The 72,089-nt window shown below is 42.4% G+C and overlaps 1 protein-coding gene and 1 long non-coding RNA gene across 3 annotated transcripts; one reads left to right on the forward strand and one right to left on the reverse strand.

Moving 5' to 3' along the window:
• Positions 1-13,763: 13,763 nt before the first annotated feature.
• Positions 13,764-18,766, reverse strand: LOC126996309 (uncharacterized). The gene is made up of 3 exons (XR_007751130.1): positions 17,961-18,766; positions 16,817-16,876; positions 13,764-15,763 (listed from the first exon to the last, which is right to left on the reverse strand). It is a non-coding gene; the product is annotated as an uncharacterized LOC126996309 (long non-coding RNA).
• A 6,064-nt stretch (positions 18,767-24,830) lies between these two features.
• On the forward strand, positions 24,831-57,006 carry LOC126995863 (luc7-like protein 3). 2 transcript variants are annotated; one of them, XM_050855751.1, is made up of 11 exons: positions 24,894-24,980; positions 30,436-30,502; positions 32,106-32,186; positions 34,194-34,361; positions 40,116-40,319; positions 40,775-40,939; positions 44,804-44,949; positions 45,390-45,536; positions 46,334-46,400; positions 46,928-47,063; positions 56,397-57,006. In XM_050855751.1, the coding sequence occupies exons 2-9, from the start codon at positions 30,494-30,496 to the stop codon at positions 46,398-46,400; spliced, it is 987 nt and encodes a 328-aa protein (XP_050711708.1). In that variant the 5' UTR covers positions 24,894-24,980; positions 30,436-30,493; the 3' UTR covers positions 46,928-47,063; positions 56,397-57,006. The 2 variants fall into 2 exon arrangements, with proteins under 2 accessions (XP_050711707.1, XP_050711708.1); XM_050855750.1 differs by lacking the exon at positions 30,436-30,502 and having other exon boundaries at positions 24,831-24,980.
• Positions 57,007-72,089: the final 15,083 nt, after the last annotated feature.

The following is a 72,089-nucleotide window of genomic DNA, read 5'->3' on the forward strand; positions in this document are numbered from 1 at the left end:
ATAAAACATATCAAATAAAATAGTTGAAGGTATAAAAAAGTATAAAGGATATTTTAAAAATACTACAGAATGACAATAATAAATTACAACAAACGATAATAATATTAGTATTCTTCATTTTACTATTTTCACAACCTCTATATTTTTTGTAATGTGATAAGACTAGTAGATATAGATACATTATTTTTTTAATTAGAATATGACTAATAGGAGTTTACCATATGATTCTTAAATTTTTCTTTGAAGCAAGATAGACTCTTTGACTGTTTAATATCACATGGTACATTATTCCAAAGCTTAGCCCGTAATGGCCGACCAAATTGCAGCGTCTACCCCCCCACATCCGCATTAATCGTCTTAAAATCAACTCTTGCAGAATGACCTGGAAGCAATTTTAGCTGTTAGTATACATATAAATACATCAGCATGTGAAATATTTTTGCTTAGCTCACCCTGGTTGCTTCAGAATAATCGGCGGTAGTTGAAGATTGTGGTGGCGCGTGCAACCCTCCCAGCTGGGCTGGACTGCTGAGGTGCCAGACTCGGTCCGTTGTTCGCCCAGGGCCTTTTCCCGGTCTATTATGGGCCTGTTTGTTTGTTTTGGGACCCTCTGTGATAGTGGGGCAGTCACAGTGTGATTTTTTTTAGCAGTAGGAGGACTGGCCGCCTGCATGGACCCCCGCATGGCTGGCCCACGTGCATCATCTCCCGACATCGTTGCAGCCTTTTTGGTCCCCCTTGGACGTATAGGGGCACGTGCAGAAGCAGCAGCCGTTGCTACAGCTGCCGTAGCACTCGTTGGCGTGGCAGAGGTGGTGGTCATTTTACCGGGGTCGGTCTATGGGACAGAGGTATGCCTCGGTCACACATTCACGTATCAAGCCACGTATGCCCACGCACGAACGGAAATTGGTAGTCGGCAACTGCTTACATAAGTACTACGTAAATGTCCCGTACTGCGTATTTACGTACGTGGGCATACGGGGCGGAGACGGGGGTCGCTACGCACCACCCGAACATTCATGAGGAGCCACGCATCTTTTGACATGTTCAAAAGATACGTGGCTGCTCACGTCAACCGCCATTTTACGTGGCTCATACGTGGCGCTTACGGCGTGCTTGCGGGGCGCTTACACGTGGTACCACGCTGCTCCCCTGTTCCCGCCACGCACCGCGTGGGTCCTCACACGGTGCAGGAGCATATGTGGCACCAGCGCCGCTCCTCAGGTACCCATGACGATGTTGTAACGCTGTGCATGGTGTATATACGCCGTGCGGCGGGCTTGCGGCTTCAGTTCCTCTCTCGGACTAGCAACAGCATATACCTGGAGGCCACCACCACCGCTTCTCACCCCCGCCAGCGCCCTCGTCAGTAGACCTTGTCGTCACTGCTTTCAACTATGCCTAAGGACACCACCAAGAGATCACGTAAGGGGCCTTCTTTAGCTTCAGGGTCACCCAAACCTCCAACAACCCGTGGGCAACCTGCTTCCAAGCGTCTAGTGTTTGTGGCACCTACAGTTCCTCATCTCCGTAGACAGCAACAATGGCCCTGCAGGCCTCTGGTACAATGCAACTAATGGTGTTGTGGGCTTCTCGGAATGAGTATTGCAGACTTTTGTATGAGTCACCCGTGGCGAGGAAACGTAGGGTGATAGCCACACGCTGGCCTGGCTCAAGGGATTATCTCCAGAGTGTGCATTGCTTCTGAATGTGGGGTGTGACACGTTCAACTATTTCACTGAAGAGGTCCTTGTCAATCCGGGTAAAATTGCTGTACAGTTCTGGACTTTCGGTTGCCAACTCCTCCATCAGGTTGTCATAGTGGCCTAGCTCCACTCTTTGCAGGTACGGCCAAGCCCAAACCCTCCTCGGCCTCCTCTTTTTTTCTGTTTTTTTCACTTGCGAGGTGGACCTTCACAACTTCCACCAGTACCATGGCGTGCACATATTCCAGAATGGCGTCCATTAATTCTGTGTTATGGCTGTTTGCTGGTATTATAAGGGCAAGGATGTCTTCAATGTTCTCCATGTTGATTCAGCAGGAAGGGAGTATTTCTTGCTGCAGGTAGATGTTGACGGGAACTGCAATCACAGGTGTGCAGCACGACCCTTATGTACCTCTCACGTTTACCCACCGACGTACGTGGGGATAACGTGAGGATGACGCGAGGTCGTAACGCACCACGTTACACATACGGTATACGTACGTGGGTGTTACGTGCTCTGCTACGCACTACTTGTGGGGATGTGGCCTCTTGTCGTGGCAATTCTAGTAAGCGTCACGTCATGCTTGCGCAGTGCGTAGGCTTAATACGCATTACCTCGTACTTACGTTATGGCGTCGTTATGTTGACCGTGCAAGCTTTACGTACATCGGTCCCTGACACGTATCCAGTTGATCGCGGCAACAAACCCCGCGTATGGTCACGTATGGGCCAAAAATCACATACGTGAGCATACGTGGGCTTGATACGTGGATGTGTGACCGAGGCTGTAGGGTGCGTGGGGGAGGTGGTGATGGTACGGGGCGACTGTGTAGACATAAGGCTACACCTCAAGCCAAATTAGCAGCGTTACCAATGTTAGCACAATTTTGATACGCGCGTAAAGTAGCTGTCCCATAAGGGGTCTATCGGACTGCGGCGACGCAGTCCCATATGGGCCCTTTCGGCCCATGCAGGGTAAGTCCTAAGTACATGACAGTGTGTTTGAATAGTGTTAACTTGGGTCTGGGTATGTAGAGTGAATGTTGGTGTCGAGTTTGGTAATTGTGAATGGGTAGTGTGTTGTGGTTATTTGAATTTATTGTTTTGTACGTGAATGGTGCAACAATAAGTTTTAATAAATCAGCAAGGCTCAAGATATTTATTTTTTTGAATAAAGGTTGAGTATGTTCATTGAAATCACTGTTGGTTGTTATTCTGATAACTTTCTTGTGAAGTACATTAATTTGAGACAGATGACAAGGGTAGGTTTGAGACCAGATAGGATTACAATAGGTAAGATGAGGATATATGTGGGCATAGTACAGACATTTAAGAATTCTACTTGGAGCAAAATGATTTACCTTGAGAAGGAGGGGAATGATTCTAGATAGCTTTAAGCAGAGATTGGAGATGTGGTGTTTAAAAGTTAGGTTTTTGTCAATGGTTACACCAAGGAATTTCACTTTATCTCCCTGTAAGATATTATCATTTAGTATAGTTAGGTTGGGTAGAGGTTGGTAGTTGGCAGTAGATTTTGAGAATAGCATGTAGTGAGTTTTAGTGGTATTAACTGTTGGCTAAGCACCAGTTTGAAAATTTTAGTAGTTCTGTATTGGCCTTATTATTAATCAGTTCTGTTGGATTTTCTCCCATCATATAGAATGTGGAATTATCTGCGAATAGTAGAGTGTGTCAGAAATGTTAGAGATGTCCTTGATGTAAATGAGGAATAGGATAGGAGCCAGGATGCTTCCTTGAGGCACTCCTAAGTGTACAGGTTTACTTGTAGATAAAGAATTGTTGAAAAAAGTGTGCTGTTTTCTGTTATTTAGGTATGATCTAAACCAGTCGTGAACACATACCCGAACACTGTACATTTTATCTAAGAGAATACTGGGTTGGACTGTGTCAAATGTCTTACTGAAATATATGAAAACTGAAATTATGGATTTGTGTTTATTAAGTGCTGTATAAAGGTCTGACGTGAAGGTGTTTATGGCATCAAAGGTGTTCAGTCCAGATCTAAATCCAAAGTGTCTAGTATTTAAAATATTTGTTTTTCTTAGGTATAGCATGAGCTGATTTTTCATTAAAGATTCAAATATTTGTGAAAAGGTTGATAATAATGAGATGGGTCTGTAGTTACATAAATCAGTTTTGCAACCTGTTTTATGTATTGGAATTATTTTAGCTAGTTTAAATTTTTCTGGGAATGTTCCTGTGTTGATAGACTGGTTAAAAAGGATTGTGAGGGGTATGGAAAATAGGTCTTTATTTTTTTTCAGTATATGTACAGGTATCTCATCAATATGTCCTTTTTTGTTTTTGAGGGCAGTGATTACTTTGACTGTGTCATCGGTTGTCATAAGGGGCATCACCATGGAGTGAGGGTAGTTTCCACGGAGGAATGAGTTAGGGGAGGTGTCTGTGGGAGGCAATTTGAGTGCGAGTTTAGGAGCAATGTTTGTAAAGTACTCATTGAATGCCTCAGATACTTCGTGTGGGGTGTCCAGAATTTTATCATAGAAAACAACTGATTTGGTAGTTAAAATGGCTTTGCTATTCAAGTTAGAGAATTCATTAATGGTTTCCCATATCTTTCTGGTGCTTAGCCGAAAGTCAGAAAATCTTTGTAGGTAGTAATTTTCCTTTGTGATTTTAATTAGATTTGTTAGGTGGTTTCTATATTTTTATAATCATCAATGCCAATGCTCCCTAATTTATAAGATTTATATAATTTAAATTTGTGATGTATAGATTTTATAATCCCTTGCGTGATCCATGGTTGTTGAAGTCTTTTAGTTGTTATTTGTTTAGATGTTTTGGGGAAGGAAGAGTAGTAAATGCATATTGTGTCCAAGAATAAGTTGCAGTTAATGTTTGTATCGTGGTGTATTAACAGAGAGTTCCAATCTACTTCGGAAAGTTTAGTTTTAAATTTTGTACAATTTTCATGTTTTTTTTTATCCTGAAAGATATTTTGTGGGTCTCAGTTAGCTTTTCTATGGCTGGGAGGTTTAGAAATATAGGAAGATGGTCACTCAGTGGAGAGAAAAGAATGCCAGGAGAGGAAGGGGCTGTAAAGTTTGTTCAGATGTGATCTAGGAGGGAAGGAGATGCTGTGGAGTTGACATCAGGAACACGTGTGGGACGAGATATGTGAGGAAAGTAATTACAAGATTGCATCATGCTCAATTATTTGTTGGCAGGTGATCATTGTGTTCCAGCAAGTTAATGTTGAAATCCCCAGCAATGATGGTCTTATTATTGTTGTAAAAGTTTTGAGAGAGTAGGTTATCCATAAGGTCAGTGAACTCATTAATTTGGTGGTGTTTACTATGAGTGTATAACATCTTCCCCCCTGGACCTTTTCCCCCTCAACAATTCCACCACTGACTTATTCCCCTCTGGACAATTTCCCCCCTGGACAGTTTTCCCCCTGGACTATGTCCCCCCCTAGACTATGTCCCCCCTGGACAATTTCCCCAAATGAATAATATCCCTCCTGGATATCCCAGTCTCATTATTCTATACAATGTTTTTTGTTAAATTTGTGATTGCATTCATACATCTGAGGGAAGACAACCGATTATCTGCAGTACTTGTTAAGTTTTATGAAACAATAAAAAGCTAATAAAATCATGAGAGCAATAAGGGGGAAAGTATTCATCACATTCATCAATTGTATTCAAGGCCGAACGCAGTAACCCATAGCATTCAACGATTTTGCTAGCGTCCCATCTCGTCTAGCGATGCATATCTCGAAGAGCCGTTCTTGATGTTGTCTTGTGGACCGTTTGACTTGTTTTTTGGGGTGGTTGACCACATTCTTGTGGAAGCAAGGCAAGGGACACTAAAGCATAGTCTCTCCTTAATGCATCAATTAAGAGTCCACAGAAATGGATGTTTGTGACCAACCAAGTGATAGAATATCACACATGTTGTTTGTACGGTCTCCTCCTGCCAGTGTAGTAACGTCGTGCACATTCCAAGTTTGTGGAGGAAAAAGAGGTGGACGGCACCGAAGTCGAAATGATAGAACATTATTCTGTGATGGCTGTACACGACTAATACTTCCGGATACATAAGTCGAATCAAAATAATGAAATAGTTCCTCTAGCCCTTCAGGAGTTGCATTTTTCAGGAGTTCCATTCCCTCCTCAACGTCAGCTAAGGGTAAAAATGCTAGACCATCGAGCATGCCAACAAAGTGTTTAATTTCTTCTTCATTTCTGTATCTTTGGACAAGACCAAGATCTTGAATTTTCCTCCAAGTACTCTGAGTTAGGTGATAGAAGCAGCCCTGCATTCTGACATGTAGACCGAGGACTACTTGAATAGCATTCATGGCAGATGTCTCGAAGTCCGTGACAACAACAGTTGGATCAGGAGATTCTCACATCTGTCAACTGTTGCTTTGATGGCTGCTTCATAACTTCGCTGTTGTTTGTTTGGTAACAAGCCACAAAGAGCTGAAACTGCCGAATTACCCAATGGCACACGAATAACATACAGCTGCATGAATATTGTTATGCCGGACGTGTTACTTGGGTTCCATGTCTCCGTCAAGAGATTCCGTGGGAGGGAGATATGTAAACACCTTTCACAGCTTCTGTAGTTTAATATTCTTCCTTATAGTACTACAATTCCCTCTGACTCTTCACTGACCACTAGCTTACTATGACATGGACTCACTCCTCTCGCCCTCTTCTCCTATATATATATATATATATATATATATATATATATATATATATATATATATATATATATATATATATATATATATATATATATATATATATATATATATATATATATATATATATATATATATATATATATATATATATATATATATATATATATATATATATATATATATATATATATATATATATATATATATATATATATATATATATATATATATATATATATATATATATATATATATATATATATATATATATATATATATATATATATATATATATATATATATATATATATATATATATATATTTATATATATATATATATATATATATATATCTATATATATATATATACAATAGAAAGTTACAGTATACATTCGATCATACAAGAATGAACATGTAGCAAAAATATGTGCGAGTTGGCAACACTTCCCGCCTGGCGCCTGGCCGCGGGCCCCGCGGGGGGCGGGCGGGGCCTTGCTCCCCGCCTCCCTACTCGCTCCTCCCGGAGCCTTTCAGAGGCCCATAGACCCCGGGGAAGCTTCCAGCACAACACTATAAACCCTCTTAATTGTGATCGTCCCGATCACACACTTAACTATATATAAACATAAGAAAATTAATCAAAAACATAATAATCGTCGTATCGCCGTGGACGCCTGCGTTGTCTCTGTCTTCTGTCCTCTGCCTCCTCCGCGTCTGTCTCCTGGTGCGCCTCGTCGTCGTCCGCTTCATGGGATGTCCCTGGAACATCTGCCGAAGCCGGGAGGTTATCTCCCTCGGCTGAAAGGTCCAGAAGACCTATGTAGTCATCGACCTCCTCTCGGTCCTGGACGTCCCTTGCGTTTTCGTCGGCTGCTGGGTGTCTGTAGTTGTTCCAGGTGTAGTTTCCCGGACCGTGATACCTCCATAGCCGGTTGACGTGAACAACTTTCGGCTTGGTCCTTTCCGTTCTCCGGATTCGGTAAGTCACGTCGGAGAGGCGTTCTAGCACAGTATAAGGGCCTTCCCAGGGGCTTTGTAACTTCGGAGACTGTCCTTTCTTCCTCTGCGGGTTGTAAAGCCAGACCTGGTCTCCTTCCTTGAAGTTAACGTGGCTTGCCCTCATATTGTAACCACGCTTCATGGCCTCCCCGGAGAACTTCAAGGCACCACGGACTTGATGGTGCACCTCTTCCAGCCGTTCCTCTAGCTGACGGGCAAAACTGGAGGCGTCCCTTGGAAGGCCGTCCCCAGGAGGCCTTCCTGTCAGTAGGTCCACCGGCAATCACAGCTCACGTCCAAACATCAGCTTTACCGGTGAATACCCCGTAGTCTCGTGGGCGGCAGACCTGTAGGCCATGAGGAGCGCAGGCAGCTTCTGATCCCATGAAGACTGGTCATTGTTGCACTGCTTGGCCAACTCCTGGCCCAACGTCCAATTAAACCTCTCCACCATTCCATCTGACTGTGGATGCAGAGGGGTGGTCCGGGTCTTCTTGATACCCAGAAGCTTGCAGCACTCAGCAAGGACTGTTGACTCAAAATTCCTTCCCTGGTCGGAATGGAGCTCGTTAGGCACACCGAAGCGACAGAAGAACTCCTCCACCAATATCTTAGCGATGGTAGTGGCTTCCTGGTCAGGGATGGCGTAGGCTTCCGGCCACTTGGTGAAGTAATCCATTGCGACGCAGATGTACCTATTTCCGTTCGTCGTCAGAGGCAAGGGTCCTGCTATATCCACTGCCACCCGTTCCATTGGGGATCCAACCTGGTATAGCTGCAATGGGGCACGGTGACGCTTCTTGGGGCCCTTCTTTGCACACCACACCTCACACGCGTGACACCATTCTTCCACATCCTTCCTCATGCCAACCCAGTAGAACCTTTGGCGTAGGCGACTCAGTGTCTTCTTTACCCCAAGGTGTCCGCTGGTGATGCTGTCGTGCATTTCTTTCAAGACGCCTTCCCGGGACCTCATAGGTAGCACCGTGGACCAGTAGTGGTCAAGACCATCATGAGAAACCCAGCGTCGCTGCAACACCCCGTTGTCCATCCGAAGAGTGTCCCACTGAGTCCAGTAATTTTTGGTGGTAGGGCTTTCTCTCGAGATTACCTCCCACCCAGGTCGCGTTGACTTCAATGACTTCAATGACTTCAGCCACCGCAATGCAGCGTGAGCCGTGCGGATGGTGAAAGTTGCACCGTACAGGTAAGCATGGAAAAAGTCAAGGCTCTTGACTACTGCCAGGAGTTCTTTCCGGGTCACGCAATAGTTTTTCTCGGCTGGGGTGAGCTTCTTGCTGAAGTAGGCCACAACTCGCTCCATGTCGGCACATGCTTGGGACAGCACTCCACCAATCCCCTCATCACTGCATGGCATCACAATCTAGTATAAAAGGCTTAGAGGGGTCTGGGTAGGTGAGTACGGGCGAGCTGATGAGGGCCTCCTTGAGCTTCTCAAAGGTAACATGAGTTTCCGCTGTCCACTCAAACTTGCGCCCCTTCTTCGTCAGGAGGTGCAGTGGTGCAGCAATCGTAGCGAAGCCTTTCACAAATCTGCGGTAGTATGAGCACAACCCGAGGAAGCTCCGCAGCTCCTTCACGTTGGTGGGTGTCTGCCAGTCCCTTACCGCAGCCACCTTCTCAGGATCAGTGCGTACTTCAGCCTCGCTCACGATGTGTCCCAAGTATTAGACCTCCTTTTGGAACAGGCAGCATTTCTTTGGGCTGAGCTTAAGGTGTGCAGCTCTAAACCGGGCGAAAACCTCTGATAGCCTTTCCATCTCCTGCTCGAAGGTCTGGCCAAAGACAATTACGTCGTCGAGGTAGATGAGTGCCGTCTTCCAGGGAAGTCCCTCCAGCATCCTCTCCATCAGCCGCTCGAACGTGGCCGGCGCGTTGCACAGACCAAAGGGCATGACCTTAAACTGCCACAGGCCTTGACCGTAGGAGAAGGCTGTTTTCTCTTTGTCCTGCTCCGCCATTTTGACTTGGTGATACCCAGACTTCATAATTATCTAGTGTTGAAAACCACTTGGAGCCCACCAAAGCCTTGAGCGTGTCGTCGATCCGTGGGAGTGGGTATGAATCCTTGATGGTGAGATCGTTGAGGGCTCGGTAGTCCATGCAGCACCTGAGGGAACCGTCCTTTTTCCTGACGAGCACTACAGCAGACTGCCACGGGCTTCTGGACCGCTCGATTAACACCTGTTGCCAGAGGTCATCCATCACCTCATCCATCTCCTTGCGACGGGCTGGTGCCATCCTTCGAGGAGCTTGCTTTACTGGGCGGTGGCTAGCTGTGTCGATGTGGTGCTCTACCAGGTCCGTACACCCCAAGCCCAGGTCTCCTGTGGAAAACACATCTGCATTCCTCACGAGAAGCTCCCTGAGCTGTTCCACTTGGGGCTCCTCCAGACACTGGGAGTTCCTGGCAAACAGGTCGCGCAGGTAGTCAGGCAGCTCCTCCTGGGGCTTCGTCAGGGTTCTTCTGCAGACACAGGTTCTCGGTTCCTGGTCGATCTCTTGGCACAACTCCACCATGGTCCCTTGTTTTATTTTCTTTGGGCTGAAGGAGACATTGGCCACGACGACAGGCACTTCCGCTGCAGCAGGGTCTGCCAAAGTACTGCCTACAACCACCCCGTTTTCTACCGGGCATCGACTTCCGCTCTCTACCACACACAGACTAGCTGGGGGGCACCCGTAATTTGACAAGGTAATAGCATCTCCGACCTCGGAGGAATATTGGTGGTGCGCTTGACCGTCACTGGCAGGCCCTCCTTATTCACAGTCGTCAGTGGCACCCTCCTCCCTACTACAGTCAGCTGCTTAGCGCGGAAGTCCAGTTCGCACCTGTGGGAGACAAGATAATCTATACCTAGGATGCAGGGGTCGTCCATGTCAGCCACGTAGACAGAAAGGAACTCTTCCTTTCCTCCGAGCTCAAACTTTACGTCCACTGGGCCTCTGAGCTCTGCGTAGTGTCCTGTGACTCCGCACAGTCGATGCGACGTCTTAGGAAGCCGACGATGACTCACCACGTCAGGCCGCACCAGTGTACGTTCCGAGCCTGTGTCGACGACCACAGGCCACAACACTCCGTCAACCTTGCCCTCCACTTGGCAGCTCGTCATGGTGGTTCTCCTGCACATTGATATCTTCGGGGCATGTACAGGACAGACTGGTCGTTGCCCCCGTGAGCCAGTTCGCCTTCTTCCCTCGCCCGAGTAGTGGTCCCTCGCCGGGGGCACATTTTTCCGACACTCATTCTTCCAGTGCCCCTTTTCTCTACAGGTCCAGCACTTGGGTCCTTCCCTGGGCTTCTTCCTAGCACCACCTTCATATTCCTTCTTTCTCTTATAGCATTCGTTCTCATTGTGCCCAACATTCTCGCACTACCAGCACGTTCCTTGGAACCTGTCTGTTTCGCTGACAGGCTGACAGCGCCCTTTCGTGCCCTAAAGCCAGAAGTCGAGTCGTCCCTGAAGCTTGACAAGCTAGACCCAACAAGTGACTCAAACTCCATGGCACGTGCCAGAGCTTCCTGTATTGATGTTGGCTTCGCTTGTTTCACTCGTATCTTCAGCTGAGGGCTGTCCAGGGCATCGATGAATTGATCACGCAGCAAAACCGTCAGCAGGTCAGGGCTGGCACCTGGGTATGCCTTGTGCACCATGCTCTCAAGGTCCTGAGCGAGTTCCTGAAGAGACTCGCCGCGCCTCCTGTTGCGGGTTCTGAACCTAACCCTGAAGAGCTCTTTCTGGTGCTTGGTCTCATATCGTTGCTCCAGCGCCTGTGCCAGCCCGTTGTAGCTGCCCTTTGTCGCATTGTCGAGCTGAGCAAGGACCTCCAGCGCCACCCCTTTCAGGCTAGTGGCCAGCAGAACCGTGCACTCTTGGTCATCCCAACCATTCCGAGCTGTCAACAGCTCAAACTGAGCGCGGTAAGCCTCCCAGGAGACCTTGCCATCAAACTCCTGAGGCTTCTTTCTAACAGGCGACTCCAGCAGACTCATGGGGCTGGCGGAACTTCTCGCGGGGGTAAACTCAGGCGTAACAGGGCTCAAACTACCCAGGACTTGCATAGGAGAAGCATCTTGGGTAAAACTAGCCCCTGCAGGCACTGGCTGTCCGTTTCCAGCCAAGCAGTCTTCAAGGGCCTTCACTCTGTCACTTACTTCTAATATCTCTTTGTGTGTCGTCTCCCGTACCACCTCCATCTCTTGTTGAAGATTTGTGTGTTCTTTCTCCACTTCTATCAGGCGTTGTCCCAAGCTCGAGGTCACATCAGTCATTTCTCTTCGCACTGTCCCACTTTCATCTTGTACTGTTTTTAGCTGTAGCTGTAATCCTGTAAAGCGATCTTCTAGCTGTTCTTTGAGTTCTTGGAGTGTTCCTTCTTGTTGTTGCTGTGCTCTTTCTTGTTGTTGCTGTGCTCTTTCTTGTTGTTGCTGTGCTCTTTCTTGTTGTTCTTTGAGTTCTTGGAGTGTTCCTTCTTGTTTCTCCCCCTGTAGTCTCAAGGCTTCCAAAAGTTCAGTCAACATATGTCGTCCCTCTGGGCAGCTTGGGAACGAGTCTCCATGGCGAAAAAACAAATGCCTACACTCCTGACTCCAATGTTATGCCGGACGTATTACTTGGGTTCCGTGTCGCCGTCAGGAGACTCTGTGGGAGGGAGATATGTAAACACCTTTCACAGCATCTGTAGTTTAATATTCTTCCTTATAGTAGTACAATTCCCTCTGACTCTTCACTGACCACTAGCTTACTATGACAGGGACTCACTCCTCTTGCCCTCTTCTCCTATATATATACCGAACAGTACAGTCTAGAAAGATACAGTATATATTCGATCATACAAGAATGAACATGTAGCAAAAATATGTGCGAATTGGCAACACTTCCCGCCTGGCGCCTGGCAGCGGGCGGGGCCTTGCTCCCCGCCTCCCTGCTCGGTCCTCCCGGAGCCTTCCAGAGGCCCATAGACCCCGGGGGAAGCTTCCAGCACAACAATATATTGGGGGCTAAGGAAAAATTTCCATCCATGTACCACTTATCAGACGAAGCTAAGTGTTGCAGAACATTATCAGCTGCAAAAACAAGTATTCTGTTTGAAGACTGCGGCCCACTGTCATGTATCAGGAAGGGTTGTGGGTGCTCACCGCCTGTTGTTGACCATTCATCAGGGACGTGAAATTCTCTCAGCGATACAGGCTCCTTTAGAAGTGAACCCTGCCTCTGACGTCGGATATTTCTTTTCACTGATTCTTGATATCCTAGATGTATTCTCATAGGCTCAGGAGTTTCTTGAATAGCTGTGACGAGTATACAAGCAGTGCTCTCTCTTGATGTTTTTGCTTTTTCACGAATACTGCATCGCAACTTCTCTGCTTCAACACTAGAATGATCACCATCATGACTATGGGCCACAGTTACTCTCACATCATCCAGAGTCAAGCTTGTTGTTATTGCACCCTTGCATGGTCTGCTTTTTCTCTGCGTACACTCCCATCGAATGCGTGCCGTTTTCGTATATCTCTTACTATACATGTAGCCTTTGTAGCAAATCTTGTCCCCTCCTCTACTTGTTTTCACTACTTCCATGTCGTGCGAGGGCTGTGACAGGAACTAACCTGAGATTCAGTGTCAGGGTGACGATAACGAGACGTGAAACACTGTTTGAACTGAAAAAAGACACTAAACTGAGTCATGAAACTCTAACAAACTGTTAAGTGATAGGAACAGCATCTCAACCAAAGAGACTGTATACGAAGAGATAGTGGTATGTAGTAATTCCTCGGGCGTGCGGAAGTAGCGCCATCTATTGCAGCCCACCAAAAACGTCACTTTTCAGGGGTAGCTTTACTATTTTTGAAGTACCTGCCACAGCACCCTATCCAACCTTTACTTACTTTTTTCATTATTGTAAAATGATTTACTAATGGGGTAAAGAAAAATATATTTGTTCTTATGTTTTATTAGGTATTATCTACACTATATCAATTTGTTATTTTAGGAAAAATATGGTGTAGAAAGCATTTGATAATATATATATATATATATATATATATATATATATATATATATATATATATATATATATATATATATATATATATATATATATATATATATATATATATGTGTGTGTGTGTGTGTGTGGCAAACATATCCAGTGCTTTAAATACAAGCAAAGCATACATCATTCTATGCATGCTAGATTACTATAATGCCTTTGCAACTGTGGTAACCTGGATGTCACACTGGTCCTGTGTCCCAGGGTAATGGGTTCCCTAACACCACAGGCTCAAGGGCCAATGTTACAGAGATGAGCACTGAGGCCACGTGCTGCTACAGCGTATGCCCCACTCCGTACCTTTACCTTTTGCAACATGCTCTTAGCTGAGCAAAAATATCATACTAACTGTACAAGTGCCAGATAATGGCAAGCATTGCATACTGCTTGACAGGGCAGAGAACAAAAGCTTCTAATCATTACAACTGAAATAAACAATGGGAGACACTCAAAGCTTGTTAACTGAACATGACCCGATTTATAACAGGCAAAACCAACAATGGTGCGTTATATACAATGAAAACTATATAAAAATGTTGCAAGGCACATCAATATAAGAGCAAAGCACCATAAAACATTCTGAAATACATGATGGAGGACATCAAGAAGGTAACACATGAGTTGTCTTAAATGGAATGCAATAACTTGGTGGTCCTGGGAGACAGCCGAGACTGGAGGTGAAAATGAGATGTAGGACATGATATGATCTCACAAGCTCTGACCTTGGTGTCATGGTCATGAAGATATTAAGCTCAGTAGGCACAACTATGCAGCGGAGGCACATATGATAAAAGCAAGTGAGACAAAATAAGGCAACTCATAGTGTAAGAAAATAGCAGGAAAGTTATGCTGCAGTATGTGACATACCAAATCACAGGGCAGAGAGTGATATGTATTTCATAGGCTACATCAGTAAACATGTAGCATTTATTGCAGGAACCACACATTAAAGTTGGATGTAATAAAATATATGTTTTTAGCACACATTAAAGTTGGATGTAATAAAATCATTTGATATGAAACTCCTTGAACTGGCCAACCAAACAAACCACTCTCTGCCCCCCCCCCCCCTCCCCCCTTCAAAAAAGCATTATTTTTCACAAGGTTTATGAGGCATTAGTCAAGAATATTAACTGCCATTACATTTTGTCAAAAAAAAAAAAAAAATCACACCTATGTGATTATGTATATCATATAGAGCAGAAAAAACATTGCATGCTGTAATACAAACAAGATTACTCCTGGAAGCCACATTCATGATGCCAGACACGTGATGATAGACACTTAGTGTGATGAAATTACAAGCTGTATTTTACATTATGAAACCAAGCCAAGTGTCACTGCAGCACATATTAGGTAAGGCAGACACCAAAAGCTTGTTACCTGAACAAGATTAACAGGCAAAATCCACAATAAAGCATTGCATACTGATGGCTAGGGAAGAGAACAAATGCTTCCAAGCATTACACCTGAAATAAACAATGGCAGATATTCAAAACTTGTGAGCCGAACAAGACCTGATTTATAACAGGCAAGACCAACAATGGTGCATTACATGCGATATCTGGCAGGGGATTCCTTGCATTAGAATTGGAAAGTGGCAGACACCTAAAGCTTGTTAACTGAACGAGATCTGATTTATAACAGGCAAAACCAACAATGGTGCATTACATGTGATATCTAGCAGGGAAGATAAATGATTCCTTGCATTACAACTGGAAAGTGGCAGACACCCAAAGCTTGTTAATTGAACAAGATCTGATTTATAACAGGCAAGCCCAACAATGGTGCATTACTTGCAATATTTGGCAAAGTATATGGAAAAAATTCTTGGCGTAACAAGAGTAATACTAAATAATGGCAAATCCCACGAAGTTTCTCTTCTTTTGACAAAGCCTGTGCTCTTTGCTGCAGGGTTGTCAGAGTCTGTTTGCTCCAGCCAACATTTACTGAAATACCCCTGAGTCATGAGTGAAGTGTTGAAACTGAAGGCAAGTGAAATACTGTGCTCAGAAATCTATTAGCATTTGGACTTTGATAGTATAAGGCCAGAGCAAACCTCCTCTCTTGTAACCCATATCTTCTACTGGGCTTAGATCTTGGCATCTTGCAGCATGTTGAACCTGACCTCAGAAAAAATCCACCCCTATTGGATCTAAAAAATTGCTGGCTCTGGGCAAAAACTGCCCAGGAGTTGTAACAGCCTGGGCTTTGAGCTGCCTTGCCTCCCGGTGCAGACGGCAGACTGTTGTGTGCAGCAATTTTCACTTTTCATGTCTGAAAATACATGAAAAAATATTTAATCACAATTAATCACAATTCTAAATAATAAAATAGGTGTATGTAATTGCATTATTTTCAGTGCTATAAGGACAGTGAATCTAAGCATTGACATTATGTCTGCACACCAGCTTCGATGGAAGGCTTCACTTAGATTGCCTGACAAGAGTAATATTTTCAGGAGAGATGGGGGAGAGGATACAACTGGAGACTCTTGACAGATATAATGTCAAGATCTACAAGCACCCATTTACCATATATATCTTTGATGTTCAGTCCATACTAAAACATTTGTCAATGTGTTGCCACACTAAAAATCTAAAAATTCCCTGTTTCTTCAATGTTAGTCATACCTAAGCCCTGCTAAACCATCCAAGTGAATCAAGAATGAGTTCTGGGCGGCAGCATGAGCCAATACTAAATGGCACCACTATAAAAAAAAATTGCCTGCATCATGACGGGCCTGGGCCGACCGCCAGGCGCCTGAAGAAAACCTACCGGCGCTATAGGCAGGTGGAAAAAAAAAATAAAAAAATAAAAATAAATAAATAAATAAATAAATAAATAAATAAATAAATAAATCACATCAGAAGAATGGACAAAGGTTTGTTAGTGGCACTTCAAGGTTACGCTACCTCTCCAAAGATTGGCCAGTCATGGTTTAAAGTGGAACAGGATAAACAAGAAACAGGTAGATATCTGTGGACACTACTGTTACTATCAATTGCCAGCCAATGGCAAAATTTGAACCTATGCTATCAAAAACATGAGACCCATATGCTGATCACTTGACTAATCGTAACGGTACTACACCCATTGAAACATAATAAAGAGTTTGAATATATCATTCAAAATTTCAACCTTTTTACATACGTTTTTTTTAAGATATGAAGCCTACTGGTGTAACAGTTAAATATTGAACTCAATTTGTATGCAGAGATGTGAAGTATGTTATTAAGCTGTAATGTTTCCAACAGATTAGTTGTGATTAAAGCAACATGGAAGTAACTAAAGAGGATAAATTATCACTGAGAAGAAGAGGTTCCTTACTATATTGTGGTGAGCTTGATGGCAGAGTCGAGTTTCCTCCAACCCCATCAAGTTCACACCCTGTTGAGAGGCAATTTTTTAATCAAAGTGAAAAATGGATGCAAATGGTCACTAAAACTAGTTATTATACTTGGTGTCACAAATTTGGGCAAAGAATTTAGGGAAGGACTCCCGGACTTGGCGTCACTGATGAGGTAAATGATCTCGTGCACTCATTGGGCTATAATATATACATTGTTATAATGTGTATTATTGTCTTGTTACTATATATTACCTACTGATAATGGAAATACATGTCAGGATTAATCATCAAATACAAGGAAAAAAGAATCATGTATGGAAATTGTGAACTTTTAAGTTCATGTAACAAACAAGGTTTATTATACACAAAAAGGTTGGATACTTCAGATGTAAAAGATTTTTGGATATAACATCACCCCCTTCCTCCATATTGGTTCTTTAAAGCAAGGGTTGACTACAGCTGATTATTATTTGCGGCAGGTTACACGACACTAATTTTTTTTAGTGCAAACCATCTGGAAATCAATGATCATTATAAGGAATACTTCTCATGAGTAGCTACTAAAACTTGATAACCTAGAAGGATGCACCATCAGACTGTAAAGGATAGATATATTATAAAACATAGCTACATTGGTGGATCCAAAGGGGGGCCCAGGCCCCCCCAATGTTCCTGAGCGATACAGGAAAACTAGCTCAAAAGCGCGCTGCGGCTAAAACAATGCTTTGGCACAAAGTCCAGGCCGTTATACCCATTGATTTAGGTCACTCCACCAGTTTTTCAAGACCAGGACTGCCGAGAATGGCTAATCGGTAATGCTAATGCTCCTTCCACCCGCAAAAAGTCTGACGTCTTCCCAAAAACTCATTTCCTGGATCTACACCCAAAAACATACCGTAACATGGTTCAGTGATCATGGACAAAAAAAAATGTTAAGACAATCAATATCCAATCATTTCAGAATACATAAAGCAGCAATGCAGCATCCATATGAAGGAATTCTACAACTTAAAAGTGATGTTGAGCAGGGCATGTGTTAAGTGACTTGCACAGTCTATTTTGTGAAGTCATAATTAGATTAATAACACAACAATCAACAAACACTAGATGAAGTATTCATACCAAAATCAGTACATGGAGCTGGTGCACTGCAATGGGAAGCACATTCCTGCAGCTCACCAAGAGGGTTGAATGCTGCCATGTACTTCAGGGGGGGTGGCTAAATGTCTTCACCTTTGGCCTCTTTCTTGAACTCTCCCCCTTCAGCTGCCACATTCTCTTGGATGATATCGGACGTGTTCGGATCTGTTGGGATGTGGTTGTGTTAGATGTGGAATAACATACGACAGTGGAACATGGAAGGAAAGAGTATGTCCACACGGTAAAATACAGAAAAAATTCTTTGGATACTGAAAGGATGTACGGGGATAACTGGGTGAGAAGGGAGAGAGATGCAGATTTTTATGTTAAAGAGCTAGTTACACCAATGAAGACTTAAGGCATACACATTCAGAAAGACCACAATTTTGGCTGCTAGACGGAAAAGCACTAGATGTCAAAGTGCCAGGACATTGAAGGAAGTAATAATAAGAAAAGCAATAATAATTAATGAGTATAAATATATTTCTGATATTTTTGTTTATCTTAATACTAGTATTGGAATTTTCAAACACTAAGAATATAAATAAATATTCATAAATTAATGAAAATAAATACATTAATTGTACTAATACTACCACTAACAATATTAACAGCACTGCACCTAATAGACTGAGCAATAAACTGAGTCTGATATGTAACCATAATTAAACTGTCTCTGTCTGAGTGTTATGTGAAGCTTGCTCCATGCACCATGATAGGAATGGCATAGATGCATGCAGGTTGCTGAGATACTTACAGTCACCAGCCACTTGTAGATATGGCACCAAAATGTGTTGGAAGCATTGGCAGCCAACTTCCATTTATTTAATTATTATTTTCTTTAAACAAAGGAGACAGCTCAAGGGCAACAAAGCGTACTAGAAAAAGAAAAAAAACTACTCACCGCTCCCAAACAGACAAAAGTAGAGTCTTGATACACTCTTCTTGAAGGTCAAATTATAGGCAGGAGGAAATGCAGACAATGGAAGGCTGTTACAGAGTTTATCAGTGTAAGGGATGAAAGAGCGGAGATGCTGGTTAACTTTTGCATAAGATGTTTGGCAAGATAGAACATGCAGTAATTGACTTAAATTAGAAAAGTATAGATTTAGGAGGGAAATGGGCAGGCATTGGTTTAATAATAGGGTGGTGGGGGAATGGAATAGATTCAGCAATCACATAGCGAGTGCAGGGACGATAGCTTGTTTTAAGAGTAGACTGGATAGCTACATGGACGAGGCTGACAGGTGGTAATGGGGAGGAATCTGGAGCTGTCGTGTGTAGGCCATTCGGCCTCGTGCCTTGGGAGAAGAGGAGGCATGCAGTTAGCAAGTTCAGAACAGCAGTCAGCGTGAAAATGATTAGAATTTCCACATTATCATTATTTATATATATCACTTACCCCGGCTGGCATCCTTCCGTAATAAATGTAGCTTTACACCAGGCTGTGTCCTCTTTATCACCACGAAGGGACATGATTTGAGGCTCCGGCTGGTAAACGTGGCGGCTGCGGCGGTGTTATGATTTTTGAACGAGGCAGCGTTGCCATCGGAGCAGAGAAAGATATTGCTGCGAATAGCGTTATAATAAACAGTATAAGTTAGACCAAGATAATTATATTCACCCACTCTTTCCCCCTACAAACCAATGACTCAATTAATATATATCATCATTACTGATGGAAGTCAGCGTGCGTGTTAAAACAATGAGCTTGGAAGAAAAACATGATTACATAGTTTTAAAGAACGGCAGTAGGGCTACAATTCCTTGGTTCATTCCAGTATATATACAGAAAGGTTAAACACATAAAACACATCTAACCACACATGCAGAGAAAGTAATATAATTGCGGTATAATAATATAACAATAATAGCATTACTCATGACATACAGTCAGGCTATATCTACCTAGTAAATATATACAGTATATATAGTTTCTACTGTTCATTTTAATATTTATCTACCTTTATTTATTTTTTTTTTTTTAAATGGGAAATAACCAGACTGAAGAAAAAAAGTAGCAACATTTGCTGCTTGATCCCATGTTGCAACACTGCTGATGGGTTCTGGGGGTTGGGGGTGGGTCTGGAGGGGGGGAGGCGCCTGGATGTAAACAACGCTGCTCCTGCGCCATCTGTTGCAACCGACATACACCAACACCCGCCCACGGTCTCCCATAGAGGCCCCCTCTCCTGTTCTATAGTCTCCTTGATCTCAACCGTCTGAGGCAAGGGAAGAGACGAGGTGAATTAATGCATTGTATTGTATTGATTTAGGTAGAAAAGACAGCGGCACAACAACTAGGGTCATATGCCACCGGTTTAAAGGGGGAGAGGAGGGAAAGCAAGCACCGAAGAAAGAACAAGGAAAGGAGGGATGGTAAAAGCTAAAAGTGGTTGACTCAGGACCGAAGGGGCAGGTGAATGAATGTAGGGAGAGGATGTTTGCGGGGGAAAATATCCAGAGGGGAATATGCCCAGGGGGGAATGTATCCAGAGGGGAACGTATCCAGGGGGGAATGTGTCCAGGGGGGAGTATCTCAGGGGGGAAGATGTCAGGGGGGGAAATTGTTTACTATGGGGACGGTACAGGGAAGAAATTATGTAATTAATGCTACCAACTGTGACTTTAACAGTAGCTACAAAGTTCGACGTTATCAGTACACATACAATATTCTCTGTAAAGGGTACTGGGGAAATTGTCCTTGACGTATATGGCGACACCTCCATAACCAGGTCTGAATGTGTGGTAAGATTTAAAACCTTCAACCTCATGCATTGGTGCTGTGTTCAGCTTGAGCCATGTTTCACTTAAGCACACTATGTCTGGAAGCTTAGGAAGGGATTTAAGAAGGGATATGAGTTTATCGTAATTTTTGTTCAGAGATCGAGTATTAACGTGAAATATGTTTAAATAAATAGTGTTGTGGCACAGTGAATTTACCGTACCCAACGGTTATGTTTCTCGCAAGACTCCAGCAGAACTACACCAGGACAATTTACACAAAAAGACGACACAAATCACTCACCACTAATTCATCGGGGGTGCCGGGCTTTCCCCAACAAGCACCTCCCAGCGTTACAATGATAATCCTAACAGGCCCAATAGAAACACCTATTTGTAATCACTGTAGGAGGCACTTATCTTACGAAGGGCTTTCAAAAGTAGTGGTCTCTTGAATTAAGTCCTGGAGGAGTCCTGTTATCCTCGAGAATCAAGTTTAAGTCAGCACTGTCGCGAGTTAATGTGGGGCGAAGCGCTGAAGGTGGGTCTGAGGGGTTATTTTGAATTTCCCTCGCCAGATGGCGTGGCTTTCGATCAGTTAAATTATCCTTGCCGCAAGGGCAATTATTTACTATTTCATGTAAGGAAACACTGAACTATTGTTATTCCTTTCATTGTAAATGTGTTTAGTCTTCAGGCAGTGAATACGGTGATACTGTCTCGGTCTGGGAGTTATGAGCGAAGTATGCAAGTACCATCCCAGGCTTATTTGAGCTCAGATGATACTCTTAGTTGGCTGGAACTCTTGGCCCGAGACTAGTTCCATAAGGGAAATAGTTAATTTGTCAAATCCCCTGGTTAACTGACCTAATTCCTAACACATTCCCCAGAGGAGATTGCGATTCCCCAAATCGCAATGAACCGTCTAGAGTAATTATTTATTCAATTATTTATTTATTTATTTAAAGAAAATAAATGGGGACTAATCTTAGTAAGAGAAAAAGAGTGAAATGCAACTAAGGGGGGTTGAGATCGTTGCACATCTCATCCAAATAGACTTGCCCTTACCCTTTCCTCACCTTGTAGGAAGGTGTAGCATTTTTACTAATCATCCTCACCTGGGAAGGTGTAGCATATTTTTTAATCAATCCTCACCTGGGAAGGTGTAGCATATTTTTTTTTTTAATCAATCCTCACCTGGGAGGGTGTAGCATTTTTTTTTTTAATCAATCCTCACCTGGGAAGGTGTAGCATGTTTTACCCTGATAATTCTAACTACTACCCAAAATTAATTCTAAAGTCTTCAGCCTTAGTAGGTGAAGTACTTAAACAACCAAGATATTTACAAGTTATCTAAATTATCCCTAAGCATTTTGTTGAACCTCTCTGTAGCCTTCCTTTTGTGCCGAGGCGCCCCGACACGATCACCGCCACTCTGGGTGGGGTCGGCATTATTGTGGGAGGCCCCCTGGTCATATACCAAATCTCTACCCGGATGAGTTATAGTGAGCTCCAGCGGATAAAGGTTACATATAGAATGAAATTCTACTGCTCCAATACCTTGTTTGACCTTGACTGTTCTTACTTTATTGTCCAATCCCTTAATAATTTGCAAGACAGTGCCCATTAACCAGAAGGGTCTGGGTTTATTTAAAGCTTTAATCAGTACTATATCTCCTATTTTAATTTTGTTTTCCCAAGTTGACTGATATAGGTTTTTGCTATGTTCTCTTAAGCTGAGTAGATAACTCTCATACCACAACTTTTTAAAGCTTTCTAATACTTCTTCTTGCACTTCAAGAGCCTTTTCTAAAGAGGGCTGGCTCTGGTCATCGACCCACACTTCCCCATCCCCCCTCTATACGAGAGATGGGTTCCCATGAAGTTTCAAGAAGGAGTTAGGTGTTATAAACTCCAAGCTTTCTGAACTGGATCGGTAGGTCAAGGGTCTAGAATTTATAGCTAACTGAATGCTTGACAAGGATGTTAACATCTCAAAGTATGTCAACTTGGCCCTTCCGACTACTTTATACAAACAATTCTTGAGCACCCTTATTAACCTTTCCCAAGCAGAGCCTACCCCTGCTGAATATAAGGGAATTCTCACATGCTTGATGTTAATTCTCTCCAGTTCTTCTTGAACTTCTTTGGAGTGTAGGCCTTTTCTAAAATGCTGCCACCTTTTAAGAAGGCTTTGGCATTATCACTGTACAGGTAATGGGGAATAAAATATAGGTTACAAAATCTATGAAAGGCTAACAGAAAATTCTTTGTAGACATGTCAGGTAATAATTCAAAGTGAACAGCTCTAATACTAAGACAAGTGAATACCAAAACATAAACCTTGACTGACTGATCACTAAGTTCATCTTTGACCCAGAAATGGCCAGTATAATCTACCCCGACATGTTGAAAAGGTTTAACTAGGTTCATGTGATGCTTAGGCATATCTGTGAATTTTGGGTACTTAAATGCCAAGGCATTATACTTTTTGCATACATTACAAGAGCTTAGTGTGCTCTTGACTGCCATCCTACCCTTAGGGATCCAGTACCCTTGTTCCCTTAAATAATTCAAGGTAGTTCCAATGCCTAAATGTTGCATTTTGTTATGACAGTCATTTATTATCAATGTAGTAAACCTGTGCTCCTTAGGGAGTAACACAGGGTGATGTATGTCATACTTGAAGTATTGACACTTATATACTTATCTTGTCTTTGGACCTTATAATGCCTCTTTCATCTAGAAATAAGTTGACGTAAGATACCAGAGGAGGAATATTTTTCTCATTTGCATTATTTGGATTGTTCAAGAAACTCAGTTCATTCTGGAAACACTCCGTTTGAGCCACCTTTACCCAATACTCTAAGGCATTCTTTTTAGGATCACAATCCTTTTTTTATTTAGAAATTTATATAGGTAAGCTGTGCACCTCAACAAGCCCTCAAAGGAAGAGTATTTATTTATATATATTACTCCTGTACTTACTTTAGGCGGTTGAGAGGTACAAGCAGTGCATATTTTGCCTTTTTGAGACGGTGCTATGCTCAACAAAGGGTACTGAGGCCACAGTTGGTAATCATTAGTAAGCCACTGTGGTCCCTCCAGCCAAAACTTCATTTTATCCAGATATTTGCTATAAGATAACCCTTTGGTTAGCATATCTGCTGGGTTCTCTTCAGTGTGTACATAGTGGTATGCTACAGGTAACTTGAATTTCTTACTTATTTCAGTCTTCAGGCCATCAGCTTCTAACACTCTATTTTTCAAGAATTTGGATTTTACTATAGTATCCTTAATTAGAATTCAATTTAGCACCACCTGAGCATCCACACAGATATTTATAAATTGAATTTGGATGTGTTGATAAGCCTCTAAAATTGTAGGTAAGCATTTGAAAGCTAATATCACACCCATGAGCTCTAGAGTGGGGATGCTGTGGTGTGATATTGGAATTACGGAATGCAGTGCGTCAATAGTTCTGGACCAATTTCGTGACGGCGGAAACAAACAAAAGGGCAGAAGAGAGAGATGCTAAAAAGAAAAGTCCAAAGTAATCTAGAGTGAAGAAAACAAAGGAAAAGAACATAGAAAAGCAATTGTCAGTGGAAGCAGAGTGAACAGAAAAACGTACGGAGCTCCGTGCAGGGTGAAGTATATAAGTGAGTGCAGTGAAGGAACCAAGACCAAGAGTGCATAGTGAAGTATAGAGGCGTAAAGAAGTACCAAGGAGGAGCAAAACAGCTCAGAAGATCATATTATCGTACTCAGCACATTCTATTGTTTGTTTTCTGACCCATAACTATTGCACAAATAAAATTATAATAGTAATTAATGGTTTTAACAATAACTTTAATTGAATATCGTTATTTGCGTGGCTACGACAGTTTTGGGCTTGAATCTTATAAGTGCTGCGTTGTGAGTACAACAATCTGTTGACGCCGAGTCGACTGAGAATCAACGGTGCCAGATTGTCGTACTCCACGTCTTCTATAAGCCGAGTACCAACCAAAACCTGTCATCCTCAACCCGATAACGAGATTTGTTTGTAATTATCTTTGAAAGTGGTATTTATTGGTGTTTCTCTGCAATAGTCATGAGTCAAAAACCGGAAAATACGATGTTCTGAGTACGATAACCTGGCAGCGCTGCGAGAATTTAGTGTGGTGCAAGATGGCGACGCAGGCGGCCGCCGCGCTGCTGGACGAGCTTATGGGCAGGACCAGGAACGTGCTGCCCCAGGAGCGGAACCAAAGGCTGAGCTGGGACTCCCCGGAGGTGAGGCGCGGCGCCGCGAGGGCCGGAGCGTGCCAGGGGGCGGCGGCGGCGGGGGGCGGCGTGCCATTGATCCCGCGGTGCCGTGCCGAGTGTGCCTGTGGCCGTGCTGTGTGCCGCGCCGGGGCGGGCACGGCCACACCGGGGGGCGGGGGTGGGGCGGGGCGGTGTGTTGGGCAGCGCCCCGCCGTGGCCGCGGGGCACACGCTGGCTGGGGAACGTGTCCAGGACGTCACCCGCGGGACACTGTTTGCCGAAACGATATCTTTACGGTACATTTCGGTGCTCCATTAATTGGCTGTCAGTTTGTCGCAGAACACTAGTTTGTGTTGTACCACCCAACCCCCTGACCTAACCTAACGGTGCGACTTTGCCCCTCTCAACCAGTGGCGTCGTTAGCCTTGGGCTTCCGGGGCTTGAGCCCCGAATGTTTTGACGCTAGCCCCGAACCTATTTTCACCCCCTGGCCACGTGCCCCGTCCCTCCAAAAAATAATAAATAAATATTGGTTAATAATCGTTTTAGTACTGTGCCAGGTCATCACCTACCTTATGAAACATCAGTAGCTCTTCATATATCTGTTCTACAAGCCTTTAACAGTCATGGAAACGCTTTCAAAATCCAATTCAAGGACTTTTTTTTTACTTCTGAAAATAGGGGATATTGTGTACGAAAGCGCGTCGCCTCTCTGGTGCTGGCCGCAGCAACGGTGGTGCCGCTGCAGCTGCAAAATAGCTCTCAGAGTGTTTTGTTAGGTTAGATAAGGTTAGATTAGGTTATATTCATGCTCCATGATAAAATTCGCAGTATTTGCTTAAAAACAACAGGTTTGCTCTGGCGATGGGCGCGGCGGCAGTGCAGCTGTAGTGCAGTGACTATGCCTGATGAACGAGCCTCCCATAACCCACTTAGCCAGGGGGGTACCTCTTTGGCCGACTCGGTAAGGAGTGGCTCTCCCGTCACGCTGGTTGCGGGTTCAATCCCAGGCAGCCGGCGAATACCCTGATCTTGATTAATTTCTCGTGTGTTTCTATACACGCAGAGGACGTGTTGGAAAATAGAGGAAATAAAAAAAGAAAACCCCGGGGCATGACAGTGGTGGTATAGCGGTGGGCATCCTCTCCTGCAGTTCTGTTGAGTTTCCCCAAAGGGGTAACAGGTAGGATGGCCCATGCTCTGAGGTTAATAGAAAATGGGAAGTGTTGGAGGTATGTCTCTACGGGGACATTGTCAAATAGTGCACCAAAATGGGTCACAGTCTAAAGGTCTCAACACACAGAAATTAATCTACATAGAGGGGAAAGTCGTGTAGTGCGGCGACTATGCCTGATGAATGAGCCTTCCATAACCCACTTAGCCAGGGGGGTACCTCTTTGGCCGACTCGGTAAGGAGTGGCTCTCCCATCACGCTGGTTGCGGGTTCAATCTCAGGCAGCCGGCGAATACCCTGATCTTGATTAATTTCTCGTGTGTTTTGACACACGCAGAGGACGTGTTGGAAAGTAGAGGAAATAGAAAAAGAAAATCCCAGGGCATGACACAGCCAGTGTTGCAAGAAATACCTCCACAGAAATCAGTCACATATGCATGTGGGGGGGGCGTCGAGGGGGGTGCAGGTCGTTAAGTTCGGTTGGACTAGTTTAAATATGCTCCCCCCACTCTAAACCCTCCGCGAGCTATTTTGCTTCTGCGGCGGCGGCACTGTTGCCGTGGCCGCCGCCAGAGGAGGCGACGCGCTTTCGCAAACATTACCCCCTATTTCCAAGAGTAAAATAAAAGTCCTTGAATTAGATTTTGAAAGCGTTTCCATGATTGTTGAAGGTTTGTAGAAAAGATATATGAAGAGATAGGTACTAATGTTTCATAAAGTAGATAATGAGATATATACTGGCATGGTACTAAAATGAATCTTTACCTAAATATTCTCCACAGGTATCGTACTGTATGTCCGGTGTCTGAACGGAGCTGATGTTATTGATATAGTTCAGGGGGAATATTCACGAAAGTGTAGCCTACTAATTTCGAAATGCTGACTACTTATTTCTGGACAAAATATGATGCTGTTTATCATGGAGATAGTATTTTTCTCCAGAAATCTCTAAATGATTGACTTTTCAATGCCTTTTGTGGACCCGCTGCCGCAGCCGCAAAATAGCCCGCAGAGAAGTTCAACTTGGACACCCGTGGGAAATCGAGGGTTTTGGGTGGGGAAGCGTTTTTAATCTACTCCAACTAAACTTTACATTACCTCCTAACCGGGGGGCTGTGTCCCCCCTCTCTCCTGGGCCCCCCACCACCCCATGTATATGCGACTTATTTCTGTGAGGAGGTATTTCTCGCACCACCGCAACATCCAGACACCATAATGGACAGGCTGTCCTTAAAAAACAACCCATTGCTGAGCTCTGAGCAGCCTAGCACAGATTCAGTGCTGAGTGGAGACGCACGCTAGTACAGTAAACCCTCGATATAACGGACCCGCTTATGATGGATTTCAGATATAACTTACAAGGACAGACAGTCAGAAATCCACGGGGACCTACCGAGAATTGTTTTTGAACCTCTCGCTCTCAGTAACTATAACAGCGTCTGCTGGCCATCTCGCCCTCCTCCCCTTATCTGTTGTCCCATCCTTTGGTTTCTGTAGTCTTTTTTTTAGCCCACCTGATGAAACAATTTCCTCCTCGTGGCTTCCATTCAAATGAACATATTTACACCATAGGAAAGTCTTATGCATCAGTCCAGGTCGTACATGTAATGGAAAATGGCCAAGTGTTTGTTAGTGTTGGTACTGACACAGCTAATGGGGGTTAAGGGGGCTAAGCCCCCCAGCTAGGTAGGTTTGGTTAAGTTATGTTTGGTTAGTTTAAATGCATTGGGCACTCGGTGTGGGGTGCGGGACGGGTAAATTGTGGTGGCGTGTTACAAGAAATACCTCGCAGAAATAAGTCGCCCTGCTGTCTGCCATGAATTCGCAATAGGGGGATACATGGCAGGAAGAAAACATTAATTTGCCTGGTTCTGTTCTAGTCTGTCCTCGTGTGATCTTTGTGAGTGGTGAGTGAAATGTAGAAACTGTAAGCAAGTTGAATGTCTCTTTCTGACAGTTATTTTGCGACGCAGCTGCGGGCTGTGGGGGGTGTACAACAGACATTGAAAAGTCAATCAATTAATGATTTGTGACAGAAACAGTTATCAGATTATTTCATAACACCCGGAAAACTAAACAAAAACTTCCGTCTACCTGTGTGAGATTGGCTCAATTTTACCTCTACCCGTAACAATACACCCCCCTCCGCGGGCCCCACTGTCAACCTGGCAGCCTCAGTGCCCCGCAGTCCATCGTGAAGTGCGGCTATATAGACAACATGCAGACAATATGCGCACACACACAAAAAAACGTATACCTACGTTTATAGGTTCGTCAGTATTATTTTAGGTTTTTTTATTCGCTGCTTATAACAGACTTTTGGCATTAATGGACTAAAAATCCCCTCCAATTAGTCTGTTATATCGAGGGTTTACTGTATATTACAGGAATCAGACTCGCCCGGTATGGCATTGTCATTGGGTACGTCTTGTATGACATCGCCTGGCTCTAGTAATTTATCTCATTAATTCACAGATTAATAATCCACATTCCCATAAAAAATCAATATTACATATTTTTTTATAATCTTCCCACAAGAGCTCACACAAAAACCTGTCTCAGACAAATTTGTGGAAAATTTTCATAAATTGGCGATGCTGTTCTAGCAGTGCAGCCAAGTACAGTATATGAAAATTGATCATGTAAAGGTGTCGGAGTCGGATTTTACCGACTCCAGGTATAAGTAGGCAACTCCACCGACTCTGACTCCGACTCCACACCCCTGGTCTCAGGAGTGTCTTTCCTATTCATGGCAAAGGAACTTGAAAAACCACCACCAGAGTTATGAATCCACCCATTGATGTAGCATCAATCAGTCTGGGGACTGGTTCAAACATGTAACAAGGTTAGATATGATGTGATGATGGTGCAAGAATACTCCAACATGTATTTCAAACTAATGTAAAGAGAGCATAAAGGTTTACATTAGTTTTAAAAAAAAATCCTTTTTTTTTTCATTAAAAAAAATATCACCAACCCTGTTTTAGTCTGAAAAGTTGCCTCAACGCATGAATTGTTGGTTGATGTGAGAAAAGTGATATCTCAAGATTGATTCCATGTCGCTCACCTCACTTTAGCAGGGAGCACCACTCTTGTCCTGTGTCTTGGGACAGGGGGCTCCTGCCCACCACAGGCTCAAGGGCCAAAGTGACGGAGATGTGAACCACCAAGACCACGCACACCTTAGCGTGTGCCCCAACTTTACCTTTGCCTCTTAACCCCTTCACTCCGGCGATGCCGACGTCGGCGTCTGACGGCGTCACCGTATGGAAAGGGTTAGTCCTCTTCTAAACCTCTTAATCCTCTTCTAAACCTCGTAAGAGGAAATGGAAGATAATTAAGAGAAATTTAGAGGAGGATTGAGAGGTTTAGAAGAGGATTAATCCTCTTCCATTTCCTCTTGACCCTTTTCATACTGTGACGCCGATGTCTGCGTCACGGATGGAAAGTGTTACGGGGAGCGTCCAACATGTCTTTAATTATTAGCGTATGATCATGATTATATTTATGTGAAATGTATGCTTATGGTGAAGTAATATACGCTTACTTTTAGATCCATAAGTTGATACATAATAGCAGAAAAATATAAAATAGAATTTTTTTACAAAACTCAACTCTCAGTTTCTCTCTCATCTAATGACCTATGCTGCTGAAAAAAAATACCAAAGAAACTTAAACCAGAATCCAAAAGATTCATCATGGAAAATTTTCAATTTTGCTTTTGTTAAATAATGAAAAGAAAATTCAATTTTGTTGGTGTATCTAATGATATTAATTTTTTCCAACAATTGTCCCTTAATTGAAAAGAAAACTCTCCATGAAAAGATTGCGCTTTAGCTCCTCTTTCCATTGATGTATTGTTTATTAAAATCGGTCAAATAGCAGCGAAGTAATTGCATAAAAACTGAAGCTAATCCCGTTTTCTATAAGGAGAGTGAAAGTCCGCGAATTTATAAGACTTCGCCTTTTAAACCTAGATGCCTTCCCGGTTGGTACTCTTTACTGAATTCCAGTTTTTTCTTTGTTTTGAAGGACTTCGTGTGTCTGATGGCGTCCTTTTCTTGAAAATCGAGCCGACATGCAAAACTTATCTCTGGCTCCGCCGGGGTGACTGATGTGTATGTCCGCTTTGCTGCCTCCAAGGCCACAGCAGATGCTAGTTTGGCACAAGATGCCATATGAATATTCTTTTAGGGTATTTTCTATGCTGAAACATGACGAAGTATGCACCTGTGTATGAATATAGCTTTTTTTATTCTTTTTATTTATTTATTTATTTATTTTATTTTTTATTTTTTTATGTGCCAGCCTACAGAAGCGGTAGGCTCTCCTGAGGGGCCTGGATGGTAGTTGGCCCCAGCCTGTCATGGCGCAGGCAAGTGTTTTATTTTTTATTTATTTATTTATTTATTTTTTTTTTTTACAAGGGAGCCAGTTCAAGGGCAAAAAAAAGAAACAATAATGAAAAAAAGCCCGCTGCTCACTGCTGGCCGAAAGATAGGTCAATTTCGGGAGGAAAGGTGTCCTGATACCCTCCTCTTGAAAGAGTTCAAGTCGCAGGCAGGAGGAAATACAGATGAAGGAAAATTGTTCCAGAGTTTACCAGCTTGAGGGATGAAGGAGTGAAAATGCTGGTTAACTCGTGCATAAGGGATTTGGACAGTAAAGGGGTGAGCTTGAGTAGAAAGTTGTGTACAGCGAGGCCGAGGGAGGGGGGGGAGGCATGCAGTTAGCAAGTTCAGAAGAGCAGTCAGCGTGAAAATATCGATAGAAGATAGAGAGAAAGGCAGCAGGTGGCGGAATTTAAGAGGTAGAAGACTATCAGTAAGAGGAGGAGAGCTGATGAGACGAAGAGTCTTAGACTCCACTCTGTCCAAGAGAGCTGTATGAGTGGAGCCCCCCCCCCCCCCCCCACACAATTGAGATGCATACTTCATACGAGGGCAGACAAGGCCCCTGTATATAGATAGCAACTGTGTGGGGGTGAAGAACTGACTGAGATGACACAGGACGCCCAACCTCGAGGAAGCTGATTTAGTGAGAGAGGAGATGTGAAGTTTCCAGTTAAGTGTAGTAAGTGACGAGCGGAAGAGGGCGAGGGGGGGGGGGGGTCGGGAATTCAGCCATAACTGTCATTTTTGCTTATTCATAATATTTTGCCACAAGCTGGCTGAGACGTGTATGAAGACATGATTTTTTTCAATTTTATTGATTTTTTTAAAGAATCCACGGACGCTCTCCTTGTCTACAGTCATCTCCAAACACAGGAGCAAGAACCAGGGTGATAATAGCCAAAGACTGACTCACTCATTGCACCATGATACTCAGTTGTCTCAATTTCCTGTTAGTGCTATCAGTATTTATTTATTTATTTTTTATTTATTTATTTATTTTATTTTTTATTTATTTATTTATTTATTTATTTATTTATTTTTTATGTGTGATTTTGACTCCTTTCTGCATCATCCCATTGCATAATACATATTAGCCTCAGCTGCTGGAGGGAGTGGTGGTGGTGGTGGACTGCTAAAGCACCCTGATAGTGCCAAGACCAATTGAAAATGGTGTACAGAATTATATGGATAAATGAATTTTGGTGAAAATTTGTCAGGGTTTCCCTGCTTGGAACCAGATGTTTATTGTCCTCTTGGTCATTCATTCACTTGACATATTATGAATTAGCATTTCATGGCCATGTTCCTGCACCAGTCACATGAACATTGTACTACATCATTGAAGTGGGGGAAATCAATGCGCCTGATATATTGCAGTACAAGTAAATGATTTATGGGACATTGTTCCAACCTTTTTTCATTAATGTTTTCTGCTGAAACCTTTTTAAGGCATTATACTTTTTACATATTCCAAGTCTTGCTGTTGCTCAATGTTGGTTTTTCTTACATGGTTGTGGCTGTAAGTGTATCAATCTTCCTTCTCTTCTTGTGAACACTGTTGTCATTTCAGATTTTATTTTACAGGTTTGTCGTCACTTCTTGGTCAAATTCTGTCCACATGACCTCTTCACCAACACAAAGTCTGACCTTGGGCCCTGTGAAAAGGTAAGGACTCCAACACATTTATGTTGTCATTGTCATTCTTGGTTATTTATACACATGGAAAAATTCTTAGGAAAAAGTCAGGGCCATGGTATATTTGGCCTAAGAAATTTAACCCTAAAAAGTATTGCTGAAGTGTATTTATTTGATACAACCATTTAAAATCATTGATTAAGACATGGCTTTTAAGTTATGGTTATGGGCAGCTGTGTTTGTAGTGGTTAGCATTCCTACCTACAAATCTGTGGACCCGGGCGCAATCTCAGCCTGAAAGCCTGGAAAGTTATCCTCTTTATTTTTTACTCTTTAAAGTTCCCCCTAAGCAAGTTGCTTCAGAACTAGCGATGTTTTTTCAGTCATCACTAGACACAGGGTCCCTCTGTATTCAAGATAGACAATTTTGTCACCCCTCTGCACTTCCCCACCATGCTGCCTAATTGCAGACCATTGCAATAATTCTTATAGAAAAAACATTCCTTAGAAAATAATCTGCAGTGTTTTGATGTGCATAACCCTCTGCCCTCAGGCCTGTGTAGAAAATAGGCAGTGCATGGTTCCCTTACTCGCTCATGGGCACGGTGAACAGTCATGTGCAGATGTTTTACTTCTATCACTTGTAGCAAGTTTACTAATGATTGTAGGAAGCTGATTTTGTTCTCCTTTGGAAGCTAAAGAGTTGTGCGTTGTCGTGCTGTGTTATTAAAAGACTTAAATACAAAAAATACTAATTTTAAATACTTTTATATTCTTTTTCAATGAACATATTCCACCTCCTGAAAAATACTTCCATGCCTGGAAATCATCTCTTCATCAATGCTCACTCTATTGATAGTCACTCTTAAGTACGTTTCTCACTTCCTGAAAGGGAAAATGATTAATCACTACAGCCACACTTATTGCACTACCACTACTAACCTTGAGTACAAGATATACAATTTTGTTTATGTACATTAACTATAATAGGGATACAAAGAGTCTAATTAATATCCATAGGAAGAACCAAACACAGGGCAGAGCCACGAGGTCAACCTCTATTAAGGCTGTGAAAGCTCAGAAGCTTTTGGGGATCTGGGCTTGATTACTCCTCTGGAATATATCATAATGCCATGACATCATGCATTTTTTATTTATTTATTTATTTATTTATTTTTTCACTGGTAGGCTTTCTTGATGGGGCCTGGTGGTTAGTTCCAGCCCGTTGTGGCGCAGGCAAGTATTTATAGTGCTGGCATCTTGCTTGGGTATAAATAATTGGGGAGGCGGTGGCTGAGTCGTCAAAGTAACGGCCTCGTGTTCAGGAGGACGCGAGTTCAATCCCCGCCCGGTGCCACCAAGCTGGGATTTTTCAGCCGCCGCCGAGTGGCTTAAAACTACCCACATGCTGTCCAGAAGACCACCTATCAACCCGGACTCTAGATTCTAGGATCAATGATGAGCTCTGGGAGGGCAGCATGAGCCAATGCAAGATGGCGCCACTATAAACACTCGCCTGCGCCAGAACGGGCTGGGCCGACCATCAGGACCTACCGGAAAGAAGCTTGGACCGACCATCAGGATCCACCCGGAAGAAGCCTACCGGCGCAATAGGCTGCAATGTAAAAAAAAAAAAAAAAAAAAAAAAAATGTTTAACCCGGTAGCTGCGGGGATCATGTTTCTTAAAGGCCCCTCTAAGCGAGAAAAATGAGAAAAAATCATCACTCACGCAACCATTTCATATATATCAACTCATTTGTGATCAGTTTATGCATCATCTATTTGGGTTTTTTATATCATGGCAAAAATTTGGCCCATTGCTGGTGCATGGTAAAGCCACAGATTTGGCCCATTGCTGCTACTGAGTTAACATTCAAGGGTTAAGACACAACCCTCAGTAGAGGAGGCCACACAACTCTTGGGTAATGCAAGTTGATGGATTTTCGTGGGATGTTCTTTGTATTGGAGGTGTGTCTCAGGGTGCAGCATATGCCCCTATTGACTGATTGGTTAGCAATAAAAGTGATCTATTTCAGACCATCCACGATGAGGAACTGAAGCGAGAGTTTGACCTTTCCAACTCTTACCGTCGCACTGCATTTGAGGATGAATTTGTAAGGTATGCAGAGTCTATGCTGACCGACGTGGACAAAAGAATAAGAAAAGGCAAGCAGCGACTCTCCCTCTCAGTCAAGGATGCGCTGGTAAGGATGTTTTCCCTCTTCTTACTCCATTTATGCAGCATTCACTCCCTCCCCCTTATCGCACCCTTCTTCAATCAGCACACATTACTGATTGTCTCCCTATCATGCCCTGCCTTCTGATTTGGCTCTCGTGCATCCTCTTCGCCATTCTGCATTCTTATAACATGTCCAATCCACTCTGGTGTATTTTGCATTACCCATTTGACCACTCTGCATCCTGCACCCAGTGCCCTCACAACCATAGCACATCTTCCTATCTTCCCAAATCCCTATTCATACCACCCTGTCTTGCCGATCCACATGCTTTCCTCATGTAATAAATTTTAACTGCACACAATCATAGTCCAGAATTCCTCTCATGTTCCCTGATTTAACTTGCAATCAGTAATTGCTTAAGTTCAGACATTATTCTTAAAAACAATAACTAGAATTTGACTTGGTTTTCATGTACCCTTTTTATATATATTGAATTTTGATAACACCCTTGGTTGTGAATTCTTAAATACACTTATTTTTCTCCCTCTACTAGGTTTCTCATTGTTTGGCGTGTGTGTGTGTGTGTGTGTGTGTGTGTGTGTGTGTGTGTGTGTGTGTAATTCACCTCATGGTCTGCTGCGGATCTCTCTCGAGACAGCCAGCAGTTCCCCTACGGAAGAGCACAGAGCTCGTAGTACCGATCTTTGGGGAGGACTGAGACCACTCACACACAACACACTGCGACAATGAGGTCACAGCTCCTTGCCTGATGTCGCGTACCTACTCACTGCTAGGTGAACAGGGGCTACACTTGAAAGAAGATAAACCCAACTTATCTTTACCCGGCTGGGGAATTGAACCCCGGTCCTTTTGGTTGTGAGCCAGACACTCTACCCCTGAGCTATCGGGCCGTGTGTGTGTGTGTGTGTTGGAGAGGGGTAAAAAACATGGAAAATTAGACAAAATAAGACAAAAGTAGTAGAGCACCGAAGCTTTAAGAAGCATTGGTTGCTGCTGTTGTAAAGTCAAAATCACACAACCTTCAATAGCAGTGTCAGTGCTCACAAGGAGCAGAGGGAAGAGCAGAAGGCAAGTGTTCAGTATATTCTCTCCTTGTAAGAAAACACAGGATTGCTTGAAGGGGCTCTCACACATTCCCGGTCCCGGTTGCGACCGTCCCTGATGACTCCCAATAAGCCGATTGGGGCCTGACCGCTGACAAAATAGGCAATAATCCCCGGACCGGCGGCTTACCGCCAGTCTGCCTGCGGTAGACCGGTGACCATATACGATTTTCGATTTCTCCGACTGGTGACTGCAGCAGGTCAGTCGGCGGTCGACCGCTGGCCTACCGGCGACAGACCGCCGGTCTGCCAGCGGCACATCGACAAGCAAACACTTTCGTTGCCACACCCAGTTGGAAGGGTATATAAACGCCCGTCCAGGTCCTCTTTGCTGCAAGCGTTGCAGTGTTGCCTCATAGATTCTGCATTGGAGTCAGCTCCGACACCTGTTGACACCACCTACCACCAGCTCCAACCTCAACACCCATTCATTCACCCATCTATATAAGTCAGCTAACCAGTCATTCAGTCATCTATAACTCAGCCATCCAACAATTCAGTCATCAACCATCTATAATCCAGCCATCCAGTCATTTATAAACCAGCCACTCAGCCATTCAGAACACTTGCTCCTTGTACCACTCAACCAACTCCTCCTCCTCCTCTGTGAACAAGTTGATTTTGTTTCGCTCCTGCGAATCATTTAGTGATGGTATAATCTGGTCCTCTGCCATGAGTTGATCTTCAAAGGTCTATTATAGCTGTGGGCATGTTGCTTGGGTGTAGAGGCGCGTGCCGGGCGGTTTTATATGTTTATAATAAACAGCTTCATACCTAAATTCATTCGTGTGCATAAATCTCTCTCTCTCTCTCTGTAATATATATATCTATATATATATATATATATATATATATATATATATATATATATATATATATATATATATATATATATATATATATATATATATATATATATATATATATATATATATATATATAAAACCCGATTATCCGGCGGATTATCCGAAACCGGATTATCCGAAATTGATCTGGATAATGCAATTAAATTTTTTTTATTTTCTATACTAAAACGTTATAAAACATCAAAAATAAATAAAAGTAACTACATATGTACTATATTAACACATTAAAAATTGATAAGAACAGTTAAAATGAATATGCTTTCTAATACGTATTGCCGAAATAGCTTGTAACGAATAGATCAATGTATTAGACAAAAAACATTAAACAAACTCTCAACAACACCACGTCCGCACCTTCGCCCCAGCAAGGACATAGGTGCGGCGAACGAACAAACTACTGCACGACTACTCACACCGTACTCTCAAGACAACGACACAAACACGACTCCCCTCTCCACTCCATGCCACATTCCCCTTCCAACATACGAGTTGCGCGATAATATGAGTCATCATACTGTGTCTCCACCTGCACGATGCATCAAGGTCACACTTGCAAGCTTGCACAACCATTCACAATCGCACTCTGCAACATTCACAGTTCAGATCTGCAACGCTCACAAGTATCAACATACACTGGTCCAGACAAGGAGACACACAGACAAACATACAATAAAACATTTACATCACATATTTTAAGCGTACTACTTTGTTTAGCGTAGCGTGTGTTTGTTTGGTTTCATTGTTTACATCGTCAGTCGGCGGCGATCAAAATGGCGGCCATAAATCCGGATTATCCGAAAAATCGGCTTATCCGAAAGAGGCTTCCCCCCTTCCATTTCGGATAATCGGGGTTTTACTGTATATATATATATATATATATATATATATATATATATATATATATATATATATATATATATATATATATATTTTTTTTTTTTTTTTTCTCTCTTTCACCCATTCCTCTTCCTCCTTTCTCTCATCTCCCTCTCTCTTCATCCCTCGCTCCTACCTGTTCCTCCTCGTCTTCCTCCTTCCTCCCTTGCTAATCCCCAGGTCAGACACAGGTGTTCACTCGTGGTCTACTGCTGGTCTGCCGTGGGTATCGGTGGTTGACCGCCGATCGATCGGCGACATTTTTCGACACCGCCAGTTGACCGGGCGCATCGCCGATATCTTTGAAAATTTTAAAGTTGACCCGCGGTGGTCGGCTGCGTCTATGGTCCTCAGGGTAGACCGGCGGTGGTCGGCTGCGTCTACGGTTCTCAGGGTCGACCGGCGGTAGACTGGCGGTCTGCCGCCGACAATCCCTGATCTTACAGCTGGTCGACCAGCGACCGGCTTATCGGGAGTCATCAGGGACGGTCACGACTGGGACCGGGAAAGTGTGAGAGCCCCTTTATTGAGGGTCAAGTGGTCATTTTTACAGACATACAAATAGGGTCACATATTATATTCAGCAGCAGTTTGATGACCACATGTTAGGGTTGGTGTTTTTTTTTTTTTTTTTTTTAACTTTTATTAATCAGCATAAAAATATTTGGAAAGCTATATATAAATTCTATACATTAGTTTAAAACACATTTAGGAGTGTTTTTACAGCATGTTGCATCATCTCTCACTTGGTTACAACGTGTTTGAACCTGTCAAGCAGCCCAGTAGCCACTGACCAGCATTGCATCATCTCTCTCAGGCTCTGTCCTGTTCCTCTTACATCATGTTAGGACAAGTCCGACATCATGTTAGGACATAGCCGGACTTGTACCACTGAGTAGTAGTTTGACTGTTTAGGTGTTACAGGCCAGCCACTCATTCCTGAGCTAACAGCAAGAGCGTAGAGATGTCACTGACCACAAGGATTAATGTATCTGGTAGGAAGAGTGATCCAGTGTGGGAACATTTTAACAGAATTCCTTCAAAGTCTGGGAAAGCAAGGAGAGCTATAAGCAAACAGTGTAAACTAAAGTTACAAGGAATAGTAGCAAGACTGAAAAGAACCAAATTTATTGTCATAAGAATTAAAAACCTTATTTTTTAAAGATTTTGAATTTTGATTTCAAAGAAATTTTATGAACTACTTTCAAAGAAGTGTATCATTATTTTTCAAAGACTGCTTTTACAGTATAAATTCAATGTGCTTTTGTTTTAAATACAGGCCATAATTTGTTTTTTTTAATTCATTACTTCAAGAAATAAGTACAGTTCATTATAAGTAAACCTCTTTGATTTCCTTTTTTTAATAGCATGTGGAATTTTTGGTTATTCTGTATTGTAAAAGGAAGTGCTTTAATATTCTACTACTCAGAAATAAGTACAGTTCATTACAAGTAAAACCCTTTGAGTGAATTTTTTAATGGAATGTGGAAATTTTTATTGTATTGCATAAGGAAGCTTTTAGTGTTCTATTCTTCAGGAATATATAAAGCAGGTGTAAGTATGGGTTTGTTTTTATATTTTTTCTTTACATTCCATGTTGGTTTAGGCAGAAGTAAATATTGATTTAAATCAGTGATTTAAAAAAAAAATCATTTAATTTAAATCTTGATTTAAATCAGTGATTTAAATCATCATGATTTAAATCCGCCAACCCTGCCACATGTTTTATTGACTTGAAGATTTCTGTATCACCTTGAAATCAGCCCAACTTAGTTACACATGATTGGATTGATAGAGGTGGTCCTTCTCATGTATCTACGGAAAAGTGTTTATATATCATGTACACCTTCAAAGAAAGTTTTGTTTAGATTTATTCACCACATAATGACAGTTTGAACTAAAGATTTTCCCATTTATTTTGTAGCATCTGCGGAAACCTGCTTCAGGGGCTCGCTATTTCAACAACACTGGTGTTTGCTCCAGCAAACTGACATTTTCATAGTGTTAGATCATAATATATTAAGCCTGTCTTGGTTGTTTAACCCTTTCATTGCGCATGGTGAGGGAGGTGACGATCCCCCCAGGCGCACTCGGGCAGCCCCACAGGGGGGTCTCTTTTAACTGCTGTATCTCAAAAACTATTCACCCTAGCTAAAATACAAAAACACCCTTGGAAAGAGGAGCCCTGGATCTATAAGATTCAGGTATTTATTCTGTTATATTATTATTTCATATGTGCTATGTAGAGTAGATGAAATTTGTAGTATTGAGCTTTTTTCTACTATCAGTTCGGTTTTCACATCATATGTTGCTAATGCGTGGCTCACTAAGCTCTGAAATAACCTTTTTCTAGGCATCACAGTCACATTTTTGTCTGTTTCACTGCACTCGCTATCACTTGAAGGTACCGACATCCAAGCAGGCAAGCAACGCCTCTCCTGCAAACGTACAGACATGTTCAGGGGTATTGTCTGCGAACACTCCATTTCTGTGTGTGCACGACATCCAGCCATATTGAGGCAACTGAGTACATATGCTGTTTGATGGGATGCTGGCAGGGTAGTATTGCAAACTGCAAAATTTACCACTCCACTATTTGGTCCCAAAATCAGTCGGGTGATAAGTGAAGCAATGTAAAAATGCCTTTATATTGGACAAGACCATCTGCAACTTACTCGTCCGTAGATTTTCCGCTCTAGGCTGATATAATTTCCACCAAATTTTGTGGAAAACCCACTGAATTGGCAATTCTATGAGGTGAGAAGAGGCTCATAAAATATTGTTATAACACGCTCATATACGGGAAATTTAAGTGCGATTGGAGGTTGCAGCGAGTGTTTAGCACTTGCGCTACCACTCGCTGTGAGCATTTATCAATAAAAGGGTTGTCACTGCTAACCTCCCCCTCTCAGGAGAGCAGCACCACAGGAGATGGCCGGGTGGATGAGCAGCTAGAGCTACTGTCGGAGCGGATAACAGGCCTGGTAAGCGAGGCTGAGCGTCTTGGCTCTGAAGGGAATGTGGAGGAGGCCCAGGGGCTGCTTAAGCTCTGCGACCAGCTGAGGGAGGAGCGAGATGCCCTCCGCCGCAGCAGTGAGAACTCTGTCTGGCACCAGGTGAGGCTAAGGTGATGGTGGTAGCAGCAGTAGTAGTAGTCATTACTCCCCCCCCCCCTCAGGGGTATTAAAGGGACAGAAAGAAACTTTTCACATCCCCTCAATCTTACTTTCTGTTAATGATAATGATAATAGTGAACATGACCTTAAGAAATAAGGTCTGGTTTGCCTATCCTCTTAGAGGTAATTTTCATGTATATATACAGACAAAGTAGCAGCTAGTAGCCTCCTTGAAGCATTAAAAAATTATAGTTTTCCTTTTTATTATATTTTCTTGTGTCAAGGTACTAGTCAGGAGCTTAAACCCCTATTTGTGTGTAATCCCATGAGAAAAATTGGTTCATTATGTGACTACGTTCTATGGGGCACAACTCTCTTGAATAGTTCCTGTATTGGGATACCATAGATCTCTTAAGAAGTTTGAATAACAAAGTCTTCTTCACCTTCACCCCCAGGCTGCGGAGATGGCAGCCTCACAGGAGAAACAGATGGAGGTGTGTGAGGTGTGTGGCGCCTTCCTCATTGTCGGCGACGCCCAGCAACGCATTGACGATCACCTAACAGGCAAGCAGCACGTAGGGTTTGCCAAGCTGCGTCAGGCCATCCAGGAGATCAGAGATGTAAGTGTGCAGGTTCAGAATGTTGCAGTTTGTATGGTTCACCAGTAAGGTAGTTGATGAGTGGAACAAATTAAACAGGTATGTACATGTATTGGTCAGCTGGTGGCCTTGTTCGAAGCGGACTAATTTTCTTGCAACTAGACCGATATCTGGCGGTAGTGAACAACAGGGAGGTTTCAATAACTTGTATATATACATATGCATTGATAACTTAGAAAAAAGTTACAAATTAATGGAATCTGGGATGTAATCATGTGAGGTACTGTAGAACCAAGCATCCCTAAACCTTCCCTTGACCCTGACTGAAGCATATCTTAAGAAAACATAGAGCAATATTCAGACATGTGACATGAGCACCAGAAGAGTTGAGAAGCTATTATAATAAAGGAGAACATAGGAATTATTTCTATTGGCAGGTAAATGAAGAGGAAGGAATTGTAGACGACTGATATGGGGATTTTTAAACCCTTCAACACAAGGATGCGTATACTGCGTCCTTGCGTTTCCTGTACCATATCTGAGGACGCACATACTGCGTCCTGGCTCGCTTTAGCCTGCATATGAGTTATTTCTTCTCCGGATATTGTGCGATTGTTTTTAGGATGTAGGTTATATATGATACAGTGTCTTATTTGACTTTAAATGTTATCATTGTGTAAGAACATAAATGTGTCTTGCGTGCATTTGTACTTGACAGTAACAATCAATTCTAACAGGAAATAACAAAAATAATGAGAAAGAAATGATATATGTGTATGTGTGTGGAGTTCCTTTTCCCTCAAGTTGCCAAGTGGCTGGCAAGTGCATTGTCTCACCACCACCTTGGCTCTGATGTGGTCTTGCACAGGAGCTGGGGCCTCCCCTTCCTGCCTCCCCCTCACATCCATTCTGCTGTCTCTGTTTTCTTTCTTCCTTCCTTCTTTATACCTCCTCCCTGCAGTGTGGTTGTGGGTGTGAGAGAGAGGGAGAGGGAGAAGGAGGCATCAACAAGTTACAGCTTGATTTCGCACCGTGACCAATGTTCTTATCTCCCTCTCCCTGTATCTGGATCCTTCCCATCTGTGTGTGTGTGTGTGTGAGAGAGAGAGAGAGAGAGAGAGAGAGAGAAAATAAGCTGCTCTCTCTCTCTCTCTCTCTCTCTCTCTCTCTCTCTCGCACACACACACACACACACACACACACACACACACACACACACTTCCTAGAAGGACACAATATAATTACAGAAAAACAGTATGGCTTTAGACAAGGGAGTTCATGTGTATCAAACTTATTAAGTTTTTACTCGAGAGTGACAGACATAACACAGGAGAGGGATGGATGGGTAGACTCTGTGTATTTGGACTTGAAGAAGGCTTTCAACAAAGTTCCACATGCAAGACTATTATGGAAGCTGGAAAATAAAGAAGGATTGAAAGGGAAAATGAAAAAATGGATGGAAAGTTACTTAGAGGGAAGAGAAATGAGAACAGTGGTAAAGGACGTGAAATCGGAGTGGAGAAATGTAAACAGTGGGGTGCCTCAAGGATCGGTATTGGCACCAATACTTTTCCTAGTATATATAAATGATATGCCAGAAAAAGTAAATAGTTACATGAGCTTGTTTGCAGACAATGCAAAATTGCTGAGACACATAAGAAATAGTAAAGACTGAAATTCTGCAAGAGGACCTAAATAAGATTTGGGGTTGGAGTAAGAAATGGGAGATGGAGTTTAATGTGAAGAAATGTCATGTAATGGAATGGGAAAGAGTGAAGGGAGACCAAAGTGGACATATAAAATGGGAGATGGGGAAATATTAAAAGTTCAAGGAGAGAGAGATCTGGGAGTGACAATACAAGATAATCAACAGTCTGAGAGTCATGTAAATAGAATATTCGGAGATATGTATGGAATGGTAAGAAATATAGGAATAGCATTCCACTACATGGATAGAGATATGATGAATAAAATGATTATCACTATGATTAGACCAAAGTTGGAGTATGCAGAAACTGTGTGGTCTCCCCATCAGAAAAAAGCGTGAAAAAACTAGAAAGAATACAAAGGATGGCAATGAAGATGGTTCCAGAACTGGAGGGATTGTCATATGAAGAAAAGTTAAAGAAATGGACCTGCCAACATGGGAACAAAGAAGAGAAAGGGGAGACCTAATACTAATTTACAAATTGTGGAATAAAATGGAAAAAGTAGATAATGAGGAGTTGCTACTAAGGGAAGTAAGAAACACCAGCAACACATTAGGACACAGTAAAAAACTGAGAAAAGGAAGATGCTTGAGAGGCAAAAAAAATATACCTTCCCGTAAAGAAACCTAGAGGTTTGGAACAGACTAAGTGAGGAAGTAGTAATGGTGAAGAGTGTGCATAACTTCAACCCTTTCATTGCTAAGCGCTCGCAACGAGACTATCCCCCCAGGTGCGCTCGGGCACCCCAGCGGGGGAGGGGATCTCTTTTAATCGCTGTATCTCAAAAACTACTCATCACAGCTACAAAACAAAAATACCATTGGAAAGAGGAGGCCAAGATCTATAAGATTTGGTTATGTAAGCCTCTCCTGTGAACGTACAGGCATGTTCAGGGGGTGTTATTTGCTGTGAGTGCGACTGGCGCTTGCAGCAAGCTTTAAGCAGCACCAGCAAGTGATGCTAGTGCTCACTCTTTTAACCTCTGTATCTCAAAAACTATTCATCACAGCTAAAAAACAAAAACACCATTGGCAAGAGGAGGCCAAGATCTATAAGATTCGGTAACGTAAGCCTCTCCTGCAAACGTACAGGCACGTTCGCGGGGTGTTGCTTGTGAAGACGTACATTTATGCGTGCGCGACGGTCAGCTGTAAGGCAACTACTGAGTAGATCTCTTGATGATGGGGTGCTGGCAGGGCAGTATTGCCAACTGCAAAATTTATAACTATTTGGTCAAAAAATCAATCAGGTGATAGGCGAAGCTATGCAAAAATGTTGCTATATTGGTAAATAACATCCACCAGTTGCTCGTCCATAGATTTTCCGCGCTAGGCTGATGTGATTTTCCACCAAATTCCGTGGAAAACCCACTGAATTGGCAATGCTGTGGGGTGAGAAATAATGTTGGAACGCTCTCAGACGCGGGAAATTTGAGTGCGACTAGAGCTCACAGCAAAGATTTAGCACCACCAGCAAGTTACGCTAGTGCTCGCTGAGAGCGTTTAGCAACGAAAGGGTTAAGGAATACCTTGACAAGTACAGATATGAAGACGGGACCACACGAGCGTAAGCCCAGCCCCTACAAAATTACAACTAGGTAAATACACACACACACACACACACACACACACACACACACACATAAAGACCCACTTCCAGGAGGATGGCCTTTCAGCCTTTTACTCTGTCAAATCTGTGTATTGCCGGTCAGTCAGTGGGATATTTTCCATGGTCCTTCCCTTCCCTCTCCTCCACTTTCCTCCACAAATCTATTTCCTTATCACACCTAATATAAGGAAATACAATTCAGCAGACACGTTATCTATGCATAACCCAATTTTTTTTGTATATTTATGCATACATCTCAAAATTATCAATTAATTTATGTTTCTTTATGTGCACCATTTAATTTTGCATATTTTTATAATACATGATGATTATGTTGAGTTTATGGTTTAAAACTTGTTATATTCAGTAGCGACGTTTGAAATTTGGCGCGCGCGGCCAGCCCAGATACGGGGCGGGGCGCTGTTTTCGCCCGGCCATAGTGAAGGGGTTCAGAGGCATCAAGTGTGATCTCAAAAAAGTTAAAAGGTTAGCAAGCAGAATAGGTTTCCTGTTTTAAGAATAAACAACAACAACAACAACAAAATCATTGGATTTACTTTGCTTTCAGAGTCGGGAGAAGGCGCGGACGGAGCGGGAGGAGCTGCGTGAGAAGGAACGAGAGGAGAGACGCAAAGCCTTACTGGAGGAGGAAAAGAGAAGAGAGCGGGAAAGAGAAGATCGCAGAAAAAAAGAGGAGGACAGGCGCAGGAAAAGGTAACGCATTTCTAACTTTAATAAGAAATACCCAGCCAGTTTCGAGGTTAGGGCACGAGGGCAAGTGATTTTGTTGTGTACATAGATGAAACATCCAGTTTTGGATTGAAATTTAGGACAGATAATAGGAAGAAACAATAGATATTACTGTCAGTACCTCAGAAATGTGTGTTTCAGTTAGGACTCAGAGAAAGCTTAGAGGATAGTTGGTGTTCCACAGAAAGGAAATTAGAGTGAAGACTGAATTTTACAGAGGTAAATGAAGAAAAAGTCAGAAGAGCTATCAAGACACCTCTTGGTCGACATTTAGTTTTAATCTGTATCTATTATGAGACAAGTGTTTGAGATCAAATCAAAAGAGTAGTTTTTCCTCATAGGAATGTGCTGATACTGTTAAGTGCTGTTCTTACCTATTGAATTTCCAATTGTATGACTCACAGTCACAGCTATGAAAGAGACCGCAGCCGAGACAGGGACAGAGACAGGGGAAGAGACCGTCGGCGATCACGCAGCCGGGACCGGCGGAGATCAAGAAGTCGAGAGCGTAGCTACCGCTCCAGGGACAACGACCGACGGGATAGGGACAGGTGGGTCTGCTGCTTCTAGAAGATGATTAGATCTGGTGAAATAGTGTGTGTGTGTGTGTGTGTGTGTGTGTGTGTGTGTGTAAGCTTGATGTGAAGTGAGTGGGGGAAAGAAAGCTGCGGGGGCTGGAGCAGCTGTCTGGAGGTAGAATTTTGTTACGAGGGTAGGGTGTGCCTGGTGAGTCTTGATGGTCAGGGAAGGGGCAGTATCACGACTTTGCATCATTGGATGATGTAACCATGCTTACAAGCTCATGAGAAGACTGTTATGACAGCTGGACACGACAGGGTGTCTGCCACCGGATGAATGGAGGCCAAAAAGAAAGTTTAAAGCAAGTGTGGATCAAATGATTGTTATTTTCATGGTTTCCTACTGAGAATTTCAAATTTAAAGGGTTACAATTCTTTTTAAATTCTTTTTACTTCATAAATTTCTAACATTCCAGCTTATCATTCATTATCTGCCTTTTACTTGTCATTTCCATTCTTCATTCTCTAGCAGAATTTTCTACTGTAACCTGCTGTCTGCTTCCAGACCTTCCCCATCTGCTTTCCACACCAACCTCAGAAGCTTAGACAATTTTTAAAGGGTAGTCCTTTGCTATGTAAAACTGGTCATATCCTCTGAACTTGACAAGGTTGTGGTGCTCTTGTGTTCAACCAGTGAGCCTTGTTCCTCCAGTTCAAGCTTGGAATTATTATGTGTGAGGAAGATGTAGGGTGGTATTTAAAGCAGTTGCTACATATGTGATATTGATTATGTCACTGCGCTTTGTGAGTTTAAATACTTTTCATTTCAGACATGGACGGTCCCACAGCAGAGACTATGAGCGCAAAAGATTTCGAGAGGAAAATGGCAATTACTAGGTATGTGCCGCTCACCTTTCAGCTTAATTTTTTGTGTTCAAAGTGCCTCAAAGCAGTCTGCAAAAGTGATTGTGATATCAACTTCTTTGATATGGGCTCATCACTGCTGAGTGTGGGCAACTGTAAGGAGACACATCATACCCTGCTGCAGCGAGTCTGTCAGAAGCAGTACTCACCTTAATTATGGCAACAGCCCATGGTCTTGTCAGGACTGTTCCTATCACTGTTTTACCAGACTCTCTCCACATTTTGTTGACGGGATAAAGAATTAAATCTATTATGACATTTTCATCATTACATTTTGAATGACTGATAATTACCAAACATTAATGATTCAAGTCATGATTTCATGCTGTCATGATGAATGAGTTCAAGGTCTTTCAAAGGAGCAAAGCTGTTGCCAGGAGAGCATTGTTGTGACAGAGATGCTGGGAGGGGGAACAGTAGTGACTCCTCCTTGGGAACCTCAGAGTTGTGACAGAGATGCTGGGAGGGGGAACAGTAATAACTCCTTGGGAACCTTGCAGGACTCTGTGGAGCTCTCCGGCAGTGATGAGGACAGGTCGAGGGATGGGTCCAGAGGGCAGCTGCAAGATGGGGCAGAGACAGATGAGGTGGGCGGGGCATTGTGAAGCTTTAAGCAGTGAGTGATCTCCACTTGAGGTAAGTGGCCATGTGTTTGTTGCCACTTTCTTTTCCCCCACACAGGGTCTTCACCAGGTGAGTGGCCAGTGGTGCATTGTGTCGGGGTGGGGTGGATGGATACCAAGTGTTTGTTTATGATGGTGATTTTTTCTACGTTAGTCTAAACATTTTTCTAAGGTCCTGCGAGCCCCCGCTACTCCCCTGCTGTGTATGTCTGAGCTGCTTGTGTTGTTCCCTAAGGTATAGTGAAAAGCAGTTGCTAAATACTTCTCAAAACATAAGTTAAGAATTGGGCATTGAGCATAAATTTAGTTTGCTGCTTGTGAAGAAACTCTTCAAAAATACTGTGATTTGCCGTGCCAGAGGCTTATTGAGCTGCTGGGGAGGTGTTAGGTGCCAGGTGGCATAGTTACAGTGAGGGCCATTGAGGCACCCACAGCTCTGACTACTTAACTAACCTGCAACCATTGTGTCCTGGAGAAGGGCCTCGGAGGAGTATGCCAAGCGTATCTCAGATAGCAGGACAAGGGGCTTTGGTGTGTGGGTTGAATTGAAAATAGAATATATTCACCAGTTCACACACACCGTTCATAAGTGTCCTCTTCATCAGGTAAAAGCTACTCTGTAAAAGGGAGCTGAAATTTGCAACTAAATGTGTTGAAAATGGAGATTGAGAAACATTTTGACTTTAGTTTATTTGTATACTTCAGTTCAATTTTGCAAAGCATTTTTTCCTGGATATGAGTACTCATTGTCATGGTGTGTAGACTTTGGTGAATACACCTTGTAAGGAAGGAAAGGCGAGGGATTCCTTGAGGGGACGCCATGTCACTATGGCAGCTGTGTCACCATGACCACATTCCCCGGTCCTAGAGAGGGAGGGAACACACTAGGCATTGAACTGTGCATTTGTAAGTACAGTGCAAGTGGCCTACCAATAGTCAGGAGTTATTAAAACCAACTATCACTTCAAAGTGAATCAGTCACTGCCCAATATGAGAAGAATATTCAAAATTCCTGAATAGAGACAGTTTTCATCACCACATGATACAGCTGTGATATTAGGCAGTGAACACAATCCAGAATTGAAAAATTTGAAGGGTGAAGTTGATTTCTGATGAAATATGAAATTTACTCAATTCTATAAAATCAAAGATATTGCCCAATACATGCCATGACTTGCTTGCTATATGGTGCTAGTATGCTTGATTTCCTGTCAACATGAAGCTGTCAAGCTTTAAACCACAACCAGGCAAGGTAACATTGATTTAACTGAACCGTGTTGGCACTTTCCTGGGTGGCCAAGGGTGGCACGTCCTCTATATGGAATCCCTCCTTAAAAGAAACTGAGGTTGATAAATAAGTTTACATTTGCTTTTTTGCACTTTAAGTTTCCTAAATTCAAAATTACACTTTGTGTATGTCATTTCATGTTTGCAATGCAACAGTGAGTTTTTATTTATGCCACATAATATTTATTTTTTTAAATTGATCTGCATTTGAAGAACATTGTCTTGCAATGTCTTTATACTTTGAAGTTGTTTCATCAGTAGAGGGGAGGCAATAAAATTTGATTCTTAAATACAAGACGAGGTGTCAGTAAAGCTAAGATTGAGTTTTATATTTCAATATTATTGTAACAAAACATAATACAGACCTCAAATCTGCTCCAAATTGAAGATAAAGTCTCAAGTTTTACACATAGAATTTGTATAGATGAAGTGCTTGGCCAGCTAATCAGTCACATGTGGTGTTGAGTCTCGTTCAAGATGGTGACCGTGCAGAGGAAGCTGCTGTGTGTTCTTTATGTCGCCTAACTTGTGACTTGTGTGACTGAAATACTCATTGAATGTTTAAGGAAGAATCACAACAATAAATACATTTACCATTACAGTAAACAATAAACAGCTGAGAGAAACAAAAGCCAATGTGAGAAAACGTTGAGGCTGAGCCTTTCACCGTACACCTGAATGTTTTCTGTCCCGTTGACTTTTTGTTTCTTTTAAGTGAAAATTTAATAAGCATGACATGAACAAGAAAGTCTGGGGGTGAGAACACTGGAAGGGAAAATGCCAAGGAATGTCTGTGGTGTGTGTAAAACAGACATGCACAGACATTAGAGTACAGCGTTGCTGTGGCGTTCAAAAGACATGATTGATGGATAGATGTCTTGGTGAAAGTGTATGACCTCTTAAAAAGTACTACAACAAACTGTCACGGATGCTATCCTTGTATCTTGAAAACAGATGGGGAAACTGTAGGTGGTAGAATGTGGTGGGAGTTTGTCAGTAAACTGGAAATGTATATGACATGCAAGAGCTGGAAAAAGATAGTGCCAGGTGAAATTTGTTTGTGTGTATAGATATGATCAGTCATACCTGTTGACCTGTGAGACTTGATACAATGCTATAGTCAAGCTTCTGAGTATCAACAATAAGCTCTGCCCTCTATTATGTGTCTCGTCACCCATTAGACAGCAGCTTGAGGCGACCCATCTCCTGCTCATCTCAGGACCCTGGCCACTCCACACAACAAGTTTTACTTCTAGTCTCTATAGTTCACTAATATCACAAGATATTTAATACGTTTCTTCATCACTAAACAGAATGATAATGGATCACTATTGTATCAGAAAATTCAAATGGATAAATAAGAGTAAAAGTCAAAGATAATGTTGGAAATGTTTATATCGCAGTTTATTCAATGCTAATTTTCATGGAGTTTAGAAGCTACTGTAAACACAATTAGTTGCATATGTTAAAGTTCTCTTGTACACCATGGGGTTATCGGATTTTAGATAAATTGGGAAGGAAGGAACAGAAACAACTTTTTGTACAATGTTGCAGGTGCTAGGCAACGTGGTTTTACATTGTAGGACACACACACTGACACACATTCACACATGCATACAGCATGCATACAGTATCTGCAATTTGGTGTAAAAAGTTTCTCAATTCTTCCTTTCCCACCTCTCTAAAATCTGATGATACCATTGTAATTTTATTCAAGTGATCTCTATGACATGCAACTATTTGTGTTTACAGTAGCTTCATAATTCCATGAAGAATTTGCATGGAATAAAGTCGATATAAACATTTCAAATGACATCTCTGATTTCAGTTTATATCATCACATTCATTTCTTTCATTAAATTTTTTAAAGTAATAATCTATCATTTTGCTGTCTAAAGATGAAGAAACCAATCAAGTATGTCATGATATAAGTGAGCTGCAAAGGCTGGAAGTAAAGCCTGTAGTGTGGAGCAGCCAGGGTCCTGAGAATAGAGAGACAGGCTGCTTCAGGCCACTATCTATTCAGTGATGAGCAGACTAATGGTGGGTGGAGCTTATTGTAGATGCTCTGAACAACTGACTATAATGATAACATCCTCCAGCTGCTGCAAGGATGTTGGTTCATACTACACACTTGAATGTTGTGACTATCTGGTGTTGCTCTGTACTAGGTATCTCTAATCCTGTGTGTGTAGGTGGCTGTTCATCCCTTGTGTCATTTGTGAAGCAATAAACATGGGAAAACTTAAGTCAGCAGAATGTCTTAGGAGCTTGTCTTTGTAAACAGGGAATGGAAATAACAAATGCAAGACCTGAGAAATGATATACACACCCATCCCCCTGCTGCCGTGCCTTATTGGTTAAGAAACTGTGTGTGATAGCAGAAATGCGTGGTAGCTGAATTGAAGAACCAATAGGAATAATTTGAATTGGTTATTTGGCAGCCAGTTTACTTACATTTTATGCTTGTTTTACCTCTGGACATATTTTCCCACCAAACACTGTACCAACATGATATTATATCTGTTAACGCTCTTAACACCACCTCGGTGATGGTTGGGGACACCTGCAGGGTTGCTCAGCTATTCTCACCCCCAAAAAAACAGGAGCGGGTTCAGTTCACTTGTTAGCCGCTCAACCCACTGCCTCCATTCCAATATTACACCAGACAATATGTCTTCATGTTGTGTGTGATTCACTAAAACACACGAAGAGGAACATTTCATTGAGGGGATTGAATGGCTCTACCAGATTCATGCAGCCAGCAAACTGTGTTTGGTAGAATTATTATTTTCTTGACGGGTTTCATGCAGCCAGAATCCAATGTTAGTGCCTGACAGAATGGCAGGCCAGATGCTAGGCCTTCGCGGGCTGGACTTTCCCCCCTTGGTTTACAGTTATATGGGGGAACAATGTGCAAAATTATTGTAAAATCTGCATAATGTTCTTGTTTTGTGGGGGACTTGTGCAGCTGGAGAGTGGCGTCCAGTGCAAAGTGGCTTTACCATTTGAGGGTCCCACAAAATGCACTCAAAGTTTAAATGACCATGACATTTTGGGGTCAATTTTTTTATATATATAACATGAGCAGATTTTATTGATAATGATATTTGTATAGATATTTTTATGATTACATTAATTTTAAAAAGTCATAGTTGTGTTGTCCTTGACCAAATTTTGAGGGAATTTAGTGGTCTTCAGTTATCTAATATGCATTAATAATATTCCATAACCATGCACTCATTACTGACCCCAATACCACAGACATATGTAGCTTCATGTCATTCTTCTGTTGCTTCTGACTTTGGTTAGGTTATTCTGGAGGACACTGAGATGTTGGTTTGATTTTTGTGTTAACCCAGCCAGTATTTGAACCACTTAAGGGTTGCCTGCAGCTGTCAGTGGCCACTGGGTGTGAGTTGACTTAGTTATCACATCCTTTGCTGTCTGGACATCCAGTAAGAATAAAGAGGATTTCAATCATCGTCTCTTTTTAGGTCTTCCAGGTCCATTCCCTCTTCACTTTTCTTGAAGAGTTTATTCATGATTCTAAGCCTGTTTCTTTTAGAAAATTGAACAAGTTGAACTCTACCTTCTCTTTTACCTATTCCAAAATTACCAATTGTTGTTTCACCAACATATTTGGTCCCTACATAGTTGTTTATATCTCCCATAACTATTAAAAAATAGGTTTGTTCCTTCATCCTACTTCCACATTCTCATAGAACATTTTTTCTTCATCATCAGTATAAAATAATGGTGCAGAAGCTTACAGTATCTGTAGTTGAAGTTGATAATCGTTCCTGCTACTGTTGCATTCAGGAATTATACATTCCATGCTAAATACTTGTTAATTGAGAACCCATCTCCATGCTCCTTCCTGTCTGCTATGTTGGTCAGGCAATACTGTCTTAACCATGACGTCCCACCTCAGATCCTTCAGTTTGAGCACCATAGCAGAGTTAGTCACTTTTTTTTTTTTTTTTTTTCTTTTTTTTTTTTAATATGGCCTATAGCACCAGTAGGCTATTCCATAGGGGCCTGACGGTCAGCCCGAGCCCGTCATGGCGCAGGCAATTGTTTATAGTGCCGCCATTATTATTGGCTCATGCTGCCCCCTGGAGCTCATTCTTGATTTGACTTGCACAGCTTCTTCTAGACTTCTTGAGTCTGGGTTGATGGGTGGTCTTCAGGACAACATGTGGGTAGTCTTAGGCCACTCGGCAGTGACTGAAAAATCCCAGGTGGTTAGCGGCAGATTAGAACCCGCATCATGAACAACGTGGTGAATGCGGGGCCGGCATGCTAACCACTTAGCCACTGCCTCCCTGAAACTTGCCGAAGTCAGATTCTAAAGGGGCCTGATTGTACCCACAGATGTTCATGTAAAGGAGCATCACATCCACTTCCATATTCTCTATTCTTCCTCATTTCTACGTTTATACCAGTTAAGGGCCATCCACACTATGGGTGGGCCATTGTGGAATCAGGCAGACTGACGAGAGGGTAAGGGGGGTGAGCGTCCACACTATAATAAGCGACAGGCAAGGCACGACTGGTGAGCAGCCCACGCTCGTCATTCTCTGCCACGAGTGATGGGAAGACGCGGCATGAATGACCCCTCTCACTATTAATAGACAACAGGGTGTCATGCTCTGGGTCACCCACCAAATACCTCTCGCTCGACACTCGCTGCTGCTCCGCGTACCCCCACCCACTTTACTATATGTGGGAGTTGTGTGGAGCCAGAGACGGAATTCTGGGCCTGGTCACCCATAGTGTGGACGCCGCTGTACGCCCAGGGGTGTGGAGGCGGATAGATAAAATTCTGACTGACTCCGACTCCAGGAAATTTTTAAGTTGTGACTCTGACTCCAACTCCACCCTCCTCCCTCTCCCCCTCTTCTGCAGCACTGTGGTAGACAAATCAAACCCACCCACACCACACCACATACCACACCATACCCTGCCACACCACACCACACCCAGTCACACCACACCTAGCTACACCACACACCACATCCAGCCACACCACACCCAGCCACACAACACCACATCATACCCAGCCACACCACACCACGCGTTACAACAAGGCACATCACGTCAAACATCTTACCCAACAACACCATGCAGCACATGTGTTGTTCGGTGTGTATCACACGTGTCGTTGGGTACGTCTTCTATGACATCGTCTTGTAATTTATCTCATTAATTTACAGATTAATAATCAACATTTCCAAAAAAAATCCATATTAAATTATTTTTTAAATGTCTTCCCACAAGATCTCACACAAAAACTTGCCTCTCCCACAAATTTGTGGAAATTTCCCATTGAGTGGCAACACTGTTCTAGCAGTGCAGCCAAGTATTTTATACAAGAATTAATTACGCAAAGGAGTCAGTGTCGTAGATATTTTTACGTACTCAGACTCAGACTCTGGTCACAAGTACAGTATTCCCAATATGTTGAGGCCGGTCTGGCGGGGCGCTGAAAGGGAACTCCCCTGATGCGGCGTTGCCAGATGTACTAGCAACAATTATTGTCTTATTGTTAGATTACTTTTAAATGAAACTTCATAATAGTGCATTTATATAAATTTCTAATAAGGATGTATAGAGAGCTTTGAATATTGTTGTAGTGGAATGATAACAATGACTTTGTATAGATACCACAAAATGTGGCAACTCTGTTCTCCAATGTTGCCATTTATAAGGCTGGGTCAAGGGTACATTGACTGCGCTAATCCACAGGTACACGAGGTTGATTCTTGTGATAACCCGACACACACACACACACACACACACATACACATACACACACATTGAGAGAGAGAGAGGTGTGGCTACTTGGAATTAAGGGTTGGCTGACCGTTCCCAGGCCGCCGTTAATCAGGTCAAGTCAAGTCATTCTCCCTCGTGCTGCCTGGGGAAACCTCTATTAAAAAAATGCACCTTAACTCTTACCTCATGGGTGGTGTGGAAAAAGAGAGAGAGAGAGAGAGAGAGAGAGAGAGAGAGGGGAAATAAATCGCACTTCTTTGTTGCCTTTAATTGTTGCTAGTACATCTGGCAACGCCGCATCAGGGAAATTCCCTTTCGGTGTCTCACCAGACCGGCCTCAACATATTGGGAATAGTATAGGTGACTCTAGCGACTCCGACTCTATCCCCCTGGTGATGCCTTCCTTACCCAGTCTTGTAGCGTGTAGCCACAACAGATGAGTTTCCATGTGCTCATATTCTTGCACTCTATTTTTCACTATGCAGTCACCTCCCCATCTCGCTTGTCAACTCCCAAGCACCATCAGCCCATCAAACAAGTAGTATCCTCTCACTCCATGCCATTCTCTCTGAACTTCAATGAACTCTTTTCATGAGCACAGTGTTTACATCACCACCACATCAGTCATTCATAGTGCACATTGTTTCCTGGTAATAGTTTTTATGTAATCTAATGTGATTTACTGTTCCGTACAAGACAGTTGTCTTCAACATTGCTGAAATTGATTTAGAGAATATATTGATGTGACGGGTACATGCAGATTTCTAATGATAAACATTCAGAGGCATTGTTTAAAATTTCATTTAACAGTTAAATGTTTTCTTTATAAATAATGTACAAGTAAATGTTTTTCAGGTTGAGGATTGAGTAGTAGAATGTGTTTAAGGGAATTAAGGGAAACCCCCCCCTTAAGAAATGTGTGAGAACCTCTGAAGTGTGTGTGTCAGGCTTTCTGTTTGCTCTGGGAAGGGTGTGGGCATGTAGTGTGAGTGTTGGGGCAAGGGTTTACTTATGTCAAGAGTGGATTTTTCTGGCTTGGTACACTCACTGTTTGGGTGTTACTGCTTGATGAAAGCTTATCTATTGATTGGTCTAATTCTTGGAACTGGAAGATGGAAAATGCAGAGGCTAGATAGCAATGTGGCAACATTTTTTGCTTTTTGATTATCTTGGGCATCTTTGAAGTTTAATGTAGAGTTAGGCCTTGTTTGGTCCAAACACATACGGCATTTATTTTCTGTACATCATTTACATCTTTTGATGTTTGCTTTTGCATAGAAACTGTCTGAAAAATGCAGTTTTTTCAGCCTTCAATGATGGGCATGGTTGTAAGATAGGATGAAGTGATCACTAAAATTAGACATACCAAAGGTGGGCATCAACTTAAATTGTGTTACTTTTTGTTTGACTGGAATCCAGTAGAAGCTAACTCTGCTTGGGACAGTGAGTGGGTTTTGTTCTTTGTGAGGGAGTAACATTTTTCTGGTGGATGGCAGATGGGGTGTTGTGTTAACCAGATGCAAGGAAGTTAACAACTTAAGATAAGGGAGTTGTTTGGGTTTTGGTGTTGTTAATGGATGGTAATTGTAGACTGAAATTAATCACTAATTCATGGCTATTTATTGGGATGTACTTATGTTTTAAGCCTTTGTATTTATTTCATCTTTATTATTGTCCTGATCCAATAATTCAGGTTTTCTTGAGCACACACCTACTGTCTTACCAGTCGAGCCTTTTGTCGTTGATGTAGCCCGTCAAGGCTTTGTACCACTTTGTTGGTCTCTTGGAGGTAAGTGGGTCATTTACAGTGACAGTGAACACCTGCTTGACATCATCACAATCTGTCTATAATTTTCTCTAGAAGACCCGGTACTTGTTTGCCTGGTGCGGAGGAGGCGGAGAGTAGTTGTGTTAGGTAATCCTTGCGTGGTGTAGTGGAGTAACAACAGCCTGAGTAGGAGTTAGCCTCTGTGCTCACACTCACTGGTACTATTTCCCTCTTTGGTTTTTATTTTCAAAGTTTCTCAGTGTGTTTGGTCAAATGTTTGTGTTCACCTCACAGCAATTTTCAGTCATTCAGAAGGGAGTTGGAAAAACCTTTTGCCTTTACCAATGGCATACTACAAGTGACATATTTCCTTGTGAGATTCACTAGGAACCATATATATTAATTATCTTTAGAAGATCCTCCCCTGAAAAGATTTAATGAAACAGTTGTCTGGCAAGATACAGGTGTCTGTCCTTGCAAAAGTTATTAAAGTCTCTGTGGGCTTCACAGGAACCAACCCGCTGTCAAGCCAAGAAGACACACATGGCGGCACTCACTGGGTCACCAAGGAAGGATTCCATGTCTGGTCACTTCCTCAAGCCTTGTGGGAGTGTTTATGGGATCAACTGCCACAGTGACCACCACCTCGCCCCACCACCACCACCACCACCACCTCTACCACCACCACCACTTTATGTAGCCAGGTGACCCCTCCTTTTCTCCCCCACTTCCTGTCCCCCTTGGCATCACCTCCCATGCCCAGCCCTCATCACTTGCCCAAGAGCCATCCATAGGTTTATATCCTTTATTTAGTGATTCATCTTTTGCTTTAGGTTCTCATGTAATTATTAGTTCATTAACAGTTTGAATAAGTCATTATTACTGTCATTGTTTGCAGTTTCTATCAGTAGCAATGACTTTGATCTATCATACACATGTATGTTTTGAAGTCTTTTGGAGACTTAAGTATCTTAACTATTGGACCTAGTGATAACCTCTTCAGAGTTGTGATGCTGTAATGAGGAAGTTCGTTGGTTGTCCGGTCACATTCCTTCAATTTTCTCCACAATAGTAAGGTGAGATCATGTCAATTATGTCAATAAATGTGCAGTACCTTGAAGCGCCAGTGTTTTATTCCCTTGACTGGTGTGCAGCAAGTTGAGACAGAGCCACATTTGGGTTGTGGTGTTATACTCTTTATTTCCATGTTGTAATTGGGGACAATCCAAACCCTGTGTAAGTGTAAGGCAGCACTGAGCCATCCAGTTCTGTGATGTGAAGGAGACAGAAATGTAATACTTCTTATTTGCTTTTTTAAGAGAGCTGTGAGGGGAGAACTATGATACCTCATTCAAATAATGCAAATACAGTAAATCCTTACTTTAATGAACCAGAGTGGGGAGGTGATGTTATTGGCCGTATTACAAGTCAGACCCAAGAAGTTTTGGGTCCCTACAAAGGTTGGTTTAGGGGCCGTACTACAAGTCCAATCCGAGAAGTTTTGGGTCCTTACAGAGTTTGGGATGAATAACTCTGTAGGGACCCGAAAATTCTTGGATTGGACTTGTAGTACGGCCCCTAAACCGACCTTTGTAGGGACCCAAAACTTCTTGGGTTTGACTTGTCAACCCTATATCTGACAATCAGTTATATCTGAGGAATCCAAACTTTTTGCAAATAACAGACTTTGTTTGTTGCATGAGGTGAAATGTTCACTGTGCTCAATCACTTCCATATATTAGTTGTGTTAGATGAAAGGAGAGCTTGGAAAGACGAGAGCAGAAGCGATTACAGTTGGGCAGACATGGCATGCAGTACCCGGTCAGCTTTGTTTAAACCATCGCTGATCAACATGCGTGCCCATGTTCAGTCCACCTACCACTGAACTGGACCCGCCACTTACCAAACTCTTTCAGCAAATTCCCGCATATTCCACACTGGCCCACAATGTTTGTTGGAGACGAAATTTGTTATATTGAGGTCCGTTAAAGCAAGGGTTTACTGTGACTTTGTATGAAAATATAATGTAGTAAACATTCTTCACCATGTTTTATTTCTTGCAAGTCAAGGAACTCTACTGCAAACCTGGGAGCCACAATTTTTTCTTGTAGTCCTCCCATAACCCCATTAAACCACAAAAAGTTTTCTCGGAAGATCCCCCATAACGCAAAAGTCAGCGGAAAATACACTTTGAAACAGAAAAAGTCATTAAAGATGTTTTATAGGAAATTTTCTGGCGCACCCTGCTATGAAATCTGTTTCTTTCTAGGTTGTCGCATTTGGCTGGAATTCCAAGATACCCCCAAAAATTCCAACTTTTTACTGGTGCGACGTACATGAAGATTCATTGGAAAGTTGCTTATTTTATCACGATGGAGTCTGAAAAGTATAGTTTACAATCTTTGACCCAGAAAGTTACTGCCTATAGAGAGCCAAAGTTGTGGTGAAACTTGAAAAATAATTTTGGTAATTTTATTTATTTGTTTTTTTCATTCTGGAATGAACCTCATTGAATAAAAGTTGTAGAAAATCATCCGTATAACTCAATCGTGAAATCAGATTATGATTTGAACTGATCGTTCAGCTGGAATTCCATGATTCCCCCAAATTCCAACTTTTTATTGGTGCGATGTACAGGAAAATTTATTGAAGAAAAATTGCCCATTTTATCACGATGGAGTCTGAAAAATATAGTTTATAATCTTTGACCCAAGAATTTACTGCCTACAGAGACCAAAAGTCGTAGAGAAACTCGAAAAATATTTTTTGTAAATTTTTGTAGTTTTTTCATTCTGGAATGAATTTCATTGAAAAAAAGTTGCAGAAAATCATCCGTATAACTCAACTGTGAAATCAGATTATTCTTTGGACAGACCGTTTGGCTGGAATTCCATGATCCCTAAAAAATTCAACTTCCGCTTCCCACTCCTCTGAACACTCATGTGAACAAGATATTGGTTCATCTAGAACATCACGTATATAAGTGGAGGTGTCAAGACTACACTCAGCATGCAACGAGCAGAAACTAAAGGAAGACCGCTGAAACAGATCGACAGGGAACATAATCACTCTGCAGACTCCTTGATGCATAGGCAGGAACTGTAGGCTATTTTTAGCACGGAGTGGTTGTATTACCGTGGTAAGGGACAAAAGAGGTGCCAGTTAGCAGTGGTGTGCATGGTTCCGCCAATCTGCTAACCGTTAATTAGCGAAGCTAACTTTTTCGTTAGCTGATTAGCGTTTTTGCTAACTTTGGAAACAGTTAGCGGACCAATTAGTTTCTGCTAAACGTAGTTCCTCCTCCGCTAAGTTTAAGTCCACTAAAAAGTCATACAGGTTTGTTCTTGTCCGTTGTCCATTGTGGGCAGACACAGCACCAGTTGAGCCATATGGCGCAATAATTCCAAGGGTTCCACTTTTGGGTAAATTACATCTTAAAGTAGGGTAATTGGACAATTACTAGGGAACTTTTTTGGTATTTTAGGGTAATACATCTTCCATTTCTGACTCTTTGAACTCTGGATTTAATAACAAGAATTCAATATTTTCCACCTGACAAGAAAAAACCCACTGCTATATACTTATTCGCTTATCCCTTGACTGTGGATTTCCTACCAGAAGACATCACCAAACTACAGAAGTGGAACAAAAAGTGGCTTCTACAATTCAATGAAGAAAAATGTAAAGTTCTGCACCTTGGAAGGGGATATCCAGCACACCAATACCACTTGGGAAACACTCCACTATCCACCACAGAGGCTGAGAAAGACCTGGGACTATATGTTACCAAGCTACCAGTGAAAGCCAAATCCATGCCAATCGTAGCGGATGGGTTAACCCCTTCCGCACCGCTCCCGTTTACCTGACCTGGGCCCATATACCGCTCGCGCTTGCCGCCCCCTGCATACTCCGTACCCCCTCATTATAATCAATTTTTTTTGCATCCTTGGGCCACCAAGCTGCACACCATGGGACCAATACATGTGCATCCGAGGTAACTTCATGACTACCATGACCATCAACAAGGAAATGAACACGTACATTTCATCCTGTGTCACCTCTCCATATCAACCCGTTCACCTTTCGTTTCCCAGTCGCGGCAAAATATTCGGCAGCCCGGGAATTCATCCATAAACACAGCTTGTCAATCACTTCTTCATCAAAATAATGACAAAAAGTCTCGCGCAGGCAAGTAAACTGAGCCACATGGGAGGACAATGATGCGTGAGCATCACTAAACGACGGTACGGGGTCAGGCTGGGTATCACTGAAAGGGTCAGACATGAGGCGCCAGCCTTGTTCCTCCACTGGCTCCACAGTGTCTGAAAAATCCTCATCACTGTCATCTACTAAGTCACTTAACACCACTTTCAGTAGAAGCACCTGGCAGATATTCAGAGCCAGACACGGAACTACTGTTGACCAACATAGTGGCGATAACGGCGGTTGCAACGATTGTAGCGAATCCAAGATGGCCAGGTAAAGGACACAAAGTGATAAAATCCTTCTCTTATGGAAGCAAGACAAGCACTGAGTCCCAAATGGCAACCCTGAGCCAGCCAGCCTTGAGATGCCGTGTTGTCTCGTGACGTGGCAGTCACTGATTTGCTTGAGTGATTGTGGGCGGAGTTTCAGGGTCCAGTATGTAGTACCACCCCCCTAAACACAGTGTAATACACTATACCGCCTGTATTTACCCGCCCTTTGAAACATGACGTTTTATCGTAGTGCATCCCCTATCACATACATGCGTACGTACCGGTGCTGAAGGGGTTAATATACTCCTTTGTATTATTTACATTTATGTATCTAAATTGATCCACTATCCTCAGCTGTGTGGGGGAGCAGTCCTGTGTAGTGTGTCATCAGATATCTTATCAGATTTTGTCTTTCTGCACTGCTATTGTAAGTTCATATATTAGGCATAAATAAAGTGTATGTTGACTTTAATTTGTGTACACCTTTATCATCATCTGATTTTGCCATGCAATACCTTTCTGGAAAGCTCTATGTCTAAGCTACAACATATTGAAATTTCAGGTCTCTAAGTCTGTTTTTAGGAGTTTTAGAATCAAAATACTAAACCGAAGCTAAATCCATATAAAGAAAAGTTAGCGATTAGCGGTTCGGGTTAGCTTCCACTAATTTCTTTATCAGTTTAACGATTTAGCGTAAGCGAAGCTAACTTTTTAGTGGGTTACCAGTTAGTGAAGCTAACTTTTCGGTTAGTGGTGCCCACCACTGCCAGTTAGCAGAGCTGGATATATATATATATATATATATATATATATATATATATATATATATATATATAGTTACTTCACAGTTGAGCTTTCAAATTCCAGATAGCTTGTCACTCTCGGTGGCGTTCACGCGTCTGAAAGAGCTATATGACGCCAGCGGTATTAACCTCATTAACCCCTTAACGACTTTGATGCCGCTGGCGTCATTGTTCTATCAGACGCGGGCAACAAGCATGACGCCAGTGCCGAAGAGCGAGAAGCTATCTGGAATTTAAAGGCCCTGTGTAACTACGTATGTCTCTGTCGATGCTGATTGACTAACTGGCACCTCTTTTGTCCCTTACCACGGTAATAGCACCATTACATGCTAAAATTATCCTACAGTTCCTGCCTACGCATCATGGCATCTGCAAAGCGATTATGTTCCCTCAGCCGATTTGTTTAGGTGGTCTTCCTTTAATTTCTGCTTGTTGTGTGCGTGCTGAGCGTAATATTGACACCTCCACTTATATATGTGATGTTCTAGATCAGTGGTTCCCAACCGTTTTTTCAGGCGACCCCAATCATACACCTTTAGTCATAACCGCGACCCGACTAATTTAGTTGTATATGTGTTATTTTAACATAACCACATTTGATATTTTGAGGTCTTGGCAACCCCAGGAAAAGCGCTTGGCGACTCCACTTGGGGTTGCGACCCCAGGATTGGAAAAGGGGGTTCTAGATGAACCAATATCTTGTTCACATGAGTGTTCAGAAGAGTGGGAAGCGGAAGTTGGATTTTTTTAGGAATCATGAAATTCGAGCCCAATGGTCTGTCCAAATAATTATCTGATTTCACAGTTGAGTTATACGGATGATTTTCTACATTTATTCAATGAGATTTATTCCAGAATGAAAAAACTAAAAAAAATTTTTTCAAGTTTCACTGCAACTTAGGCTCTCTGTAGGCAATAAATTTCCAGGTCAAAGATTATAAACTATATTTTTCAGACTCCATCGTGATAAAATGAGCAACTTTCTTCAATAAATTTTCCTGTGCGTCGCACCAGTAAAAAGTTAGAATTTTTGAGGAATCATGGAATTCCAGCCAAACAGTCAGTCCAAATCATAATCTGATTTCTCAATTGAGTTGTACGGATGATTTTCTACAACTTTATTCAATGAGATTCATTCCAGAATTTAAAAAAGAAAAATACCATTTTTAGTTTCACCACAACTATGGCTCTGTAGGCAGTAAATTTTCGGGTCAAATATTATAAACTATACTTTTCAGACTCCATTGTGATAAAATGAGCAACTTTTCTTCAATAAATTTTCCTGTACGTCTCACCAGTAAAAAGTCGGAATTTTTGGTGAATCTTGGAATTCCAGCCAAATGCAACAACCTAGAAAATAATGGATTTCACAGCAGGGTGCACCAGAAAATTTTCTATAAAACATCTTTTATGACTTTTTCTCAGTTTCAAAGTGTATTTTCCGCTGACATGCGTTATGGGGGATCTTCTGAGAAAAACTTTTGCGGTTTAATGGGGTTAATCCGTAGCATAACGCCCTGTGTGATATAAAAGTGGCCCCCAGTACCGCACTGGGAGTAAAAAAATTTATTGGCTAAATCCCTTCAAAATGACCCCAGTATCAAGGAAAATAGGTTCATTCCATTCACCATCGCCCATAAGTGCTCCGCAGCTACCTACCCCCGTACGCTTGTGGCTTTCCCTTGCCGCGGCCCACAAGTTTCCGTCCTGCGCCTTGGTATATTTTTTTTTTATACATATACGAGTACATATTGTTTTTTGTGCCTTAGAGTGATAAAAGTATGTAAAGCTGGTCGATATACACTTTTTCAGTGCGAAATAGAGTGTTTTTGCGTATGAAAATGGTTCCGTAATTCAATACTTGGTAACCGTGATAGAATGTGTGTGTGTGTGTGACTGGCTCAAGGTCACTACTCGGCTGACCTCACTATGATTATCAGACGTTTTCACTTTGTTTCGGACTTGATTTCATTTGTCACACGCCCAATTCACTTTCCAAGTGGGTCGACATCACCCCTGGGGGCATATTGGCCTAGGAGAGGCTAGGCTGACTCACAAGTCGATCCTCTGTACCCATATTAGCGTATAGATGCGCACAAGAGCGTCCTTTCAATTGCGATTAATTACGGTAATTTTGCAAATGCGTCTGACGCGTTAACGGTACATGATTGCAAATTGCTTTCAACGCTTGAGACGCGTCAACGGTACTCTATGGATTAAGGGTTAAATAGGCTGCATAAGTTAGTGAAATGAAGCTTCCAGTGATATGTGACCATTTTGGTGCTTTATCTAAGTATGTGTTTCAGCTTTTAGCATCAGCTTCTGACAAAAATATATTTAGAATAGATGTAGGTACTTGGTAACCCAGAAGCATCCCTGTGCACATGATGAGTTGTTTTGTTTACAAGGGCATCCTGTTTATAAGACAAGAAGAAATTATGGTAACCAGCTTTGCAGGGTAATTGCTTTATTTTTGCATGAATTACCGTATTTTGCGGCGTGTAGCGCACACTTTTTTTCACATAAAAAATGCCTGAAAGTTTAGCCCTGCGCATTATACAGGTAACTCGAATTACGCGAGTTTGGTTTACGCATTTTTTAAATAACGCGGGGTCCAAAATCCAAATAAATGTTGAATTTACACTTTTTTCACTTATACGCGATATTTTATGGAGTGGCCACCAGATGTCTCACGCAACTGGACTCACATAGCGCTGCGGCCACACAGCTGAGCTCAGTTCTTCCCGCGCGCCACGTGAACAACAATACAGTACCCATGCTGCCACGCTACTCAACAATAGGGATGAGCAAGTACCGGTACTAGTACCAGTACTTACGGTACCAGCTATACGGTACGGTACCGGTACCCCAGCTGCAGTACCCCGTACCCAATACACCAGTCAGCGCTCATAGTAACCCTCATATCTTCCTCACACGAGTGAGGCTGAGACTGAGTGCCTGAGTGAATAGCTCGGTGATATGGATATTCTCTCTCTACTGAATGAAGTGAATATTTATTTTTTGATAGAAACCTACCTCTTGTTTGATTTACATTGCTTTTGATTTATGCGACCTCTTCAAGGACACAATACTCGCATGAATCGAGTTACCTGTAAGCCGAATGTACAAATTTTTAATAATTTTTTTTCTTTGGGATGTTTTTAAGGGTCTGTTTTTCGTCTTATCCAATAACAACTGTAAACTTAGCTATATTATTGTTTATAGTCCATGGCTGTCTTATAATATGTTACCATAGAATACAGGGCGATCTAATAACTACTATACAAAAATAAAATCAGTGGAGGATCGCCTATGCCTAGCTGTTTTCCGTCGGGCACCATTTGTATGATCTTGATCTTGATGTCACAGGTGGCTTAAAATTGTATGACTAAGGAGCAGTACAAGCTACATAAAAAATCATATTGGAAAAAAATATCCATGTGTTCATTATTAATTATTTATATTAGTGAGAATAATGGGGGTAAATATGATACCAGAAACTACATTATAAGTCTTTTACGAGAAGTTATTTCGCGCAATACCAGCCCGGCAGCCATTTGCTTTGCTTGAAAACCACACAATCACACCCATACTACAAACAGCTGCATGCCGCGTATCACCAGAACCGCGTGAATTGTGTCTTGCCTAGTTGTCTCTCGTAACCTACGAGTGATACTGAGAATAATATGTTAATTATGATCTCAGAAGCTGTACATAATCAGTATGTACGAGGAGATATTTATCGCAACACCAGCCTGGCTGCCATTTGCATTGTTTGAAAATCACACAACCACACCCATACAACAAACAGCTGCATGCCGCGTGTCACCAGAACCGTGTGAATTGTGTCTTGCCTAGTTGTCTGTCATAACCTACGAGTGATGGTGGGAATAATATGCTTATTATGATTTATTGGATTTGGAAAAAGCTTATGACAGAGTTGATTGGATTGCATTGTGGGATGTTTTAAAGATTTATGGTGTGCGAGGAAAACTGCTTAGTGCAATAAAGTCTTTCTATGAGGATGCATCTGCATGTGTCAAAATTACTGGAGAAACAAGTGAACATTTTGAGATAAAAGTGGGCTTAAGACAAGGGTGCGTCATGTCACCATGGATATTCAATATTTATATGGATGGTGTTATTAGAGAAATGAAGGGCAAAGTTGGAGTAAGACTGTTCGATGAGGGAAGGAAGTGGGCACTGAATTCGATACTGTTTGCTGATGATACGGTGCTCATTGCAGAAAATGAAAGTGACCTACAAAATTTGGTCAGTGTTTTTGATAGTGTCTGTAATAGGAGAAAGCTGAAAGTAAATGTCAACAAAAGTAAAGTGATGGTTTGTGAGCGAAGTAGAAGTGAGGTTGTAGATTTTGTATGCCCATATAGAGTGGGAATTGAATGTAAAAAAGAATGCAAAATAATTTTGAATGGTGAAGAAATGGAGGAGGTCAATGAGTTTAAATACCTTGGATCAGTTATGTGTAAGCACGGTGGTATGGAGGGAGAGATAAGAGAAAGGGCATTGCAAGGAAGAAGGGTGGTAGGGTCTTTGGGACGAATCATGAATGGCAGAAGTGTGAGCATGGAAGTAAAGAGGGATTTGAGAAATACAATAATAGTACCAACCCTCACATATGCAAGTGAAACGTGGGCCTGGAATGAAAGTCAGAGGTCTAGAATGCAGGCAGTGGAAATGAGTTATTTGAGGAGTGCTTGTGATGTGAGTAGAACAGATGGAATGAGTAATGAAAGTGTGCACGAGCATTTTGGAATGTGTCACAGGGGTGAAGGGAAGAAGTGTGGAGTGGTGGAAGAAGTGAAGCGACAGACCTTAAAGTGGTTTGGCCACATGGAGTGAATGGAGGAGAGTAAGATGACCAGAAGGGTGTATGTGAGTGAGATAGAGGGAGGGAATGCTAGAGGACGACCTCCAGTGAAATGAGGGATAGGGTGCAAGAGTACATTGGGGAGAGGGGGGAAAGATCTTTGAGAAACTTTGAGCAGGCAAGGAGGGAGTGTCTGAATAGAGAAAGTTGGAAGCTCTTCTGCCGTGGCCATCCCTGGTGGGAGCTCCTAGGAGCAGGCGTCGATGAAATGATGATGATGATGATGATGATTATGATATCAGAAGCTGTGCATCATCAGTATGTACGGGGATGTATTTCTCACAACACCAGCCCAGCCGCCATTTTCATTGCTTTACTCAAGGACACTTGTCAATTCAAGCAGTACAGATTACGACAAAAATATATAAATTTCGGGAAACTGTACATTGTCAGTGTTCTTTAACCCATACATATTTCTGAGCATTTTAAGAACTTTTTTTTTCCAAAATTGTTGTCTTAAAATTTGGGGTGCGCGTTATACGCTGGTGCTCGTTATACGCCAGTGTGCGTTATACGCCGCGAAATATGGTAACCCTTTCTTTGCGGGTGGTGCGAGACGCGACTATCCCCTCGGGTGCAGTCGGTCAGCCTAATGGGGGGTCTCTTTTAACCTCTGTATCTCAAAAACTATTCATCACAGCTAAAAACCAAAAACACCATTTGAAAGAGGAGGCCCAGATCTATAGGAGTCTGTTATGTATGCCTCTCCTGCGAACGTACATGCACGTTCAGGGAGTGTTGAATATGAACACTTACGTCAGTGCATGCACGATGATCAGCCATTTTCAGGGAACTGCGGACATCTCTCCTTAAGGTTCTGGCAAGGTAGTATTGTCAACTGCAATATTTGCAACTATTTGGTCAAAGAATCAGTCAGGTGATAGGTGAAGCTATGCAAAAATGCAGCTATATTGGACAAGAACATCCACCAGTTACTCGTCCGTAGATTTTCCGCGCTGGGCTGATATGATTTTCCACCAAATTTAGTGGAAAACCCACTCAATTGTCAATCCTGTGTTGTGAGATTTTTTTTTCACTTCTACGCGATATTTTATGGAGTATGTATCACGCAACTGGACTCACATGGCGCCGCGGCCACACAGCTGAGCTCAGTTCTTCCCGCGTGCCACTTGAACAACAATACACTACAGTACCCATGCTGCCATGCTACTCAACACACAGGTGTGGGCAGGTACTGGTACCAGTACCGGTACTAACGGTACCAGCTATATGGTACGGTACCGGTACCAGTACTAGCCAGTTGCTCATCGTGTCCCTCATTTCTTCCTCACGAGTGAGGCTGAGACTGAGTGCCTGAGTGGATATCTCGGTGATATGGATATTCTCTCTCTCTCTCTCTCTCTCTCTCTCTCTCTCTCTCTCTCTCTCTCTCTCTCTCTCTCTCTCTCTCTCTCCACTGAATGAAGTGAATATTTATTTTTCGATAGAAACCTACCTCTTGTTTGATTTACACTTTTTGATTTACGCGACCTCTTCAAGGACACAATACTCGCGTAAATTGAGTTACCTGTATTGCATTTGCGTCTCAGTGATGGGGGACCGGGTACAGTGCTGCCCTCTACAAAAATTCAGCTTAGAAAGTCCCCCATTGTACTTGAAGATGCTTTTTTAAGGTCAACGTTGATTGGGCAGCCTGTCTCCACTGCACTGTAACCAATCCATATCACAGTTTTTTTCAGTGGTTTGAGTCCTAACTATGACTGCACGCCAGGGATTGAGTCCTGGCCTGGGCAGTCAGTGTGCAGCCCACCCAGCTGTTCATCCTTCCTTTTGGGATGGTCAGTAAATGGCTACCTGAGGAAGGCAAACTAAGGTAACAGGAATGTTGCACCGGCCCTGTGTTGGGTTAATGGGTTCTCTTCCACCGCAGGCTCAAAGGACCAGCAAAGATGAGCACCGCTGCAGCTATGCTGCAAGCTCCCAACTTTACCTTTATGTAAGTTGAAATCAGATGAAATCAAAAGTGTTTGTACCACTTTTTATTCCTTGCTGATTTCTTTCACTGAATTATCAAGCTGCTTTAAAAATAAACAAGCAACCTCCATTATTCATCTGAATGTTATTAGACATTTTGCTCTTTTGACATTTCAAAATGCCTACCCTTTTTTCATTGTTTTGACATGCAACCCTCTCCACTTTGACAATTATTTTTCCAAATTCCCTGCCCAATATTAGTTTCTTACATTGGCCTGCCCACCAGCTGGTGCTTCTGGTGTGTGTGTGCCTCACACTCTCACACTGCCCTACTGATTAGGCCATGAGAATTATTACTACCATGGCTCCATCCAAGACCCCTATTACTACTAACAAGTGCTCACCAGTCTGTCTCAGCACCACATGACTGCTGTTGTTCCAGTGCCATGATTGCATGTTCCACTTAATCACCAACCTGTCATCAAAACTGGAAGTGTAGTGTGTGAAGGAAAAATGGGCTTTCTTTTTACGGATTTACAATGAAGGAGTGGAAAAGTGGGTACCAAGGATGAAAGAAGGTCAGAAATCAAGAGAAGAGTGGTATAATAGAAAGTGTGTAGATGCCAAGCAGGATAAGGAGAAGGCATGGAACAAATGGAGAAAAATAGGAGAATGGATCTATGGAATGAGTAAAAAAGGAAGAGGAATGCTTATGTCAAAGTAAGAAGAGAAGAAAAAAGGAATTTTGAGAAAAAAAATGTTTTATGAATTCATAAATGGAAAGTTGAAAAATAGAAATGAGATTCAGAAAGTTAAAATTAATGGTGGAATCTTTGATAGTATAAGTGAAGTAGTAGAAGTGATGAATAATTGTTTCCAAACAGTGTTCACAAGGGAGAGTGAATTCGAAGGTGTAGATGCAGTGCCGGGGAATAGAGTGGGTCTGGAGAGAATACAAACATCAGCAGATGAAGTTAGAAAATTATTGGAAGAATTGGACGCGAGGAAATCAGCAGGACTGGATGGTATATTAAATTGGGTGCTAGAAGAGTGTAACCAGCAAATAGCTGAAAAGTTGAGCAACTTGATTAGTCTCACTAGCACAAGGGAAAGTACCAAGAGACTGGAAGAGGGCTAACATCGTCCCAATATATAAAGGAGGAAGTAAGGAAGATCCGTTGAATTTTAGGCCAGTGTCATTAACAAGTGTAGTAGCAAAGATGTGTGAGAAAATTTATAAAAAAAACAGATTGTGGAGTATTTAGAGAAAACAGTATATTAGCAAATGGCCAATTCGGATTCAGAGGAGGACGGTCTTGTGTAACTAATCTGATCAGCTTTTATTCAAGAGTAATTGATATAATACAGGAAAGGGACAGTTTGGCAGATTGTGTGTATCTGGACTTAAAGAAGGTGTTTGATAAAGTACCACGCAAGCGATTAATATGGAAACTTAATCATGATGGAATTAGGAATAATAAATCAAGCTGGATGGAAGTGACTAGTGGAGTACCCCAAGGATCGGTGTTGGCTCCGATTATGTTTTTAATATATATTAATGACATGGCAGAAGGGGTGACAAGCTATATGAATATGTTTGCTGATGATGCTAAAATAATGAGGAGGGTGGCTAATGAAGAAGACTGTGTAGCCCTGAGCCAAGATCTCGATAGAATAAGCGAATGGTCACGCAAATGGGAAATGACATTCAATACAGAGAAGTGTAGCATGATGGAGTTTGGTAAGAGCAGTAGACGAATATAGGGGAACTACTCTCTGAGTAATGAAAGAATCATGAAAAAAACTGAAGAAAAAGATCTGGGAGTGATCATAACAGACAAGTTATCCTTTGGAAAACATATAGATCGGATAACTGGGGATGATACGTCCAAGACTAGAATATGCAGCATTAGTGTGGTTACCTAGACTGAAGAAAGAAATTAGAAAGTTGGAAAGAATACAAAGAGCAGCGACTAAATTACCGGAAACTCTGAGAGAACGTACTTAGGAAGAAAGACTGGAGAAATTGGGATTAACAACACTGGAGAGAAGAAGAGAGAGAGGGGACCTAATAGCATTGTACAGGATACAAGAGGGATTGGAGAAATTGGACAGGGAAGACATGACAGAAGTGTGACAAGAGGCAATGGTAAGAAATTGAAGAAGAGCAACTGTAGGAGAGACATCAAGAAATACAGTTTTCCATACAGAAGCACAACAACATGGAATGGACTTGACGAGGAGACTATGTGTGCAAAAACGATTCATGAATTTAAAGCCAAACTGGATAATAAGCGTTATGGAGACGGGACAGCACAAGCCTAGTACGGCTCTTTTCCTGTATTTCACAACTAGGTAAACACACACACACACACACACACACATACTCACACACACACACACACATATACACACACACACAGGGTTTCCCTCAGGATACAGTGTCCTTTGCTGCACCCAACAAAGGGAGTAGCTTAACCCCTAAGGGGCGGGTGCCTGTAATCACGGGTTGGAGTCAGAGCCCCTTTATTCTGAGTGTGGTTGCTCCTTTCTTAGTATAGCATCTTGCAATAAATACTTGACACCCAGTGTCCTCTGTCAGCCATGCACATTGCACACTTCATTGACAACCCAGATGTGGGGCAAGATTGAGTCATGCACAGAGTCTGGTGTGAGGATATGCTGGTCTCGGGTGGTCTGGAGGCAGTGCAGAGTGACAAGTGTGTGGCAGGGGGGCCAGTCACTCAGTCAGATGTGGGGTAATGAGAGCCTGATGGGTAGTGAGAGGTTCTGGCTCAGCCAGTTCAAACAACATGCCCATTGTCCTAAGAAGAAAAATTTGCCATTCACAGTTGTAAAGTAAGACAGGGAGCACAAGCGACATGGAGATCCGGATCTTTGTCCTTCTGCACAGGTATCAACAAATCCATATACTCGTGCTGAACAAGCCCTTAACACCATGCATGGGCTGAGCCAATCTGCCATAAGACTTCCTAATCTACTGTTCTTCTGAACTACGCTACCAAGGTATGTGAAATTTTTCAAGATCTCAATGTCCTTGCCACATGCATGAACAAACTACTTTTTCATCTAGCAAGCCTCCAAACACCTGTACCTTGGTCTTGGCCCAGGAGACCTTGAGCCTCAAGGGGTACACCTTCGCATGCAGTGCCTCGAGAGCCATCACCAGAACTCCAGCGACTCTGCAAGGATTACTGCCTCATCGATAAAAACAAGGTTAGTGAACCTGGTATTGCCAACAGATGCTCCACAATGACTGATCTACAGCTCTGCCTAGTACCCAGTCCATACAAGTGTTTAACCTGCACATGGTGCGTCATGGCTCGCCAGTATAGCCACTTGTGACGCACATAGTGCGTTGCTTCCCTGTGGTTAGTGTGCCTGGCTACGAATCCTTGGACTTGGGTTCAAATTCCAGCCTGGGCAGCTGGCATGCTGCTCACCCAGCTGTTAATCCTCCCTTTCGGGCTGGCCCAGAAATGGGTACCTGGGGAAACTTGGGGAAGATTAACAGTTACTGTGATAACCTGGATGTCACATTGGTCCTGTGTCCCAGAGTAATGGGTTCTTCCCACCACAGGCTCAAGGGCCAAAGTGACAGAGATGAGCACCGAGGCCACACGTAGCTGTAGCGTATACCCCCGACTTTACCAATCATTCCTCCCCACAGTAAATGCTCTGTTTGCAGTAGAAGGTGTAACAGACCACCATTTTTAAAAAAATTTTGCTAGGAAAATACATTCTATAGTGGGCAATGTTAGAACGCTTATACAGAATGTTTCGTTTATACTAATAATATTAAAATAATTTATTGATTCATTTATGAGCACAAATTTGCTTAAAATTCTGTTCAAATAATTTTGAATAGCATCTCTACGCTGAACGTCTGGCAGAGGACAGTGCATTTTATTTTAGATTTTGACCTCATCACATATTTGGCATGACTGAGATCAGTGATTTCAAGAGAGCTGACCTGACTTGAAAAACAGCAATATTGCAGGTCCTTTGCTATATTGCCTACCCTTATTTGCAGAAAAATCACTTGAGTAATGAAGGATTTATCTCAGTAACCCCT

This window comes from Eriocheir sinensis, chromosome 9, assembly GCF_024679095.1.
Source record: "Eriocheir sinensis breed Jianghai 21 chromosome 9, ASM2467909v1, whole genome shotgun sequence".
Lineage (NCBI taxonomy): Eukaryota > Metazoa > Arthropoda > Malacostraca > Decapoda > Varunidae > Eriocheir > Eriocheir sinensis.

Coding starts and splice junctions, on each gene's coding strand:
- LOC126995863 (XM_050855750.1), top strand. CDS start 24,876: ATGGCGACGCAGGCGGCCGCCGCGCTGCTGGACGAGCTTATGGGCAGG. Junction 34,362..40,115: donor TCTCAGTCAAGGATGCGCTG/GTAAGGATGTTT, acceptor TCCCCCTCTCAG/GAGAGCAGCACCACAGGAGA. Junction 45,537..46,333: donor GACCGACGGGATAGGGACAG/GTGGGTCTGCTG, acceptor TTTTCATTTCAG/ACATGGACGGTCCCACAGCA.